The sequence below is a fragment of the Herpailurus yagouaroundi genome, unplaced genomic scaffold, assembly GCF_014898765.1.
Source record: "Herpailurus yagouaroundi ecotype Mexico unplaced genomic scaffold, PumYag 199, whole genome shotgun sequence".
NCBI lineage: Eukaryota > Metazoa > Chordata > Mammalia > Carnivora > Felidae > Herpailurus > Herpailurus yagouaroundi.
The window spans coordinates 7,784,516-7,856,604 of NW_024412430.1; the positions used below are offsets into that span (position 1 = coordinate 7,784,516).

Consider the following 72,089-nt stretch of genomic DNA (forward strand, 5'->3'; position numbering starts at 1 on the left):
TTTCTTTTGACTTGTGTTTGGCTTCCCAGTCACAAGGGAGCATTAAGTGCGAGGTTTCCCACACATTGTAGTATTTAGACCACTTATTGTGGCAGTGAGCTGTATGCTCATCTCAAAGAAGGTCAGGAGAGACCATGCCATATAATGGAGGGAGTCCTAAACTGTGAGTCAGTTCACAGGAGATTCTCCCCGAGTCACTAAATGGCAAAATACAATGGAAACATTCCTGTACCTCTCTGGATTTAGTTCTCTTGTCAATAAAACAAGTAAGTACTTAGACTAAATGTTATCAGAGCTTCTTTTCAGCATAAAATTCTTATAATTTCTCCCCAAAGCCATGGAACAAATACAAAACTGCTCACCAAACAATCCATTTCTCCAAATTTTCCAGCCTCCTTTGGGTTTGGTTTGGGATCACATATCAGTTGTGAACTGATGACATATCAGTTCTAGCCAATGTGTTGTGAGCAGAAAATAGGTATGTCACCTTTAGGCTTAGATACTTAAAAAACAGGTTTGATTTAATATTGCCAGATTTAAGGAGGCTCCTGGGTGGTTCAATCAGTCAAGCATCCAATTCTTGATCTCGGCTCAGGTCATGATCTCACGGTTCATGGGTTCGAGACCCCCATCCAGCTCTGCCTGACAGTGTAGAGCCTACTTAAGATTCTTTCTCCCTCTCTCTCTGACCCTCCCCTGCTTGCACTCTCTTTCTCTCTCTCGAAAAAAAAAAAAACTTAAAAAAAAAAGATTGCCAGATTTAGCAAATAAAAATACAAGACACCCAGTTAAATCTGAATTTTTGGTAAACAAAAACATTTTTTGATAAGTATGTGCCATACATTATTTGGGACAAACTGATACTGAAAAAGTTATTCATTGGTCATCTGAAATTGAGATTTAACTGGGTGCCCTATTTTGTCTGATAATTCTAGTTTAACTTTTAAGAATCTCTCATTGCCTACTGAAACTGTACTACCCTTGTTGGCCTAGAAGCATCACTAATTGTAGGAATATGGGATTCCTGAAAAGCTAGGTGGAAGTTAATTGCCTTGGAGAGTCCTACAGAAGCATCAGAGTTTGCAGGAAAGAAAAAGACTTTTTTGGCTTCACTAAGTCCTTGCAATTTCAAGATGTATTTTTTTACAGCTTTATTGACATTTAATTGACATATAGCATTGTATCAGTTTTATGTATATAACATGTTGATCTGAGAAACTTACGTATTAGACAATGATTACCACCATAGCATTAGCTAACAGTTCCACCACATCACATAATATCAATTTTTTTTTTTTTTGGTGAAAATATTTAAGATCTACTCTCAGAAACTTTCAAGTTTGTAATATAGTATGATTATTATTATTGAGAGAGTGCAAGTAGGGGAGGAACAGAGAGAGAGAGACTATTTTTTAATTTATTTGAGAAAGAGAGAGCATGAACTGGAGAGAAGGGGGGAGAGAAAGACAGAGACAGAGAGAGAGAGAGAAGCTCGAGCAGGCTCCACACTTGGCACAGAGTCTGATGGAGGACTTCTTCATCTCATGACTGGGAGATCAGGACCTGAGCCGAAATCAAGGGTCAGATGCTTAACTGACTGAGCCACCCAGGCGCCCCTGTAATATAGTATTATTAAGTATAATCACCAAGCTGTACATTAGATCCCAAGAACTTGTCTTATAACTGGAGGTTTATACTCTTCCACCAACATCTCCCCATTTCCTTCACCCTCCAATCCCTGGTAACACTATTCTACTCTTTTTTTCTATGAGTTCAGTCTTTTTAGATTCCACATGTACGTGATATCATATAGTATTTCTCTTTCTCTGTCTGGCTTATCTCATTTAGTATAATACCCTTGAGGTCTATGTTCTTACAAATGGCAGGATTTCCTTCTTTCTCATGACTGACGAATATTCCTTTGTATACGTAGGCTTTATCCATTCATGGACATTTAGGTTGTTTCCCTATCGTGGCTATTGTGAATAATGCTAAAATAAACATGGAAATGCAGATATCTTTTCAAGATCCTGGTATCGTTTTCTTTGAGTATACAGCCAGAAGTGGATCATACAGTACTTCTATTTTTAATTTCTTGAGGAACCTCCATACTATTTTCTACAGTTGCTACACCAATTTGCATTCCCACCAACAGAGGCTCCTTTTTCTGAACAACCTCACCAATAGCTGTTATGCTGTGTTTTTTTGATAGTAGCCATTCTAACAGGTGTGAGGTGGTATCTCATTGTAGTGTTGACACTACAGGAGGTTATTTTCCCCCTAGATAATTTTCTGTTCCAATGAAGGGTCTGACATTCCAAACAATCCAAATCGACTTGCCATAGGATGTTCCTATGAATGTTCAAACCATAGAATGTTCCGGTTTATTATGTGAGAGATTCATATTTTAATTTTCTCTGTCTATCTAGAATAGAGTTGGAAAACTCAAATGTCTTTAGGAGAGAATATGTGAATGAGTAAAGCATTCCAGGAGTTAGAGGCAGTAGGAAGAGCTGGACTGGACGGGACATGCTCAGAACAAAGGACAGGCATGTGCCTCTTTTACAATTAAGTAGCCAGTGGGAACATAAGCCCAGTGTTGCAAAAGATTCCTGTTATTCAATGGAAGCCAGAAATTCAAGGGTAATAGTGTGTAAAATCAGCTATATCATATATTGAGAATATATTTGTTTAAGCACTGAGCCATGATACTAAATAAAATATGCCTATAATCTAATAGTTGCAACCCCTTGTTAGTTGTTAAAAAAATAGAATAATTCTAGGAAAACCATATGATTCAAGAGAGGGGGGGAAATTAAAACAAAACAAAACTATTTAAGATACTGTCAAGGAAGGGATCTCCCAAGACATGCTTTTAAGAAGAAGTAATGATAGTGACAAACTATGTTTGATTTCTCCTTTGGCTGGAGATAATCAACAATGCATTACTTAAACAGACTGCCCACCCTAATTCTACTTGAAAAAATGACTGAGGAAGCCTGTTGGGGGTCAGTGGGGACGGGGAGGACAACACCTGATCCTAATGGAAGAAAAAGTTAATCAAGCTCGATTTATAACATGTCCACATAAGACCAGCAGTGTTCATCTTCTTTACTTTCACCTTCTCCCGTCCCTCACCTCTGTTCCAGATAAACTGACCTGCTTGCTATCTCTTAGACATAGGAAGCCAGGCTCCCATTCAGGGCCTTTCCTCTTGCCTGGAATTGCCTTCCCCAGATATATACATGGTCTGCCTCTATTCCCTCCATATTTTTACCTGAAAGCCACCCTGTCAACAGGGTCTCCCCTGGCTACACTATCCACATTTTCAGCTGGCCCCTCTACCTTCAAAGGTCCCCAGCCCTGTCACATGTTCCTTTAACACTCAATTGTAGAGTAATTTAGTAGTCATTAGAGTCACACTAATACAAGTTTCTTATCTCTTCTCCCCTTTCCATCTCTTTTCCCTCTTAGCTAGAGATACAAGTTTCTAACTAGTATCCTCAACTTATTTTCTACCCCTTCTGTTAATTTTTCTTCTCTGCTATTACACCTTTTTAGAATTCCAAGTGTATACTTATTGACTTTAAATATTGCTTTTCTTTTTTTAAATTTGTTGTTGTTTGTTTATTTATTTATTTATTTATTTAGAGAGAGCGAGCAGGGTAGGGGCAGAGAGAGAGAGGGGAGAGAGAAAATCCCAAGCAGGCTCCACACTGTTAGCACAGAGCCCGATGCAGGGCTCAGTCTCATGAACCACAAGATTATGATCTGAGCCAAAACCAAGAGTCTGAGCCACCCAGGCACCCCTTTCTACTCACATTTAAATGAGGCTCAGGGAAGCATGATTGGATTCTCTGGTTTTTCAGATTTGACTTGTCACCTGTGGGCATCATTGCATGGGGGTTTCATTCTAGGCAGCTCATTTGTTGGGATACTCCATTTCCCACAAAGAAATCTTCCAGTCCCCTGCCTGGGAGGTATAAGCCAAGTCGCCAGGTTCTGAGTCATCCGTGGAAAGGCAGGTGTCTGATGTCTCACCATTTAGTAGGTAGCTCTTCCTTTCATCCTCTGGTTTCAGTTTTGCTTCCTTGGGATTCTTCTGGAATTGGGGTTAGATGTTGCCCAACTCTAGAAAAAGGAGGCAGAGATGTAGGAGTCTCATCCTACATGCATCATCCTAAGTTCTGCCTACTTAGACTCTCATCCAATCCAGTGTTCTAGATCCACCTTTACCAGAACTCTCAATTCCTGAGCCATGCAAATCTGCTTGATTCTCAGCTTCCTCTCTGGCTACCTTATATCTCCATTTATTTGGTGCGTTCTACCAGACCATTTTCCACTCACCCCTCTGCCTCACAGCCTTTCTTCCACATCAGTCTTTTGTTTTTATGGGCTTATTTGGTTATTTTAATGACTTTCCTCTTCCTCACTGAAATTTTGAGAAACTGAGATTTGACCCTGAACCTGTAAAACTTATTCACCTATCTACTCTACCATGAGAAACTGTTGCCCGGCACAGATTTTAGTGGCAAAAATGAGACCTGTGAAAAAGTGTTGACCAAAAGAACAGCTTTGACCCAGAGAACAACAACATCTTGCTTGGATACAGTATGGTTTTCAAGTAGGCAAAAAAGGCTTCAATAGGTCAGTCGCAGACCTGCAGTGATATGGAATACTGTGAAGTCATTTGGGAGAAACTGTTTCTGGGGAACAGAAAGGGAACATCACTTTTCCTACAAGTCATACCTTTTAGGAAGGACTAGTGGAGAAAGTAACCATGGTGGTGATAGGGTTTTCAGAGACAGTCCCACGGAAAGTTGTTGTAGAGATGAAGGAAAGTGAGAACTCAGGGTTAATTTCTTTAGGATGTTGTAAAAAACTCCTGAGACTGCATAAACCTCACACGGTATAGAAATAACTGTACAGGCAGTTGGGAGATCTGAGATCTGGGATATCTCTTATTTTAACTTGTTTTCCAACTGAGGTGATTTTGGGCAATGGATTGGTTTGGATGGAGAGGCTCACTATTATTTTGTTGGTAGCCCTATGCCCACGCATTTCCCAGTAAGTTAAAATTATGTGGCAAATGACATTAAGTGGTACTGAGTCAAATACTGTTTTGTTGTAATAGCAATATATTTAATGTCATAACTTACATATAAAAACTTATAGATTTTTTTAAAAAATGTTTACTCATTTATTTGGAAAGAGAAAGAGTGCACGTGTGAGCAGGGGGAGGGGCAGAGAGAGAGAGAGAGAGAATCCCAAGCAGGCTCTGCACTGCCAGAACAGAGGGACTCAATCCCACGAACTGTGAGATCATGATCACAGATCTTGAGCTGAAATCAAGAGTCAGATACTTAACCAACAAAGCCACCCAGGGACCCCTACAAACTTATGGATTTTAAAGATAATTTTCCTTAGAAGGTTGAAGGAAAATAAACAATTATTTTTTTAAGTTTATTTCTTTATTTTGAAAGAGACAGAGACAGCATGAGCCGGGGAGTGGCAGAGAGAAAGGGAGGGAGAGAATCCCAAGCAGGCTCCGCACTGCCAGCTGTAGAGCCTGAGGCGGGGCTTGAACTCATGAACCATGAGATCATGACCTAAGCTGAAACCAAGAGTTGGACACTTAACCAATTGAGCCACCCGAAAATAACCAATTAATTTTTTAAAATACAGTAAACTCTGGGCACCTGGCTGGCTCTGCCCGTGGAACATGCAACTCTTGATCCTGGGATTGTGAGTTTGAGCCCCACGTACGGCACAGAGATTACTTAGAAATAAAATCTTCAAAAAATAATAATAAATAAATAAGTAGAGTAAATAACAATCTTTGTGGCATACAGATCTGGTAAATATCTTAAAGGTAACTAACCCATGAACGGGCAGTGTGGGAAACACTTGACTTGCTAACTTCCTGTCTCTGCCTGTATGTTTGGATTTCATGCACGCCTTTATTTCTACTTTTCTTTGGAGGGCCTTGTGAGAAGACACATTTTTAAAGTTAAAGAATCAATTCAAAATGCTAACCTCAACTTCTCGTTTGTTTTAAGGGAGATTTTTTTCCCCCTCCTTGGACAAGGAAAAGCAAGGCTATGTGCAGTTCATTAAGACCAGAGATCTTAGCATAAGTGGTTTCCTGGAGGCACTGTTGAAACAGATTGGTTATAGCACCCATGTCTAATAATACCAAGGAAAGCAAAAATATGACAGGCGTCCAACTTGGCAATACTTTCCCCAATAAGACCATTTAGTTTTTGGCAACCAAAAAATAAAAGCTTCATCAGATATACTTAAGAAATGATTCATAGCATTCAGACTCCAGATCTTAGTCTCTTTCCGAGGGACGGAAGAAAGCCAGTGCTCTTACCTATAGAGACGGCATCACAGAAAGATGTTTTCAAGGCACTCTTCCTGGTGAAAGACTCCTATGGATTGAAGTTTTCCTGTTTCTTCCATGATAACAAACAACAGCATTAAGACAGATGTTCTCCGAACTGAATTAGGTGTAGATCAATCAATCATTCGACCCTTAAGTGATTTTAGGTGAAAAATGTAAACGCTTAGGCACACCACTATTATAGTGATTCATCAGTGTGGTCCTGCTGTGGAAATGACTGCAGATACTATGTTCTTTTTTTTTTTTTTTTCATTGAAAAATGGCCAATCTTGAAAGGGACACTAACTTGCCTCAGAACACTGATTTGGGGGTTGTTTTAACCTCCAGCCAGTTAGCTGTTTGGCCCTAGGACTGGTACTAAACTTCGCTAGGCTTAAGTTTACCTATCTGCAAAATGAAATAATAAGAAAATCCAACTAAAACAGTATGTGTAACTATTACATAATATATTAAGTGCCTTGAAAAAGCAATTGGCATATATAAGATTAAAGACATTATTTTTACATTGATCTAAACAAACGTGCTCCAAGGTCAATTTGGTACTGTAGTTAAGATCTGGAAATGTCAGATTTTTCCACATAACAATACTTTTATTAATGTCGTTCATTAAATTTCCACCTTTTTTTCCTGTTTTGCTCTATTTCATTCCCTATTATCGTCTCTCAAAACCCTGTAGTTGCCTGCATTGTCTCCCTGCATAGTGGAAGGTGTTGGTGGCCTGGGTTTTTTGTTGTATTTTATTTTCAGTATATGTGCTGCCGAAGCGAGCACTGTATTTTATTTTCAAAGATGTGTTCTCAGACCTTTAAAGGTGGCTCTGCATCTCTTTTTTGTATTGTCAACTTTTTAAAAAGCTTGATTCATTTAGCGGTGCGCGGGCATGTTGTTAGAATGAGGCTCTCACAATCCACTTGGGAGAGCCTCTGCTGATGCATAATCAATAAGGACCTGGCTGCTAGAGATTTTACTTATCTTATAGCTACCTCTGCAGCATAAATGGAGATTAGAACACTCAAGGATTCTGGGGATATTCATAAACTTTGCTAAAGGATTTTGGTTTCAGACTTAATGAACCCACCTTGAATGCTTTTATCATTTTTCATCCGCGGGAGATAAATTATCATGCTAAATTCCCTCAAGACATCCGATTTTAGCACCCCGATTTATTCTTAAATTAGTGGCTTCAAATCCTTATCTCATGCCTGTTTCCTAGCATTGCTTCTGAGAGGATGTAAAAGCATGGACGTATCCTGATCTGACAGTAGTGAAGGGAACCACAAGCTTCTCACTATATTATTTTGTCTCTTTCATTTAAGAGAAGAGATGGCTCAAATAGTAACTGGATTACTTTCTTAGAGCTGCCATAATGAAGTGCCACAAACTAAGTGACTTAAACAGCAAAAAATTATTGTCCTGTAGCTCTGAAGGCAGAAGTCCAAGATCAATGTGTTCACAGGGCCATGCTCTCCAAAGCCTCCAGGGAAGGATCTGTTCTGGGCCTCTCTTCCAGCTTCTGAGAGTTCCTCGTCTTGTGGTGACTGACTCTGACCTTCACTTGGCTTGCTTCCTCTTTGAATCTCTGTCTCTGTGTCCGAACTTCCTCTTTATGCGGATGCCAATCATTTTGGATTAGGGGCCCACCCTACTCTGATATGAGCTCATCTGAACTAATTACATCCGCAAAGACCCTATTTCCAAATAAGTCACACTCTGAGATACTGGAGATTATGATTTCAGCATGTCAAATTAAGGGGCGGGGGGTGGGGGGCACAATTCAACCCATAACACAATTGAATGCATAGCTTCATCTATGAATCCATTACTTTATTCAAAACCCTAGTCCGTATAAGAATAAGAGCTTATTCTTTAGATCAGTCCCTAGTAGATGAATTTTTAGCATAGGACTCCCAGAGATTTCACTCAGGGTGCTGAGTCACAGAAACAGCTAGAAGGACACAGAGATGATATCTGTTCACTGTGAGCCGACTATACGTGGAAATATCTTGTCTATCTTTTCAGTGTTGTGGCTGAGGTTTACAGTACGTAATGTTTCAGCAAATCTAAAACATGCACGAGCAAAGCATCTAAGATTCTGGCATACAGCACTGATTCCCAAAACAATAACACCTCTGAGTCTGTTTAAAAAGTCAGGCTAGGCCATTTCATGAACGAAGGCTTACATTGAGGTATACAACTGTGAATATATTAACGACGCTAATTCAGAGAAATTAATCATCAATTGTTAAATCTTCTGATTCATATTTCACGAATGATGGAACTTGATATACATTTCCATCTCTCATCCGGCCACTCTAAATTCTATAAACTCCCATGGGTGGGTGGGTCCTCACTACTCACACTGGCATGCAGAGTTTAGTGAAAAGTCTGGGGTATGCCTTTTTGGTATGCATTTTACCTATAGTAACAGAATTTTATTTGGGAGACAGTTGCTTAAAAAATTCATTTTAAGGACTATGGTTTGCAGAAAATCACAGTTCCTCCAAACAGAGTGCTTAGCACACCGTCGTTGCTGGGAAAAAAAAATCTGTTGAATGAATAAAAGCGATTTACCAAGACATTGGCGTTTCTCTTACTTAAATTTTTTTCCATAAGCATTCATTCACTATGGACAAAATTTGAACTGGAGACCAAGGAAAAAGAGAATAAGGGACAGAAGGGTGGGGAAAATGACAAAGAAAAGGAGAGAGGAAGAGAGAGAAGGGCATGGAGGGATTAAGAAGAGATTACAGTTGCTCAATTGTGTGTGTTACGCCATACTGCTCTTTGAGAATTCATTCTTATTAGAGTACACTCTTACCCTCAAACAGAACTTGGAATTTGAAATGCATTTAAAAATTCAACGTATCCATTTAATGTAAAATAAATGATTTGTCAAAAGGAAAAAAAAAAAAAAAGTCCAGGAGGCTGAGTCACGGCAAGAAGTCTTAAGTCTGATTGGCTTATTTTGATTGCATTTGCAAGTACCTGATGAAAGTGTGCAAATCAGCCCGTCTCAGCATTTCAGGCTTCCTGTTGATTGTGTGACAGAGTTGCCAGGCACATAACACATTTGTTTTACAGCACTGCATGATGAACTCACAGTGTTTTACCTCTAGGACTGAAAGTCCTTAATTTGTTCTTTGAGGAACAGTCTGTTTTCATCAGGAGACACGCTTTCGTTGATCAAGCAATTCTACAGAGAGTGACATTAAAGAAAAGAATCTGGGGATAAGGGTGAGCAAGGAAGTATCTGCCCAGTGCCCATGAAAACAGAGCAGCTCTTATTTTCCAATTAAACACATTTATTAATTTTTAAATGAAGTTTTCAGAATGTGCCTACATCCAGCACAACAGCAATCTCCAGGGCAAAGAAAATATGAAACAAAAGCAAAAAAAAAAAAAAAAATCAGTGAATCTGTAGTGAGTGCTGTGTTTAAGGGACGTAATATAAATGTCAAGGAGTATAAAACGTGTTTAAAATATTGTTTTGGTAAAACATTACTGTCTGCTTCAGAATCTATTATCATTTTGCCAAATCTAGTTTGAATAAGTCGTGGGGTGAAAAAAATAGATGTGTAATAGGTATTGCTTTTCTGCTTGGTATTAGAATTCCTCTTGGAATAAATACATTGATGTATTTATTCAAAGTATGTATTTATTGGGGCGCCTGGGTGGCGCAGTCGGTTAAGCGTCCGACTTCAGCCAGGTCACGATCCTGCGGTCCGTGAGTTCGAGCCCCGCATCAGGCTCTGGGCTGATGGCTCAGAGCCTGGAGCCTGTTTCCGATTCTGTGTCTCCCTCTCTCTCTCTGCTCCTCCCCCGTTCATGCTCTGTCTCTCTCTGTCCCAAAAAAAAATAAATAAACGTTGAAAAAAAAAATTAAAAAAAAAACAAAGTATGTATTTATTATTTATGTCCTACATGTTAGCTCCCCCCCCACCCCAACTCTACCTTCTTCAGACAGGAGTTGCAGGGGTCAAAGGTCAGACACTCTCCCTCCCCACGTGGAGCCAAGCGTACATTCTAGTCTGAGCTCATCTTAACAGTCCACTGGGGGCTTGGGTGAGGAAAAAACGAAGGAGATTCATATTGTGCTCACGGTAGGAAAAGAGCAGTAATTTAGGGATAAGGGCAAACACAAAATCAAGTAGAAGGTAAGCGTTTCAAGAGACCAGAGAAGTCGAAGAATAAGGAAAAAAGCTTACACCTGAGGTAGGAAAATGATTGGAAAACACTGAAAAAGCAGATTGTCTAATATCCAATTTAAAAATATCTGCTGAGCAGTACTGTGTGTCAGGATTGTCGTCGTTATCTGTGAATACTCAGAATAATCCACTATGCTCCCGGAGCTATCCACAGACAAGGAGTGCTGGCACTCAGAAGAAGCTGGGAACTGGAGACTAGATGTCTAGTATAAACAGTAGGTCAGGATTGAAGAGGAAAACCTGGGCAGATTCTTTTTTTTTTTAATTTTTAATGTTTTTTTTAATTTCTTCTCTGAGAGAGAGAGAGATAGAGCAGGGAAGGGGCAGAGAGAGAGAGAGAGAGAGAGAGAGAGAGAGAGAGACACAGAATCCGAAACAGCTTCCACGGCATGGAGCCTGATGTGGGGCTCGAACTCAGGAACCATGAGATCATGACCTGAGCTATAGTCAGACATTTAACTGAGCCACCCAGGCACCCCAAACCTGGGCAGATTCTTAAAGGACCCAGTGAGGCTCCAAATGAAATCCACTCTAGAAATCTCTCTCTGTCTCTGTCTCTCTTCATGTGTGCCTGCACAAACTCATGCGTGTATGTATTTATCACATATGAATATTTAAATTTAACTAAGAATTTAAGTTTGAATCTCGAGTTCAGTAGCCAGCCATCTCTGTTTGGTTTCTTAAGATGTAAAATTGATCCTGCTGGCTGTAAAATTGGTCCTCATTTCACAAAGCCTCAGTGTTCTCATCTGTGGAATAGGAGGTTTCTCTTTATATTCTGCAGGACATCTCCAAAAACCAAACTCAAGAATACACATTAAAGCAATTTGTAGATCCTCGCCTGCCAAACAAGTAATGATAGCAACGATTTTGTATTTGCACAGCTCTGAACTCTTTCTAAAGCTTTTTACCATGGATTGTCTGCTTTTCTATTCACAATCACCCTGCAAGCTACGTCTTCTTAATCCTACTGAAAGACAATAAACGTGGTTCTGAGAGGCTAACTGAGAATCTCAAAGTCACATGGCAAGTAAATGGCAGAGAGGACCCTTTCTACTTCAAGAGCAGTCCTTTTCCATAACCTCCATTTCTTTTAGCTGTTTAATGAGACATCAGATCATCGGCAGTAGCCTCAGTTTCACCTACCGCATCTTGCCTTCTGGTCACAGTGAGCCAGCCCTGTACAAATGACCCACTGGCAGAAATCCTGGACTATCCAATTTTTCTCTTTAGTTAAAAACAAACATCCAGGGGTAGGGAGAAGGTAGACTAAAAAGAAGGAAAGTGGAGAAGACATTGAGTTTTAAAACAGAGCTCTCATCGTGCTGGGTAATTGCTTTTCATAGTTTTTTTTTTTTTTTAAGCAGAAATTATAGATCCATAATATGCTAATGAACATTCACACTCACAGCATGCGCTGTAATGACTCTGGTGGAGAAGCGGGAAGCTTCCATTCGGCTCTGAACAGGCTGCCAAATGAGATCATACCTAGTTTCCAGCAATCATAGATTAAACAATATCTGTAGCTTACTCTAAAATACACACACGCACGCACACACACACGTGTGCACACACCACGACCACCACTACAAAATAATATAAAATAGAAATATAATCAGAGAGGGAAAGGAATCTTCAGAGAAAATAGTGAAGGCAAGCCAAAAAATTAAACATTTTTAAAGGTTAAACAAAACACAATAAATTAAGGATCTGATGGAAACTTCGTTCTCATATGAACTTACCGCCAATCACAATTCTTAGAAATGCCAGAATGTAAGAGACGTAACATCAATGAAGAAAAGCTGTAGTGTCATTAAACCCAGGGCGATCACCTTAACGGTTTGGCTAGATGTATACAGCTTCTGTCTTCAATATGGACGGGCTGGAATGTGGGAATGTTTTACATACGTGTGAGTAGACCACTCAGTACAGCCCCTGCCACCCATGCCTCCATCATAACATAGTTGCCAACATTTGAGATCTGAGCACATCAGACTTCAATGATTTACTAATTGTCTCCCCACATCATTTTGCCAACTGATGGGAGAAAACCCAGTGCCAGGAAGTAGCCAGTTATTTTTACCATGCCTCTGTCTCTGGTGAGTGACTGCATATGACACAGCCATGATCTTTGAAAAGCTGTCACCTTCCTTCCTCCGTTTTCTCTAAGAACTAAAGTAGATTTAGCTCCTTGTCATAATTTGAGTCTATATTGTTAGTGCTTCCTCAAGAAGAAGTCTGTTCTAGTCTCCTCTTCCTTCTGAGGACCTCCATGCAATGTTGAGACAATACTGTCTCAGTCCCAAATATATACATCTTGTTTGTTTCCCCGATTTAAGGCAATTTTATGTCTAAGTATGTATGGCTGGCTATACAAGTGAATGTGCAGATGTGTCTTCATTTGGGTTCTTCCAGAAGCCAGCCTGAAATAAGTATTTGAGAGTAATTAGGCTATTTGGAACATCATCCTAAGAAACAGTAGTGGGGGGGGGGCAGTGATAAGTTGTGTTAATTCTCCTGTACTTTCATACTGCTCTACAAGAAGGTAGACCTAGCTCCAGGTATCATTAAAGCCATTGGGCAAAGACAAGCAGAATGTGGCATTTAGAAGTCAGAGCTCCATGCATCACATGGTAAAACCCTAGGGAATATAATGGGACACCAGCATCATTTGCAAGAGGATTGATACAACCCAAATGCGTTAATAGTAGAATCCACATTATCAGGATGCTGGTAGAATGAAATGTATATGTATACGTAAACCACGTAGGGTCTATGCATGATAAGTATTCAATAGGCATTATTGTGTTTTACCCATAATTAATAAGATGATTGTGATATGTATTTTTTTGTCGTATATACATTTTTGTTCCCTTAGTAATCACTCACCTATGAGATTTTTTTTTATGTATTCCTTGTCTGTTCCAGAAGTTATTTTAAATTCTTACAATAATACATAAAATGGAAAAAGTTAAAATTTAGAAAACGGACATTCGGAATTATAGAAGGGATCAATGAAGACTTAAAACAACTATCACAATTACCTGCACATTTTTGTGACTGACTAGACATTTGTTTATATGCTGTTTAAAAGACAACATAAAAACAGCAACACTGAAAGCCAAAACCGGCTTCTTATTCAATCTGAGTGAAAATGCCAAGGGAATAGCTGGGAACTTTTTCTTGTCAAGGGGCCTGGGTATTTGAAGGTCCAAGGACAACATAAGGAAAATCTGGGCTGCATTTTCCATAAAACTTATTTTCTGTTACCAGGAATATAGAACCCTTAAACATATTATATGTTTGCCATTTATACAGACATGTAGTATATACATATGGGAGATTACTCCTGCTTCCAAAATCCTAAATAACTTCAGTCTGCAGAAGGTAGACCTGTTCTTGCAGACTCCTACAGCCCATATTCTCAGACTTTCTGGGTTCATGACACCCTCACTATTTAGTAATACTTCTGTGGGCACCAAGGCCAGAATTAATACTTCACAATTCCATTTATTACGTGGTTAGATCCAAGAATTTGGAAAAGTAGTTATGCTCTAGCAATATAGTAACCACTGAAAATACAGTTGACCCTTCAACAACACAGGAGTTGGGGGCACTGACCCCCTCACAATCGAAACTCTGTGTATAACTTTTGACTCCCCCAAAACTTAACTACTAGTAGCCTGCTATTGACCATAAGCCTTACCAATAACATAAACAGTCTATTAACATGTATTTTGCATTGTATATGTATAATATACTGTATTTTTACAATACAGTAAGCTAGATTAAAGAAAATGTTACCAAGAAAATCATAAGGAAGGAAAAATACATTTTTAGTACTGGGCTGTCTTTATGGGAAAAAAATCTAGGCATAAGTGGGCTTGCACAGTTAAAACTATGTTGTTTGAGTTAAGGGTCAACTGTAATAATAATAATAATAATAATAATAATAATACAAATTTAAAGAAAAATCATAGTTCATTTATTTCTTAAGCAATACTGATAATGGGGTATGTTTTCTGTTGGGCTCTGCCTGCTAACCCTTCTTCCGACTTCCAACACTTGCGTTCCTTCAACTGAAAATAATCTCTGGCCTCAGAGTACATGTTTCTCACGTGCAATGGCAGGTGAGACATGTGAGGGAATGAACAGCTCCCAAGAGCACTCCCAACCAAGCAGCAAGAGTCACTACAAAAATATTCCCGATTGCCTTGGCCATTAGGGGCACAACTCTGAGGCGTCTTTGTTAGCTTATCTCCCAGAGCTCCTCACTGGGATTAAGCTCCAGTTACCCACAGTGGGAGTTTGCTTGATGATGTTCCCTTTGATTGGCTGCCTTCTCTTCTCTAACTTTCCTACTTCCTCCTTCTAATGTTGCCTGGAATAGCCTCCTGAGCAATACACTAGTGTACTTGAACCCTTATCTCTAGGTCTTCTCCTTGAGAAAAATCAAGCTGAGACAGGTGAATTGATGATCCTTCAGCCTTACACCATGTACTAGCTATTCTTTCTTTGTAAAGTTTCTTGCTTCTGTCCTTTGTTCTTTATCCCAGATGCTAACTTGGAGTGATATTTATGATAGGCACAGAGCCAATTGGTATATTCTTATGGTGCCTAATCACACTACAATTCATTCAGTGGAAATGCATCAAGCCTCTAGGTTTTACACACCGTGTTTAGTGCTGGAAATACCAATATAAATCAATATAAATAAGACATACAATTTTTGCTTTCAAAAGTTCAGAGTCTCAAGAGTAGAAAGACTTATGAACTGGGACTATTAACATATGGTAAATGCTTGAAAGCCCTCAATAAATAGTTCCCATATACCTGAACGTAAAGGCACCTTTCTTGCCTCCATAACCTTCTTTATTTTTGTCATTGTGTTCTTTATCTCTTTATACAATATTGTCAGAAAAGAGCAAGAACAGTGGGTGTAGGTCATAAGTCACATGTTAGGACAACTCCCCTTTGTCGTCTCTGCAGTAAAAGTAGGAACTATTTGGTCCATTTGTTTAGAATAATGCATTGTAAGACCAAGATTATGAGTCTGACCTTGAGCAGACATATGGGAAAGCGTGAAAGAATTAACACAAATCCATCACCACTGCTAAGGAAACAGCTTAAAATTATTACTTATGGCAGGATAACAGCATCATGTTTATTAGTAAAAGAGACTGATGAAAAGAATCACGTGGAAATCTTCCCCTTTACCCAACTCATCAATAACAAAGGTCCCTTGGGAAAGTCCTCTTCAGCAATCAAGGATCAGGAAAATGCTACCTAGGTCCATATGTATTAAACTGAGTAGTCCCTTCCCAGACTAGCCATGACTTTTCATATGGAACTAAGTGAAATAACTAGATAGATAGATAGATGGGTAGACACACATAGAGGTATATATTGAAGGATATAATGAGTTCATAATTCCTTGCCTACCATCAACAACAGTAACAAAACATGAATAAAATTACTGTAAAATAATTAGGCATTGTTTCCAATTTAACTGTATTTTCAGCAAAGGTGTAGAGTCAGTATCATTAGGAGAGTAGAAAGAAAATAATTCTACTGTCACACATGATGTCATAAAGTGATGTATAATGCGACCATTGATCACTGCTAGCGTTCACAATTTGAACACCTCAACTCTCAGGAGCTAGGTGAAAGCCAGCAGTCACAGTGGCTGCGCCAGTATGATGGCTTGAAGAGGATGCTGTATTTCCCTTGAACAATTTAATACTCTGTTGGTCAGATATAGCCCGCAATTTGTGCCCCTGGAATTAAGCGTTGAAGGAAAGGAGATTTAAAATTCAACTGACAGCTTCCTCAAATGAACCACTGATAAGGAGATATTGTGTTTATATGGTTATGATTGCCATGTTGCTATGAGAGACCTCTCTCAATGAGTGACATGAAAAACAGAAACTTCTTCATTGCCCTCCCATTTCATTCACCTTTGCACAGCAAGAAAGTTGAGTTACATACACACACGTGTATGTATATCATGCACATGCGCGCACGCGCACGCACATACACACACACACACACACACACACACACACACACAAACAGGCAAGAATATTATAAACCCCTGTACAAATTCAGCCACAGTAACTACCTCCCTGAAAATTTTCAAAGTCAGCCACTGGTTAAACACAAGGAATTAATAAGTTACAATGAAATTTGTAGTACAATATATTCAACTCCTATGCGTCATTGCCACGGACAAAAGAGCAGGAATCATTTCAGAAAAGTACACTTTACTTTTGTTCATTATTATTTCTAATGACCTTTTGGGAAACAGTGACAAAGTAACTGTCCCTGTCACCCCTTTGTTAGACTCAATGTACAGAACTCAAACACTACATGTTTTCCGTTTTGTGGTATTTTCTGGTTGTATTTCTAAACGGAAAGAAACTTAGTGTTTTGTATGTTTGTATAATTTAAGGGATTTTAAATGTGCTTGGGAAGCAGAGGGAAATAAATAATCGGTTTAGCAAAACTCCCCTATTTTGAACTAACTAAAAGGGAAGCCGCCTGAATTAATGACTATGTTGAAGTCAATGCCATCTTTTTCCCTCCTGAGTATGTTCAGTACCTCACACTAGGCTAATAAAATGTTGCCTAGAAGCAGTCATTAGAGAAACCACTTTACTAAATAAGAATGTAAATAAGAATGAGTCACAATTTGTAGTGTATCAATTGTTTTAAGGGAATATTCCAAAGAACGATTTACATAAACCAATTAAAGCCAGCCCCAACAAACTTGTTTACATGATAAAATCAAGCCAAGGGCCCCTAGAACCAGAGAGCTAATAGTCCGAAAGGTTGCAGTCATTTACATAGCAAGCCTGATACAAATGTTTCATGACACTGCACATCCACAATTCTGATACATGCCCATTTTAGTTATTTGGACAAAGAAGAGAAATGCTGGTAATTCTCCATTCACAGATACACACACCCATCGTTTGTTGATGGGTAGCACAGAAGAAATAAGAACCTCATGCACATTTTGCTCATGCTATCTGGGGCCTGCAAAAATACCATAAAGGGTGAAAAGTAGAGCGTCTTAAAAAAAAAGAAAAGAAAGAAAAGAAAAGAAAAGAAAAAAACCAAATCAACATACTGATGACAAATAAATGGCCCCTCTAGAACAAAACAAAGCAAAATGTAAACAACAAAAATAGTCTTTTTATCTCTCAGGGAATCCTTTTTAAATACACATTTGTTTTTAAGATGCAAAACTCATGCTATCAGAGACCAAACAAACAAAAAACTGTTGCAGTGATGGTTATGGTCAAACGCTGATAAATCGATTCAAGGTAGAGTAGAAATGAGAAGAGAATTAAGACAGCACCTTTAAAAACATGATTCTCTTAATCAAACTAGGAGACCAGACAGCAGGCAAATGCCAAGGAATAAGGGTCTGATGTCTGCCCTTTCCAGGACATTTGCGTTAAAGAGCAATGTAATTTTTAACATGTGGGAGATAACAGTGCCTCGCCAAAGAAAACGGTGCATTTAAAGTAGGTAATGAAGAATTTTCCTTGACAGGCAGAGAGGGCAAACACTGTTCCTGGACTGACTCAGGATAATTTGCCACCAGTTCTCTAAAAGATAATTTTTAAAAAATCATACAAAAAAATAATCGTTTTTCGTTTCAGTTTCAGTCAGCCTCTATTCACAGTTATCAATAAGGAAAAGACATGACTTATTTTTGTTATCGAAAGAAACACTTAAATTTCCTCCGCTGGCCTCTTCATCATTTTAATTTGAACTTCAGAGGATCTTATACAGCATCCAAGCCAACATTAAAGATGCAAGAGGTGAAATGATTTGCTCAGCCTTCTAAATATTTGGAGACCAGACTTCAACTAGAACGGGCCCTCCTGATTGTATCTCTAAGAGATCTGAGCGGAGTGAATGTTTCTTGGTGCAGAGACAGAGTAACAGCCAACAAAGACATAGCAGCTCACGTTTCCATTTTTTTTTCTCTCATCAGTGTCACAGAATCATCAACGATTAAGTGTCCTGGTACAAACTGCATTATGATAATCAGCCACCCAACACAATGGGTCTTTTACTAAGATGGGGAGAGTCTCAAGAAAGTGGATTCAAAAACTTTCAGTATAGTTAGTCCTCGGCTTCTCTGCTAGGATAGTAAAAGGGAAGTCAGGCTTTATTAATGTCAACTCTGATCAAATTGCTGGGGACATGGGGACTTCAGTTGTGGAGAGGTGGACTGAGTCTACCAACTCTTTTTAAACCAACGTTTAACAAAGCTTTCTGAAAATATTACATATGGCGTGTATCAACTTATGACATGTGGCCTATAACAACAGATGTAAATTTAGCTTGGGAAATTCGATATGAAAGGCATACTAACTCATTAATAATTTGTATTACTGAACTCTAGAGACAGTACACAGTAATTAGGCATGACATAGTCAGTGGACAGTTTTGGCCACCAGTGCTGTCACGATCAGGGGTACATTGTAGGAATTTACAGGAGCAGGGGAGATGAAACTTGGTATTGAAAAGAGCCTTCTTGTATACACGTCACCGTTACATAGGAATAAAGACAATGGCAGCCAGGAAGAGCTGCAATACGGGCGGGAGATATATTTTCACTGGAAAGGCATGTCAACAGTGGATAAATAACATTGTTTAAGGAGTGAAAATGCCATCTATTAGAATTGGTTATCGTAAGTGGGCAACAGCCCAGCAGTGGATAACACGAAGGAGGTGATAGAAGTAACAATTATAGTCCTTTCATCAAGAAACTTACATTCGACCTGAGACATCTCCAAACAGGAGTCCATAAGAATATACACAGATATAGTTAACAAAAATAATGTCCTGAAGACCATTGTCATTATCGTTTTAAAAAGAAATTGATCAGTAATAAGAGAGGAGTCAAGAAAGGCTATAAGAGGAATTACAATAAGAGCTTGGCCGATTGAATTTCACAGTGCAAAAGGACAGGAGTGCATCTAAGTCGTGAGGTAAAAGAAGGAGTAGGTAGGAATGATCACTCTTTCAGAGGCATTTTGAATAATTAGATTGGACCGAAGCACTGGGTGCTGGACTGTGAACTTCTTGATGGCCACACTGAAAATGACATTATACATTAGAACAGGGTTGCCCAACAGATCTTTCTGTGATGAGGGAACTGCCTTATATTTGTGCTGTCCAGTATTGTAGGCACGTGTGGCTATGGGGCATTTGAAATGTGGCTAGTGCAACTGAGAAACTGAATTTTAATTTTATTTAATTCTAATTAATTAAAATGTAAATTTAAGTAGCCACATGAGGCTAGTGGTGTCAGTGTTAAACAGCACAGCTCTAGGGAGTAGGGAATCACTGTAGGTTTTAAGCAGGGAATGACAAGATAAAAACCATATTTTAGGCAAGTTAATTTGGCAGCAGTTTTTAGGAGAGTTAGGTGCAAAATGAGTAGTTCTCTTGAGATTGTACTGAATTTGGAAATCGATCTAGAAGAATTGACATCTTTAAAAACATGAGTCTTCTAATCATGAACATGCTGTATTGCTACCTTTACTTAGCTTTTCCCATTTTTAAACACATCTGAACAGGTTTTATAAGCTTATAGCAACATAGTTCATAAAAACAAAATTATGGAAACAACATTAGGGGGCTAATGTTCATCAACAATATAATGTGTAAGTAACATCAATGGCGTATTCTATTACGAGGAAAAGGAAAGAGCTATTGCTATGTGAGACATAATGAATATATTAGGTAAATGAAGACACAAAATGATACACTTAGTATGACTCCATTCAGAAAAGGTACTATAATAGGCAAAACACAACTGTATTATTTCTGTGAAGAGTAAATCATACAGAAAAACAAAGAAAAGATTCATTATGAAAGGCAGGATAATGATTTCTTCTACATGGACGAGATGTAGAAGCCACATGGGCTGTTACTAGGACTATTATCAACCGGGTTACTACTCAGTCTTGGGTGGTTTGTGTTGAAAGGCAGTTTCATTGCATATATTCAGAGATGACTAAAAGCGTAGTAGCCATACAGGTAAAATTATGATTTAAAACAAAAACAAGCATTGCTCAAAAGCCTTGCTGGTACTGTCCACAAAACCTCTACGCTATAGACGCCCATCAGTTTTCTTTAACGTTCTTTCCTGCAGTGGTGTCAAAGGTCATGCATGTTCTGTTTATACACTGAAAATCATAGGGTTGAAGAAAACTTGCTACTTACTGGTTGTAATTTGTCCTGCTTGACAGTCTTTCATTATCTTATTTCACACTTGCGTAATTTCATATTGATGACAAATCTACTCTTATTGGCTAGCACTAAAATTTCCAATATTGATAAGAGTCTGAAATTAGGTGAGCTTGCTAAGGCAAACATAATGATCATCGCAGAACACCAGGCTACTGATTAATAAAAGGGACTTCTCACCTCTCTGTTCCAAAAATAATAATAATGACAATAAGGCTTCAAAATAAGCATACATATTTAACAACAATAAAAAAAACAAAAAAAGAATGGGAATGCGAGTCAGTGTCCAGTATTTTATAAATTTATAAAGAATATCATCCATGTGAAACTAACATTGGCATATGCCAGCTGGGTGGTTTAGGAAATAGTATAGCAAATAAAAGAAGAAGATTTTTAAAGTTATAAAATTTGATACGGTAATCCCAGGGGCAGATAGAAGATTTAAAAGAGAAATCTTGCCTCCGTTCTCTGAAGTTTTCCTACATTTCTTATTTAGTTACTCCCTGATTCCTTGAAGTGCTTTTCAGTGTAAGAGGGGTGTGAAGAATTTGGAGGGCGGGGGGAAGTGACAGGATAGGGAGGGGACAGGCAGAGCATCTTGGGAGAGAGGAGAGGATCCTGAAGAGATGGAAAGACAGTTATTAGACCCAACTATGGAAAGAAAATTAAAATATTTTGAAATTCAGAGACCTCAGCAAAGGAAACCATGGGGGGCTTCTCAGGACCTGAAAAGGGAATGTCGCTCGTACCAAAACTGCAGTGAGAGCCCACGAAATAATTCCTCCTAAATGCTGACAAATAGGCACGCCGGTAGTACGTGGCTTTGCTTTGTTCTAGATTCTGAATCTGAGTTCATGGTCAACAGAAGTGTCTTTCTCTTCTGTCAGTAACAGCACACATCTACAACATTTAACTCCTTTCTGTTGATATGGCTATGAATGTGTTACACACATCTTTGTACAGTCAAAAATAAACCCCAAAACCAAAAAAACCTTACCTTTATTTCAAATGATGTTTTCACAAGAATCCACATTGTCTCATGATTAACTTCTCTACCACCATTAAGAAAGTGAAGGTATACCTATAAGGACTTCATTGTGTAAAGTTTAGGCACTAGCGTCGTATGGATACAACCCTTTTGAAAGCTTCTCCTTTTTTCCCCCTCCTCTGCTAATGGATTTAACATCCTTAAATTGCAAAAGGCAGGACAGAAAGGTGATGTTTTGACAAAATGAGCTTTGTTGTTTGGAAGCAGCCCCCAAGGCAGAAGCTCTGAATTGGGGGCCTGATGTGGGTTTCTCCATAATGCAGATAAAACTTCATGATATATTTAAATCCTTTTCCGCAAACATTTCCCTGATTTGTTGCCAAGCTGTCACTGAATTTAGTAATCCAGACAGATTACCATAGGGGTTCTATTTTTAGGGTCCTTCTGTTACTGTGGAGTTGCAGCTGATCGGATTACAGCTATATCCTACCCATGTAAAATGCATTGATGCTTCAGGAGGAACCTGCACTTCACTCCCATAATTACAATGTCAGACTCATCACTGGGTATTTCTCTCTGAGTTTATTTCGTAGCTCCGTTGTGGCCAATCCATTATTAACTCATGAGATGGCATGTTGTCTCTTAGTTTTGCTCTGTGTCTTTCAATAGTAGCCCAGGTGCGTGTGTGTGTGTGTGTGTGTGTGTCTGTTTTGGGGGGGAAGGTGGGTGATGGAAAATGCATGCTGTGGGTCACAGAAGACATATATAATTTCTGATTCTGAAGGCAGAAAAATAGCAACCCACACATTACTCTCCTATAAATGACAATATCTCCATCTAGTGGTGAAAATGAGCATAAAAATCATATTATCTTCACTGCCAGATGAGGGAAGAGGCATTTGCAAATTTGTCTCAAAACATAATTTGCATTTTACCTACAGAATATAAACATTTTCCTAAGAAGAATACATGTTCACATAACCAAATTGGACCCTTTTCCTGCAGCCTCTGCAAGGGAAAAATAATCCCTCTACTTCAGAGAAAGTTTGGACTTCCGAAAAGACTGTCCCTCAAAGTTCAGTTGTGCAAGATTTGTCAATAAGCTCTTTCATGTTGTTTTTTTTTTTTTATGAGGCGTTGGAAGGGTGACAGCTATAAAGTGTAGTGAAATAACAAGTTGAATTAATTTCATTTGGATTTTTGTATTTGGTCTAAGAAGTAAATTTCCCAACACATTTCTCATCTCCCACAAAATTACCTTTCATTAATCTCATAGTAGTTACACCCCAGTGAACTAGTATATATTATACCCACATAAGCAGGTAAATTGCATGTTTTACTTGAAGGAATGAAAGCTAAAGAAGAATGTTAAGGTTTTCCTATTTCATAAATTATTGCAATCTTGATCAAAGAGTTCTTGCAATATAAAGCCAATAAATGAAGGCCACCTTTTACAAATGCCACTGATTACATTATTGTTATTTGTTAATGAAAACTCAGGGTTGTTTTTAATTAATCGTCCAACTCATATCAAGTTATTTAACTTGTAGTAAATTTGTGTACATAAATATAAAATATAGACCATCAAGCAGAGAACCAAGATGGCCATGAAGACAGACACCGAACTTGCAGCAGAGCCCCACCAGGTGGCAGCACTCATGTCGGCATGTTCTAAATCCTGGCCCTAGCCTAGGACTTAAGAGCACTCAAATTTCCACTTTTTTGGTGGGCTACAAGAATTTAGTCTCTTCAGAAGGACTGAGTCCGGTAACCCACTGAAAGACAGTCGGACCTTCCAAGTCAGAATCCCAATTGATTAACGTAAAATTGATGAAGTTCCTTTCCTCAGACTGTAATGTCGGAATATACAAAGGGAGATCATAGAGAGATATGGAAATAAATACAGATGTGTGGGCATATACACATATCTATTTCCTAGTTCTGTATACTGAGCAGCCCTAAGTGCAATCACACTACAGTAGCTATGCACACCTAGTGACCAGATCCTGGTTCCTAAAATTATTTTGCCTTAAAGGAGCTAGGGCTCTTTGGAGACATGAATGGTTCCAGGGCTTATATAGGAAAGTAATATGACTAGAAAATATGGAGGTTCTCAGAGAAAAGTGGGGACACGTCACGGTGACATAAAGGCCAGCCCAAAGAGGCTCCCACCATTTAACTTCAAATGATATGCACATGAAAATAAATTATGATATCAATGATTATAAGATGTCAAAGTTGGAAATGCCAAAGATACACTGGGGAACTACTCCAGAATAAGGAAGATTAAAGAGACATGACAACTAAATACATGCGGTCCTGGATTAAGCCTTGGACCACATATTTTTCGGGGGTGGTCGCGGTGGCAGGTAGCCCTAAAAGATATTATTGGGACAATTGCAAAACATAAAGTAGGTCTACAGATTAGATAGGAAAATTGTATTGATGTTCATTTGCTGATTTTGAGAATCACATTCTGATTTTGTAACAAACTATTTTTTTTCCAAGAAACAATTGCTAATATGTTTAGTGGTAAAGGCTGAAAGTTACTTTCAAATCCATTAGAAAAAAAGTGTGTGTGTGTGTGTGTGTGTGTGTGTGTGTGTGTGTGTGTTTAGAAAAAAAGACAGGGGCGCCTGGGTGGTGCAGTCGGTTGAGCGTCTGACTTCAGCCAGGTCACGATCTCGCGGTCTGTGAGTTCGAGCCCCGCGTCAGGCTCTGGGCTGATGGCTCGGAGCCTGGAGCCTGTTTCCGATTCTGTGTCTCCCTCTCTCTCTGCCCCTCCCCCGTTCATGTTCTGTCTCTCTCTGTCCCAAAAATAAATAAAAACGTTGGAAAAAAAATTAAAAAAAAAAAAAAGAAAAAAGACAGGACAGAAAAGAGGTACAGTGTTAAAAGTGAGGAATCTGAGTGAAGGGAATATGAAAATTCTTTTTACTATTTTTACAAATTTTTTATAAGTCTGAACTTTTTCAGAATAAAAAAAATTAGAATTTTAGTGTCTAGAAAATAATATTATCACCATTCCTGGCACATATAATTTTAATAAACGTCAAGCTTAGACTTCATAATTTTCACAGAACATTATGAATTACTCACTGGGTGTGAAGTAATATGTCTACGTCATTCATCATTTAATAACTCACAAGATAAGAAATAAAATATCTGTATGTTATGTTTAGGTTAAAGAACACACTTTGAAATGACACTTGCAAACTTTTAGTTCAAAAATGCTGAAATGAGCACAGCATTTTTCCTTTCTTTCTCTTTTTTAAGTTTATTTACTTATTTTGAGGGGGAGGGGCAGACGGGGGGGGGAGGGAGGGAGGGAGAAAAATCCTAACCTGGCTCCGAGCTGTCAGTGCAGAGCCTGATGGGGCCTTGAATTCAGAAACTGTGAGATCATGACCTGAGGGGGAATCAACAGTCGGAGGCTTAACTGACAGAGCCACCCAGGTGCCCCTTCCTTCATTTTTAGAATCTCCCTGAAATTACAGGAAATATACACGAGAAGAATAAATTACTTACAGTGCTAAAAGCAAGAAAACATGCCATCAACCAGCCACATAAACCTACATTTTTGTAATATAGAAAGCTGGTAAAATCCTACTGATGGATAAATTAGAGAAAATGACTCAAAACGTGTGCAGCAGAAGGCTGAAAAACAGACGGGGGCAATTTCTGTCTGTGGAATCACAGAGTGGCCAAGCTGAACGTTGACAAAGATGGTGACAGTGAGGGGTCCGAGGCTGTTCTCAGAGTAATTAGTAAAAGGCTGAATATAGAATGGCTGAGCTTTTGTGTTTACAGATGGCTGGGCTATCTACCCCCAAGTAATGCCACAAAAAGAGAAGGCAATCATGTGGATACACCCTTCTCCAGCTCCCTCTTGGGGTGCAAATGGGTGAGGGTGTCAGCTAGAGAGAAGACTAAGAGATTGCAGGGCTGTGTGGTCCAGCTGGCTTCTTGGCCAACCCCAGAGCCTTGCACCTCTAGACCTCCTGTTAGGAGCAGGAAATAAATCCTGATTTGTTTAAGCCATAATTCATCAGGTTTTCTTTTATCTGGAGCCAAAATCACTCGAAAACCAATTCTACATTTAAGGGCACAAATGGCAATCATCAGAAAAACTAAAAAATAATGATGGAATTAACGAATATTTGTAGGAGCAGGTGGGACTGGGAGGGTAGGAAAGGTATCTTCATCTTTTGCAGGAGAAATGTTAATACTTTCCAAAGTTCACAAGTTAAGAAATAGATGTATGGGTTTATAATAAGAATATTTGAGTTAAAACATCAGAAGAAGTACAAATACATTTTCAAGTGGATTTATCCATTTTCTCAGACAATACAAGAACATATTAGGAAAAATGACTTAAATGCCATCATTTTAAATAAAAAAAATATATAAAACCTTGTATGTTGGCAATCTGAAATATAATATATGGCATATCATTTTCTTAATAACATGTGAATACTTACTTGTAAAAATAAAAAACACATTGAGAAGTACACACAAAGATTCGAGGTATTTCCAAAGTCTCTGTTTTGCGGTTTGTTTTAAGAAAGGACAAAAGAAAGCCAAAATATTTTTTCTTTTTTTTTCTTCTATTCAACCAAGAAAGAATAAAATGCTCACAGGATCAAGAAACTTTACTTAGTCCTTTGGAACAGAGTTTAAAGATCTGGAAAAAAGTAATTATATAATAATCTGATTTCATATGTTGACACTGGGTGCTTTTTTTCCCTCCCTTGCATTTCCATTTTCACTACTCTCTTTTCATTTCTTCTCAGTGTGTGTTGGGTACATACCCTCAGTTTGATACTCGTGGTCTTAACCATTTGAAAATTCGCCTTTAGAGTGTGACCCAACTTTGAGCAATCTGCAGTAAGTTCAGGGGTCCATTGGCACAGCACCAAGGACAAGAAGCAAAGAGTATTCACAAGCAAGAATCCTTCATCCGAGGACAAGGATGCTTTCTGCCAGACTTCTGTTTTCAAATCACTGAGTTCTAAATGGAGTTGTCCACTCTTGGGAATAGTTCGCAATCTTCATGATTGGCAAAGTGCTACTGTCTAGTTAACCTAACTGGGATTTGTTGTTCGTTTGTTTCTACCCAGTGATAAGCATTGGCAGCGGTCAGTGCCCTCACCACAATTCTGTTTGGTACCAGCACAGTGATGATGATTCTGTAAAAGGTTGCTGTGCCTTATCCTGTCTCTCTTCTTCAATAGGACTAAAATTCACATTCACAGGTTGAAAGTGCAGACACGGTGAGCTTCAGTTCCCGGGCGACATCCAAGTGTTCAGAAAGTCACTAGACGTGCCAGGCTAAAACGCTGGGGAAACAGTGCTTACACATTAGATTTGAAGGTTATCAGCATGCGGATGGAAGAGGGCGACCGGGTGGCTCAGTCAGTTGAGCGTCCGACTTGGGCTCAGGTCGTGATCTTGCGGTTCCTGAGTTTGAACCAGGAAGTGGGTTCTCACCAGACACTGAGTCTAGACTTCCCTGCCTCAGAACTGCAAGAAACAAATTTCTGTTTTATAGGAGCCATCCAGTCTGTGGTATTTGGTTACAGTAGTGAGAACAGACCAAGACAACCAATAACATCCCAAGAGGAGGCCAAGGAAAAGGAACCCATAAAAGAGAAGGCATGGAGAAACCAGAGGACGGGAGTCACGGGAGGAGGGGAGAACAGAAAATAGCACATCAAACGCAGCAAAGGAGCCCAGGAAAATAACTAAAAATGGCTATTGCATTGATAAAGTCACTGCGGGTTGGCCAGGGTCATTTCAGCAGAGTAGCCAGGAATAAAGGGAGCGAGGAAGCAGAACATGTCACTGAGATGAAGTCTCTTAGGAAGTGTGGGCTTAGAGGAGAGCAAGAATGCTTGGTGGTGATTCCTAAAACTCCACATTCCATTAATCAAATGCAATGTACGACTAAACTAGAGAAAATGGATGAGTTGGCTTTCTAATGCCTCATTTCAACTAGAAATAATAAATAGGAAACACAATAATAGTAAATATAAAACATAAAACCATGCCTCTGTGTCCATAGGACACATACAGCTCTTCCCTGTGGGGATCATTTTTCTTCCTTTATAGTCTTTTAAAAATGTTTTTCCGTACCTCTCATGTCAACAGTTATGTCTCCTGGGCTGGACTGTAAATCATAGGAGGAAAGAGAACGTGCTTTCTAGCTCTTTTACATTCTCCGAAACCTGTCTTTGTATACGCTTAGGAAGAAGTTTTTTAAGTTTATCACTAGGTGGCGGTAAAGGTCAAAAGTTGAATGAAACCTGGCCTGAACGCTTCCACGAGCAATAATTTTGAAATACATCATGAATCTGCACATTTTGGAAGCGCCTGGGTATCTCAGTAGGTTGAACGTCCAGTAGGTGGAGTAGGCTCAGGTCATGATCTCACAATTCGTGGGTTCGAGCCCCACATCAGACTGTGCTGACAGCTCAGAGCCTGGAGCCTGCTTCAGGTTCTGTGTCTCCTTCTCTCTCTGCCGCTCCCTGCCCCTCTCAAAAATAAATAAACATTAAAAAATTTGAGTTTGCACGTTTGGAATCGATATAGAAGTTATATTGTCAAGTCCTATAGCTAATACTTACCTGAAAATAGTATTGATGCTCTGTTAGCACTTAAAAAGCAGATTCTCTTAGGAAAACCACGGAAATGTTGAAGCCAAGTTGTTAAAAACACAACCTAGTGATGTGCCTATTTGCATGACAACTACACCCTCCACAACTCCTAGAGACTTACTTACAAGCTTTTTAGACAATATGAGGATCAGGCCTAAAAGATTTAAAGTCCAGTTCTGTGCCTTCTGTCAGAAAACATGCACCTCCCCAACAAGTAGACAATTTCTTCATTTTGTCTTTTAGCATTCTTCATTCTAGCATCCTCTTCATTTTTGAGGATAATTGGCTAATGCAAAAAAAAATACCTAAAGGAACATTAGGACAGTGCATAACAATTCTTACTATATTTAATGGCATTTGTTTTTCATTTAAAATAATTTTGCCGTTTCTACTGTTTTGCCAGCATTTTATTTTAGAAAAGTTGTGGGATTCTTTCCTATCTTTGAGCGTATTTGTCATTGGCCTCCCCGCATAATGTGAGGAGTTATGACAAAACGGGTTAGTTATACAGCCTTTGCACTCCAGATAGCACTGGTTGTGACCTTTGATCGGAGATGAAGGGGACATCTAACTCCTCCGTGGATAGACCTCTGAGAAAGAATCACAAAACCAGGATGGTTTGGGAAAGAGCCTGGTGGATCAGAAGTTCCTCCCCTCAGTCCATCTTGATGTAATTTTTCACTAAACAGACCCTGTGAGGATTAGCCCATGAATTAATTAAAGTGTTTAGCTTCTGTTTACAATGACGCCAGACGCCAGGGGCATATCCTGAACCAGACACTATTTTTTGTGTTTATTTTGTTCTGTATTTGAAAGTGGAAAATTCTTGAATCTTTTACATGAAGCTGAGAAAGAACCAGTAAAGGGAGAGATTTAAAATAACAAGCAATAATGAGTCTCATGAGGTATAAATGTTTCCCTATGAGATGCATTTATTTATCTGTTCCACAGAATTCATAAAAACACAAAGGAACAAGGAGACAAAATGGACCGACAGTGTCCATTGGCAAAAAAAAAACCCACTTCATTCAACAAGTGATTTTACTGCAGGGCCCCTGTGAATAAGAAGTAAGATTTGTGATTTTATATGAAAGTGGAGATTTTTTGATATTTTGCTTTAAGAAAAAGATATAAAACTCACCCCAAACAAAATATCAATATTTACTTGTAAATTTTTTTAATCTTAGAAAAACTATCATCCATGACTAGGTCCTAAATTCACGTGAATCACAGCTAAGATGTAGAGTAAATGTACAAGTACGTATTTTGGCTTTGGTTAACCTGTTCTTTCCCCCAGGTTCCCAAACCCTGGAAGAAACAATTATCTTTGAATTCCATCTTGTTTAAAATCTGATAAGGCCTTTGCCTCTGGGAACAAATGGCCAGTCTCTCATACCCCACGTTCACCTCCAATGTCAAGAGATGTTAGCCAGCAAACAGAAGGGCCAGGGGACGCTGAGCCAAACACCTCAGCCTTTCCCTCTGCAATGACACCCTTCCGCCAAGCACACTCCAAAACATCTTGGAGAGTAGCCAGTGGAATAAATGGAAGCAAAACAGAAAGTAAGCCTTTTTTTTTTTTTTTTTTTTTTCTGGACAAGTAGGGGAGTATCTAAAAGATGATCAAATCAGACTAAAATTCACACCAGATGGTACTAAAAGTTCATGTATCCCCTCCTTCACCTGAGTATGAGGGTTTGTACCCTCACAGATTGTTTTTAGACAGCATAAAAGGGTTACATTCAGGTCAGCTTGATGGGCACACACCAGTGCCGTTGCCTCAGTTTAGAAGTTGCCCATTCGGAAGAGCCCACGTTCGGTTTAAGGGTCTGCTTCTGCCATCTTGAAATTCTTAACTTTTGGACAAGGACCCTCACATTTTTATTTTGCCATGCCACCACGCTTGGCTGTGTTTTCTCTGCATCTTCATATTATGCTGTGCCTTCGTTGTTTTTTTTTTGGTTTTTTTTTTATCGCATTAGACATAAACTATTCAGGTATTTTCCTTCTTTTCTTTTTGAAAAGTATTACAGCAGTTGGTGTTTCTAGGCCTATCTGGAGAAGTTCTGTGTGTGCTTCTCTGATGTTTTACATCTGTGGTAATAGATTCAGAAGGACTAAAGTAGAGGACTGAATGTGGAGGATTTAAAAAGCAAATGCACAGGCTAAGGCTAGGTAAAGTACAAAAGTCGAGACGTTTGAAATGAATAATTGGTTTGCATTCTGACACACAAACTTGCCAGCGTCTGCAATCATGAAAATGGAATGACAATAACTGTTTCCAGTTAGAAGCAAGAGACCATTTCCATTCGACAGGCCAAAACAAAACAGCCTTCTTTCCAGATGGGTTGTGTGGTAGATGATTCAGCCTAAATTTGACTAAAATTGAATTTTTGTGGATTCCTGTGGTAGGACCCAACACACACACACAGAAACACACACACACACACACACACACACACACACACACACACAGTGAAATTCTTGATGTGCAGATATACTCAAGTCACATTCACTTCCTTTTCTTTCAGATCTATTTTTTGCATCCTACTCTGTTCCTTTTCACAGATAACTTCCTACTTTTGCCTTGGATCCATTTGTGCTTCCGTATTCACAGAAAAAGATAGTCAGTAAGTAAACCTTCCATACTTAAAAGGCTGACACCATTGAATGTCATAATCTATGCTGAGACAAGAATATAAAGAATATAATCCACAACTTAGTTTACTACATGCAAGAAATCTCATTCCATTTATCTTTGCAGTAGCTAGGAGTGGCCTGATATTTCTGATAGTATAGGGCATATTATAACACACAACCATAATAATGGAAGGTTTTATTGGCAACAATAAATTGCTAGCCCATCCTAGAAGCAGAAGGGAGTATATATTAATATTTCCTGAGGTTTTTTTTATTGGTGCTAGAAGCTGATGATTTCATTTAATTTCCATCACAACCGTTAATACCCTCATTTTATAGATGAGTCAACTGAGGCACAGAGAAAGGAAGAAACTTGGCCAAGCCCCACAGTCAGTGAGTGGTAGGGCTGGGGTTTCTGTCAAGCAGCCTGACTAATTCTTAATTATGGTTGTAAAGACGCTGAGTTTTGAGTCAAAAAGTAAACAGAGGTGATAATTGCAAGAGAACACATCGTTTACTCAACGCTAAAGAAAGGATTTGGAAGGTAGGTCACTTTGGTTGCTGAGTCAATATCCAAGTTTCTACTGGTAAAGGTAAGGAAAGTGTCATTTCCACATGACTGCACTTTAGGTTTCCAGACACGAGCAAGCTCTTTCTTTTCCTGTATTTCTGGCTCAGCCTGAAGGAGATACACAAACTCCAGTACAAGGATTTCTTTTCAGACCGTTCAATTTTTTTTTTTAAGTCGTTTCAGTTTGGAGCTAAGAATGACTTTCGTCCAATTTAATCACCACAAGGTTCATATCCTAGCAAGAGAAGGATGGAAAATAAAAATCCATTCAATTATATTGACTATTTGGCCTATCGTTACTGATCCTCTTAGCGTTTGGAGGCACCGATTTTTTTTTTCACGTTCTCTCGGGTGGTTTAATGTTATATCTTACTGATGAAAAACTATAACTTAGAAAAGGTAATTATCAGAGTGTCTGGGTGTCTCGGTCAGTGAAGTGCCCAACTCTTGACTTCAGCTCAGGTCACGATTTCACGGCTTTGTGGGTCTGAGCCCCACATCGCGCTCTGTGCTGTCAGAATTCCTGCTTGGGATTCTCTCTCCTCTCTCTGCCCCTGCCCCACTTGTGCTGTCTCTCTCTCTCTCTCTCAAAAATAAATAAATAAACTTAAAAATAAAGTAACTATTTTCCCCAGAGTCAATTAATGAGTGGTAAAGGTTTGGTGAGAACTCCAGTCGTCCTGGCTCCCAAGTCACTGCCCTCTGCACCACTCTGCTCCCAGGTGATGATGAGTCCTTTGCAAATATCCACAGATGTCTTTTTGTCTCCATTTTTCTCTGCTAGCAACATTCTATGATTTTCACAAAGAAAAAAAAAAAACATAATGTATCCCAACCCTCATTTACTACGTGTGGTCTTTTGAACTTTAAAGTAGTTATGCCAGTAAACTGAACATACCTTGTCAGCACCCCCACCAAAATGCTTCCCGAGATGGCAATCTAATTCCTGTATCACAGTAACCGGTATAGGAAACTCATGACTTTTTCAAAGCAATGCCAGCATGTGAACTTGCGTAGCCACTCCGTGGAAGATATCGTAGGCAATGGTACACGGAATGTAATGACAGGCTATTGTCCTACACATGGCATATCATCGCTTTACAAAAATGGCTGTCACAGAATCTGCCCTTCTTCCTCAAATCATTTAGGACCCTGCTACTCTCCCTTTAAAAGATGAAATGTAACTCCCCTCCTCCCCTTGAATGTGAGCAGGCTTGTGACTTGCTCAACAAAAATGTGTGACTTCTGAGGCCAGGGTGTAGGAGGCGGATGTAGGAGCCCTGAATTGCTGTGTCAGAGGGCTGGCTTCCCTGAGGCCACCATGCTGTAAGGAAGCTCAATCTAGTCTACTTGGAGAGATGCTAGGATTATCATCTAAAGAGAGGGATGCCTGGCCAGCCCTTATTTGTCTAGCGCCAGTGAGCTACCATTGTAGGAGGTTCCTCTAACCAGAACTGCCAAGTCGGGAAGAGAGAGGACTAGCAGTGATTCCCTGCAGAGGTCTTGGTGACAGCAAAACCAGGAGGGTAGAGAAGCAATAAGAAGATTGTCTTACTTTCCTTCTCCTGTTTCTCATCCCTTCAAAGCTCCCAAGGTTCTTGCCTGATTCTAAAGCTGGACTCCCAATCTTCTACCCATTCTCAGTCCCTTACTCCAACACACTCTTGTCTGTTTCTAAATCCCTCTTTTATGAGTTAGCCAGTCAGTTTCTCTTGCTTGCAACCAAAGACCTGACATTTAAACTTAGAGATGACATTTAAACTCTCCTGACATTTAAACTTAGAGATGCCTATTGCTTCATATAAGCACAAACATAAATAATCATCCAGCTTCATTTTTTAAGGAAAAGGATTTTTAGGGAATGTGAGTAGTTCCCAACATGATGAACCCAGACATGTTGTCTGGATCTCTGGCAGTCACTTTGAAGCCATGAGATAATCAATATAAGGGAAATGCCAAATGATCACATTTCTGAAATCATTTAGCTTCATTGTAAGCAGTGGTCTTCCCTGGGGTTTCTTGCAGAAAAAAAAAATCTATTTAGCCATTGTTACTCATCTTTTTCTGTGAATTACAGAGGACCACAAAATTAATTGATATATACATAGAAACTATCCCTGTGCATTCCATGTGAGGCCTGTAGGAACACGAACAAAAGAGGAAGAAAGAAAGTCAAAAAGGAGTCATGCTCAAATCACTTGACCTCAGCATTCTGGTGACAGAGGTGTCCGTTGAGGTGCCACACAGGATAGAGAGCAGAGGTGAGTCACTGCAATGGGTATTCTTATTTAATGATAAAGAAAAAATGCAGGTAAATAAAACTAATATAGAAGCAGCTACCTTAGCAGACATTTAGCCACAGATGAAGTATGTAGAGCATATGTGTGTTGAGCCTCGATGGATTTGTTAAATATTCTCCCTTTTGTATTGTTCCTGCGTTTATGCATGTTGTTGAAACTATTATCACTATTTTGTTTGAGAAATTTATCATTGATAATTTATGGTTTCTACTCCTCCATGCCCAAATCAATGAGAATTCTGTGTATGTCTGTGTGTGTTAACAAAATCACCATAGGCATATAAGAATTCATGCATCAGCCAAAAGGAGTAATAGACAGTTTTTTGGCAAATGGAAAATGCTGGCTACGTGTTTTATGTGTTTGTTGACTTATTTGCATATTTAAAAATGTAAGTGTATTTTATCTTCTAGGGACTAGGTAGGGTACTAGAAACACAGAAGGGAATGAAACAAACATAGCCCGTATCCTTACAAAACCTAGAGAAGGGAAAAAAACTGAACAGGCAATTGTGATATGGTATTCAGGGAACACTGAGGTGGGGGCCCTGACCAAGATTTTGAGTGTCCAGGAAGATGTTTTGGAAGAACTGTTGTCTTGACACAGAGCTAAAACCTTAGTGTGAGTTAGAAAGGCAAATGGAGGGAATGGGGATTTTTCCTAGAATTTAACCATTTTATGGATAATATTGTCCAAGGCTTACCCTATACCACAGTTTACCAAGAAGAATATCTCATCCACATGGAAAAAGTAATTTCTTTTTTAAAACATTTTTTAAACATTTATTTATGTTTGATACAAAGAGAGAGCATGGGCAGGGGAGGGGCAGAGAGAGAGAGGGAGACACAGAATCTGAAGCAGGCTGTAGGCTCTGACCTGTCAGCACGGAGCCTGACGTGGGGCTTGAACTCACAGACTGTGAGATCATGACATGAGCCAAAGTCGGATGCTCAACCAACTGAGTCACCCAAGGGGCCCTGGAAAAACTAATGGAGCAGGAGACTATAGTCCTTTTCCACCTCTAATTTCCCACTCAGGTACTTGTCCTTCCCAAGGAAACACACCAGGGTGGTATCTTATGTAATAGCAAAAGAACTAAAAAATCCAGAGACTGTAATAGGCATTTCTGCCAGCCTCCTTTGGCTGATATATCAGGACTCAAGCCATCACGACTGTTCCATAGGATGCATGGGACCAGATATAAGTGGAAGAAAGTGAAGGGTAGAGGTCAAGGCAAATAAAGCTGCAATCAGGTGAATGCAGCTAGAATGGTCAGAAACCAAAATACCCAACTTGATTCTTTTGATGGTGATAAATTAAATTAGATAGATTAGTTTAGATTAGATTAGATTGCCACCTATGTGGTATGAATACTTTCAGAGGAAAATAACTGATTTCTTTTACAAAAGTGCAAAAACAATTCAATAGATGAAAGATAGCCTTTTCAACAAATGGGGTGGGGGAGCCATTGGATATCCACAAGCAAAAAAAAAAAAAAAAGCAAACAAAAAAAGAGAGAAAGAGCTTTGACCTAAGTTTCACACTTTACACAAAAATTTGTTCAAAACAGATCACAAAATTTAAATGTTAAATGGAAAACTATAAAACTTCCTTTAGGAAAAAACAGAAGAGGAATTTTCAGGAACTCGGGTTAGTAAAAAGTCTGTAGAAGTGATACCAAATGCACAATCAATGAAAGAAAAAACTGAAACATGGAACCACATTAAAATTTAAAGTGTTTGTTCTGAGAGAGACCTGGTAAGAGGATAAAAATACAAGCTGCAGACTGAGAGGAAGTATTTGCAAACTGCATATTGGACAAAGGACTACTATCCAGAGCATATAAAGAATTCTCAAACTCAACAATAAAAAACAAACTGTCCAAATACAAAATAGTGACAGTAACAAATGCTGGCAAGGTTATGGAGAAAGCAGACGGTCATACGTTCATTATGGAAAAGTAAAATGGTACGGCCACTCTGGAAACAGTTTCACAGTTACTTTGAAAACTCAACATGCAATGTGCATTTTAATAGAGAGACACATTTTAATTGCTGCTCCTGGTTCATCTTCACACTGGTTCGTGAAACACAGCTGAATGTTCAATTGTTACAATACTGATGCAATAAATCCATTATTATACAGACATGCTCTCCATTTTCTGTACCCAGATGATAAAATGCAAGGAGTCCATTTTCCAACTCTGACTATTTTCTTAAGTTTGATATGCAAAATCTATTTCATTAAATGATTATAATTTAGGATTCAAGCTCCTTTCCCTTGGTACCAAATAAAACCACTGCATTACACACACACACACACACACACACACACACACAGAATCAGAATAGAAGAACCAATGACACACAGCTGTCTTGCAGAATCATTTTATTTTCTGCTGCACAAACATCTTTCTCAGGTAATGTTACTAGAACAACCTGTTTATGAGGTTTTATAGTTTGGGATAAATAGAGTTTAAAAAAGCTACTCTATCATATGGAGTTGTGATATAAAAATGGTTTATAGGCCATATTTTTCAAAAAGCATTTAGCTAGACTATAATCCTGCTGAGAAAACTTTACTATTTAAGTGCATGATATGGAATGAAAAGATATGATGAAAAAGTCTTCTGATCAAGAAGCTTGTGGTCATCAAAGGAATGTTAGTCTCCGCAGAGAGCCACCAGGATTTTTTCATAATCTCCCTTGGTTTCATCCTGTTGATGAAGAAATAGAGTATACTTAATGCTACCTGAAACCACAATCAATGTAAAATATTTTTAATCATAGAAGAATTACATATTTGTAGATTAACAGTTATAGAACGTATATCATAGTATGTGAACTCTAGGATCTTTGATAAAAATATCATTTACTTAAGTCATATAATTAATATAGCAGATAACTGATATTTGTTAATCAATTATTGTATAAAAAGCAATAGCTTTCAAGATTCAGATATATTGACTATGTTATATATTAGAGCCATTATTTCCCAAGAATGAAATACCACACAGAACTGGGTAACTTAACACAATATAATGTCGTATCACAGTAAAGAAGGACTATGTGACTCACTCACCAGAGAGAAAGTGATAAACCTGTGATTTTCTCACTTTTTCTTGGTAGATTTAGTTATCCAGTGTAAGTGACAACTTAACTTTAAACTGTCAACTATCTTTCAATCTTTCAAGAAGTTTAAAACCTTTGACTTGTGTTTCTTTTTTACTTTTAACATTATAATGAAAATTTAAACTTGCATGTTATACATTTTATATTAACAAAATTAAGGAAAAACTTACAATAGTAAGTTTCTAATCTCTAATCAATAGTCATTGCAAAATACTCATTATATCTCTCTACTAAAATGTTTTGTTTGCTAAATTTATACATGCGAAACTAAATGTTTCCATGACTGCTGGAAATTGTGTGTGGTTTTTCAGTATAGAATTCACAAGTCCAGGGAAAGTTCAATAAATTACATATCCTAAAATAACAAATTAATCTTATGCATACAATCTACAAATATGTAAGTCAGCTTTTCTCTTTGAAGAAGTTGCAAAAAAGACTGCCGTTTGCAGGGGTGGGCAGGGAGCATTATGAAAACCACAACATACCAGGATGGCTTGGCAGAGGGAGACACCATACAACTTCTGATAGCATGCTTTGATATCATTCATGTCGATTTCAGAACGGGAGACCATAATTCTGATCAGTGCCTTATGACGAGTCCCAGCACCCTGTTTAAAACAAATGATGGTAAATGTCATAGTCAGAGCATACTCTTAGTAAAGCAGGATATGGGTTTGAATGTGAAGCTCTTTTGTTCACTCATTAAAACACACATCCACACACACACACACACACACACACACACACACACACAGACACCCATGCACTTGACACAGGTAAGAAATAAAATGACAGGGATCCAACTGTTGCATCAGCAGGTGTAAGCTTTTACCACCGCTTGATTGGTCCTCCATCATCAGTCTTTCTTTTGTCCAAACGCTCCAAAAATTACAAATAACATGAACCTTCTAATTTGCTAATCTGATGGTCGAATTCATCTATTTAAAACCCTCAGTGGTCTTGGGGTTGCGTTTAGGATGAAAACCAAACATTTTGTCTGGGTTCACAATGTCTGCCTAGTCCCACAACCTCTTCTTCCACTATGTACTCTCACGCTCCTTGTATTTATCATCTTCAAAGTGTCATCCAGAGTCCTCCTCCTGGACCAACCTTGCTTCATCCCTCCATTCCTTCCACCACCACTGTCCTCTGGCTAATCCCTATTCAAATATCAGGTCTTAGTTTATCAGACGGCAAGTCTACACTGATTTCTCCTGCTCTTATTCAGTGCTAGGCGTTCATCCTCACCCAGCTAGATAACCATCCCCTTAGGTGGCAGCAGGCACGAGGTCTGGGACTGTATTGCGAACCACATAGTGGACAATGTGTATCATTTCAGAGGGACTCTTTCCTATGAATTGAATAGTTAGATCTCTCTCTCTCTCTCTCTCTCTCTCTCTCTCTCTGGGGACTTCTCTATTTTGGAGTGCAAAGGAAAAAAGAAGGACGACTTTTCACAATACATGTATACAGGTGGCATCCTGTACAAGACGATGCATGCTAGAGAATGAAGTTCAAGTGAAGTGGCTGAAGTGGTATTTATTGCAAATGTATCTTAATAACACCTTCCACTTGTGTCACTTTAAAATGACGTTTTAAAATCTTAGAATGAAATATGAATCCAGGGCATGGATGCCAGAATAACAATATAAACAAAAAGGAAAGTGAAACATAGAAAGGAGGAAATCGTAAAACCCACAACCTCAGCGGAAGTAGGTTACTAAAATCACATCTTAAGAGAAAAAGTAACCTTTCTCCGCTGACTCAGGTTTTGTACAAATCACGAGTAAGCCACCAATTACCGACAACCTCACCTTACTACCTCACCCGTAAAAAAATACAACAAATCTGACCGAATTTTATGCTACTAAGGAAGGGTATTGCCTTTTGCACTAGATGGAACAATGATTCTTTTTAGGAGGGAGATATTAAAATAAGCATGGCTTGCAGATGATATGAAGTTTTCTGTTGTTCTCCCCACAAACAATAATTTTACCCCTAAGCAAAGCACATACACACAACGTTACCTTCATGGCATGATGAAGCTTCTCAGCAAAGAACATCGGTTTGCTTGTGGCACACTTCACTGCAAGACAGGCACACTTAAGTTGACATATTTACCACATGACAAGAAAGACACGTATGAAGGAAACATAAGGAATACAGTTTCACCAGCAAGATTCTATTCTACACTTCTGTTCCTCATCCCCCCACCTCATAACGGATATTTGGCCTGTAAGAAACTGTTCCCTTGATGGCGTTCTGAGTAATCTTTCCCCCCAACAATGTCGCCTATCTCCTCCTGTATCTTAAATCCATCCAGTACCAACTCCGGTTCATGCTATCCGGAGTATACTCTTCTTGGAAATGCGGAAACCAGTAGGTGTTAAAGGCCATGTGGGCACACGGTCAATACTTTTCTCATGTCATAAAAAGAATTTTTTTCAAGTGAAATGGGGCTTGCTTTCAACATAAGGCAACTGCCTGATAAAACACTAACACATGCGTCCATGAGTGATATTCTCTACCTTGCTACTCAACGTGGAATCTGTAGACCAAAGGTATTGGCATCACCTGGGAGCTTGTTAGAAATGCAGAATCCCAGGGCCCCACTACAGACCTACTGAATCAGAATCTGCACTCAACAAGATTTTCGGGGGGATTCATGAGTGCGTCAAGGTTTGAGAAGCACTGCTTTAGAACATACGTTCCCAGGTAATCAGGATAGCACAGGAGACCTTTAAAGCCTTTTTCTTCTGAAGGCCTTTTCAGAAGTCTCTGCAGACCTACAGAATTAATCCCTCTGGCTATGACTAAGATGAGTCAATCAGCAAGTGGCAGACCAGGATTTGAATCTGCATTTATCTAAACCCAATCTCATGCTCTTAATGACTGACCACTCTGACTTTCCTCAGAGGTATGCCCTGCCTGGTGCATCACTAAATGCTCAGAAAGTTATTTCCCACCTGCCCATCTTTTTGATAAAAGGAATAATATCTTTTATTATTAAGGCCATTATATGCCTTTAGCTAAACATTCATTGCCATTATCTTACATGTTGCCTCTATATGAAATATAAGTTTATTATATCAGCTATTTTTTTTTTAAATTATGGGACAGCATTGACCATTTCAGGTTAGAAAACCCTCCCTGCTGCAGGACCACATACCAATAGCTGTGAGGCATTTCTCGATGTCCCCTTTCATTTCCAGGTCCAGAACTTTGTTCATGTCGTGCTTACTGTACTTGGCGTACTTCTGAAACACTGAATATGAAGTTTAAACTAAGAGATGTACAAGGCATCCTATTTTGGGGAAACTAGCAAAAGCAGGGCGACTCAAAGCATTCCTTGACTGAATTTCAAAACACATATTTTAAAGCGAATTATTCAACTGAGCATATTTTGGATACTTCATCTTCTCCTAGGAACGTAACTCTCATGGCTATTTTGGTGCTCCTGTATATTTTTGGGAAAGCTTTGCAAGTGTTGACATTTATTAGAGCTGGCGTGTGATTGACAACCGTGATACTTACTACATCAGAGCCAAGTGCCATACCAAATGGATCTCCCCTTCTATAGAGATCTGTGTACTAAATGTCTCTTATTTTTATCATTAGAAATCAGTGTGCTATTATAAGATAATGAACTTTCGATCATCATTAGGACTTCCCCTTTGCGTTGGCTGCGAAAAGGTGCAGAGTCAAATCTTGTGCTCAAAGGCCAACTCTTGTTGCTTTGTGGTGGGGGGGGGGGGGCCCCGGGGGCCACCGCTGTGCCCTTTTCTTCACTTAGTCCTGAGTTTTTAATGTTTTTCGTCATTGTAATTTCACTTATCGTATGTGTGTATTTTGTCACACCCATTCCAAATACTTTGAGAGAGTAGAAATAGTTAAGATAATGAAATAATGTTCTACCTGCCAAAATCACAAAGTGTGTTTCAAGTACTATAAAATGGTGGCCGTTCAACTTTGGGCAAATGTACAAATGGCAATAAGGGGTCAGGAGCACCACATCCACTTGGGATGGGAAGGACACTAATTAAGGCTTCTATCTTTCCATTCTTTTATTTGTCCTCAAAAAACCCTGAATCTTCCATAAGTAATTTTCAGGAACCTTTTTTTTCCCCATTTACCTTGGCGAAGATGGGGATATGCTCTGGTGGTGAGAATGGTAATGAACACATTCACATCTGTCCCTTTTCTCCTTTCTCCTGCTTCATATAAAGCCTATCAAGAAACACAAACATAAACATTTGACTATCTGCCGACTTGATACCCGCACAAGAATGTTAGATCTCTTCAAAGATTTTCTAGGCAGCTGCTTTGTGTCCAATTCAATCACAGTAAGCAACGCTAAGAGTGCAAGTTCCATAAAGATAGGGACCGTATTTGGTCAAGTATCTTCCACGGTATGTTTGTGCCTTGCAAACAGTAGAGACTGAAGATGTGTTTGCAGAATAAGTATTTGCTGAATTAAATTGCTTTCAGGTTATGCTCTATATCAAGACAACTCCAAGGGACTGTCTAAACACAGGGTGGTTTTTTTTTTACTCTTGATCGTTCAGAGTAACTACCAGCAAATGGTACTAATAAATCAATAATTCAAACATAACCTAGACTTGAATTTTGATATTAAGATTTCTGGATTCAAATTCTGACTCTGGAACTTAGTTGCCCTGTAATCTTAGATAAACCATTTAACCTTAGTGAAGTACAGATTTTCCTCTTTTGTAACTGGAAAAGACAATCTTTGTCGTACGGTCACAAGCACGCTCTGTTAACTTTCAAATGTTAATTGCCATCATCCTCCTGGGCCGCTATTAATCCAGGTAGCTGCCATAAATATACATCCAAGAGCCCTGATAGTCTTAAAATGGAAAGCAAATTCAGAAATGTCACAAGCAAATAAGAATCATTTTTTATTATAGGCAGTTATTCAAATGCTAACTTTTGTTCTTTGATACGCTTGCGTGATTTCTATTAAAATGGTCGAACTTCTGGTAGATGTAAGTTATTTTGGACTTTTCAAACAAACATCTGGTATGTATGCATTTATTCAACCAAAAAGTTAATGAGTGCCTTTTATGTGCAAGATTATGTACGAGTATTGTGAAGGGAGTGAGTATGGACAGATAAGTTTCTATCCTATTAACTCACTGTAATGAATTTACAGACATAATATTATCCCATAGGGAAAGCATATGCAAATAATAGTTGTCTTTTTTTTTTTTTTGTATTTAACAGAAATTCCAGGCCCTAAAATGGCACAGTTTCTCTAATGTTGCCAATGGATTGGTGTATAAATAACCAGCAATCTCACTGAAATTATATATGTCAATATACTTGAACGTATATAAATGTTATAATTTTTATAACTATAATCATTACTATAATGGTTTTACAACATAAACATACATCTATATGTATGAACTCATTGCACTCTTCACTGTTAAAAGACGGTTCAATGTGCTTACCCTTTCCACTTAAAAATTATTTTTCCCTTTCTTAGACATGATAAGAAAAAATTCAGGGTTTTCTCAACAAAAAAATTCTTAAGAATGACAAATCAATTTCTTTCAATCCCCTCCCACTTTGTGAGAAATGAAATCTATTAAGAACATAAAAATCACGTGTTTCACTCTGTTCAAGTGCAAATGGGTGTGCATCACTCAGGGAATGAACATTAGGGGTGACTGGCCTCTAGAAGGATCTCAAGTTTGCTTTCACGTAGAGGCCTCACGTGGTAACCCCACCTAACGCAAGACCTATCTGACATAGGAAGGTCGACTCCAGAAGTATTTGTGAGCACTTGCTTACCCTGGCGTCCGTATCAGCCAAGTCGTCATTCAAGCCAAAATCCTCAGATCGGTCACCCTGAAAAAAATCCCCATTCTCTGGTAAGTTGTTTTATTTTATTTCTTTTTTAACTTTTTTAAGTGTTTATTATTTTTGAGAGAGAGAGAGAGAGAGAGCAAGCAGGGGAGGGGCAGAGAGTGAGGGAGACACAGAATGGGAAGCAAGCTCTAGGCTCCAAGCTGTCAGCACAGAGCCCGATGTGGGGCTCGAACTCACACCGACCGCGAGACCATGATCTGAGCTGAAGCCAGCCACCCAACCAACTGAGCCCCCCGGGTGCCCTCTGGTAAGTTGTTTTCTAGCATGTAATCTCATGATTTACTTAATTCTCTTAACATCAGGTACATAACACTTTTTGAGAAATAGAGAGTCAATTGCTTATTTCGAGAGAGAGAGAGAGAGAGAGGAAATCTAAGACTTGACTCCTCATAAAGGAGGAGGTATTTTCTGAACTAGTTGAAGTATACCTTAGCGAGAGAAAGCAAAGCATTCCGATAATCTCCAGATGTGTCTGAGGTGATATCTTTAGCCAGATCTCTCTTCAGTTCTGAGAAATAAGAAAAGTATATTTTGCAGTAAACTAGTGACAAATAATGGTGGTAGTAATATCTGACGTCTCTGTGCTGGCTTACAATTTGCAGTGTCAAATGTTCAATGACTTATGGAACGTATCTCAAATATTATCATTTTTTAAGTAAAAACAGAGTAATCAGAGCGAGTAAAATCTTAGATCATCAAAGCTATTTCCATAGGGCAATGAAAGCAATTCAGATAATACAGTGGATGAAACCCTACGGTCATAAAACTTTTGCTAGCAAGAATAAATTGCATAGGTATACATGATTAAAAATCAATTTTGAAACAAAATATGCCAAAATTTAAGCAATGGGATGAATTAGAATATGTATTTAAAACCATAAGCTAGAGGTACTTCCTTGAACACAGATTATGTATTTACTTTAAAATGTTATAAATATCTTATATGTGATATAGTTTTGCATACATGTGTAAATATATATACAGATAGATTGATTATATATATAGATATAGATTTAAAATGTTGTAGAAAATCCCTTAATTAACTAGGCAAAAATAATGCTCTAGTACACAAAAATTAACTGAATTTATAATTGAGTAGAGGACAGGGAAGTTAAATAAGCCATCATTACACTATATTTGGTATATAATAGAGAAATATGGACATATACCTTTGTAAACTATGTTTTATCAAGCAAAAGTGAACTGATAATAATGCCTTTCTTGATTATCATTACTGATAAATGGATCTAAGAGAAATACTGATAATGAGATAAGAATCACAGAAAATGAGGTTAAAACCTTCCTTATTGTGATACCTTTATTAAATTGCCATGTGCAAGGGCTATTGTATTCCCTGTGCTTGGTATGGAAACCAAGCAGAAAGATCCTCTATGGTGCCGCATATTAGGATGGGAAAACAAACGTTGAAGGCTTGGGAAACTAGAAATAGAAATTAATAAAATTCCCAACACTGACCAGGACCCGGTGATAGCGACCCTGTTTACAGTGTTGAGTGTATCTTTTAAATGAGATGTGTCACTGAATAGATAAAATGATCCATGGCTGGTCATTCATCCCCATGGTTATAAATAGAGATAAAGAGTAAGTTACAAAAATACATAAAGAATAAGTGACTCATTTATGTTCATAATGACTAAAGTTCATAATGGTAAAGGTAAAGTTTCCATCAGAGGATTGTAAGTACTAGACTCTACATTTTCTTTTTTTTTTTTTTAATTTTTTTAATGTTTATTTTATTTTTGAGAGAGACAGAGACAGAATGCGAGTGGGTTGGGGCAGAGAGAGAGGGAGGCACAGAATCTGAAACAGGCTCCAGGCTCCGAGCTGTCAGCACAGAGCCCCACGTGGGGCTCGAACCCACAAGCTGTGAGGTCATAACCTGAGCCGAAGTCGGATGCTCAACCGACTGAGCCACCCAGGGGTCCCTGGACTCTACATTTTCAAGGGCAAATGGAGAATATTTTGTTTGGAAATTTCTGTTCTTGTTATCTTTTCAAAATAAAAAACAATGGGACATTTTTTGGACATAAATCTCAGAAAAATAGAAATGTTTTTAGGAAATTCTTTAAATTCAGCGCTAATGAATTGAGTTTTCCATTACAGTAACATGTGGCCATTTGTGCTAGAAGGACATTTTCTATTAAAGTGCAACGTTGATGAGGGGTGGGATGCTGTCTCCCTCATCAGCACCCTGGCAACTCGAGTGCTGTCTGGTAACAACGTGTGCATGCATTGACACATGCCGAACAATGGAGAAAAATTATAATATGTAGAATTTCCAAAGCCCCATTATTAATATCCACATTCAGCTTTGAGAAACACATACCACATTTAGTTTCCGAGAGGCGATTTGGACTGTTGGGCATTAAAACATACCTTCTCTATAGACTCTGTTAATCTCTCTGATTTCTTTGTTAGTTCTTGATACCAAAATCTCATCCAGAGTATCTTCATCAGTCCCAAGGCCCTGGATTAAAGAAGAAATGGAGGAAAATCTTATTCAAGAGCATCTGCTAGCTTTTGTGTCCCAAAATTCGTTTGAATCTGACAGTTAGTAACTTTCCCACGGTATGTAGTAAATATCCACAATATTTAACGATTACAACAAACGCTATTATACTGCTCTAAAAACAAAATGGATTTAAAGCCAGTGTTTTGCACAAAGATGTGAAAAGTGAGGCGTATGATTCATTGCAGTGACATCATGAAAAGACTGGACATAATACAGCTGCTAAGTCCAACATTCATTCATTTATTTATTTACTCATTCATTCATTTTATTCTCACTGATGGGCATGCCCTGTACTGGATGCTGAGGATATAAAAAGACATGTAAGTGGACTTGGTCTATACAATCTCTTGAAAGGAGTTTTGGTTAAATAAGGCCATTTACCTTCATGGCAGCACGAAGCTCTTCAGCATCAAACTGGGCTGGAGTCTTTAACAGAGCCAAAACAACTTCCTCGAGGTGACCAGAAAGGGCTTTCTTCAGAGCTTCATCCAGGGGCTATAACCAAGAGATTAGAATCAGGGCCTCTAATAAGTAAATGCTGATGCTGGGTAATACCACATTGTGGGTTACCTGACTGTTAGGTAATCTTACTGCTGATTGCTAAATCCAGCCACCTTTTAGAGCTCCTTTCATTCAGGTACAAAATATGACATTTAGAATGTTACCTTCATTTTTTAGATCTAGAGTGATTACAATGAAATTCGCTGAATTCACTGATAACTTTCTTTTTCTTTTAGAGACAGTGTAATCAGGGGAGGGGCAGAGGGAGACAGAGAGAGAGAGAGAGAGAGAGAGAGAGAGAGAGAGAGAATTTCAAGCAGGCTACACACTCAGCATGGAGCCCCATGCAGGACTCAATCTCACGATAGTGAGATCATGACCTGAGCCGAAATCAAGAGTCAGATGCTCAACTGACTGAGCCACCCAGGTGCCCTACACTGAGAACTCATAAAGGACTTCTTTAAGTATTCTCTTGATGTTTTACACAGGAAGAAAATCACAAGGCTCAAATATAGGAGTTTGTATTTTAACAGAAACAGTAGTAAGAATACTTCAAAAATAATGTACTAATAATTTTCCAGCCTTTGAGGTTTTCACTGCTCAAATAAGCATTACAATCAAGCACTGGTATTATATCATTTTCTAACTGGACTCCTTAAAAATATTACCCATTATTGGTATAGAGAATACAAAACTTACTTTTAAAGTAGAATTATATGTATAAACTTTACATTCAGACATTTAATCACTCAATTTAAAATTTAACATAACACACATATCAATCAGAACATATGCTTTACTGCCAAGAGTACTCTCGATATTCGTTATATTCAAATTAAAGACTGGTCTTCAATATAAAAGTCATCTGCAAAGCACCAAGACGACTCATGTCTGAAACCAGAAAATTTGCTAGAATTGATTACACTGCAACCAAGCAAGGAAATACTGTCATCCTCGTCTTAGTTGTAAGGGGAAAATAGTGTTGGAGACTGAAAAAAGAATAGGTGAATTGTGCTTCAAAATCCATGTTTATACATAAACGTAACTGAAATTAAATATCTAAATGTACCACTCGACCTACCTTTCCTTTCTCCTGGAGATACGCTGCTTTGATCTGCTGACGTTGCGCATTGTTTCTCTTAGTCAGAATGTCAATGATGGTTGCTTCATCCACACCTGGAAATAAAAGACCACTAGGCTTTTAAAATCAATTTTCTTCATCATCAATAACTGACAAAGTAATTAATTACCAAGATGGCCCAAATGAAGTTCTAGAAAACTAAGAAATGGAAATTATACCAGCCTAAGATATAAAGGCAGCATTAAAGGGAAGCGTTTCAGATGTCACTTCCTCCATCTGAAGGAGAAAGAAAGAGAAACTGTTCCCGACCCTCATAGCTGCAGTGCTTGGTCCTGATTTAAACCCTAGATGTGAGGAGAGGTGTTGATTCCAGCATTGAGTTTCTGCTGGAAATGAGCTGGTAAAAATATCAGTCGTAGCAACAGAGATTCTACTGATTTGACCCAAATTTCCCAAGTGCTGAAAATTCCTAAGTTCTTTTGATGAAGAAATCTTTTTTTTTTTTTTTTTAATCTTCAAAATGAAACAGACCTTTCCCACTGCGCATGGCTGGTTTTCAATAGCCATTCTAGTGGCCATTCTGAAATGTCCAGGAGGGGCGGTTATGGGGAGACATGATTACCTTTGACTGTTATCGCTTTATGCAAGGCGGCAACATCCGAGGATGGGTTGAAGCTAGGATAGGGGCTCACTGCTGACCCAGGACCGCCTTTGGAGCTTTTCACAGTTTTCTGTGGATGAGACAGACATAGAATAACGTCCACTCCTTCATACTAGCTTCTCTTCTAATCTTAACTAAGTTATTTTATTGTCACTTGACTTACAACGTATTCCTGCTCTTCATTTTCAATAAACCAGGCCTGTTTGAGGAATTCTGATACCATTGCCATTTTCAAAGAAGTATCTGGAAAGAAAACAGATAGATGCTTTTACCAAACAAAAACCTACAGCACATATATGCCATTCTACTCTCTTGCATACATAAGACATAGAGTAGTCTTGACCTTACTTAAGGATTACATTTAGGAGCATAATAAAATGCTAGATGTAAGCTCTTTAAAAGGAGAGTCTGACCCTTGAACAGAAACACCGAGCCTCACCCACCATTCAGAAACTTGGTTCTTTCTTGGCATATTCAGTCCTAACCTTTAGGGGCCAGATGATTCTACAAGTGGGGTTGGTGATTTACTTCATTGCTCTAAATTTATAGACCATCTACCATATGCCAAGCACTGAAGGTCCAGAAAATATTCAAACATCATGCTTTCCTCAGAGAGCTTCAAGCTAGTGCATGCTTCCTGTGGGAAAACACAAAAGCTAAATGCTGGCTGATCTGAGCCTCTCTTGGAATGCGTCAAGGTTAACCTGACAGAAAAGTTGAAGAGAACACAACAGAGAGAAGGCTGGCATATTTGGGACGCTACTAAAGCAAGAAATGTTGGCAGAAGCCCAATCCAAAGAGGTTTAAATTATCTCCAACGCTTTGGGAAAAGATGAATGGATTTCTAGAAAGAGCAGTACGATTCCATTTATATTTCAGAAAGATCACTCATCCTAGATCATAGGGAATGGCTAAGAGACGGGCAAGATGAAAGATTGGAGACCATTTAATAGGCCTTTAGAGAATCTGGGTAGGATTGGTGAGGGCCTAAAGAAAAGTAATGGCTGGAGAAAAAGCATAATGTTCTATTTACATTTATAAGGTAAAACAATCTGTGACAATCTGCCCGAGTGGATTCAGGCTCAAAACGCTAAAGGAGCTTGATAAAGAGATAGTCAGGTGGCATTTCCCCCTCAAATAATTGTTTCCTTTTCCATTCCTTGGTATAAAATTATTTCAGCATTTGAAGCAATTGCTACCCTCACATTTCTTCCTAGCTGAGCTGTCCTAAATATTAGTCCTTCATGGTTTTCCATCCAACACACAAAAAACCCAGATTTTGTAAGAGGTTCTTTGTTCTCATAGGAAGCATCAGGGTGATACTGCAACATAGATGTCCCCTTTCCACAAACTCTGTCTTGAAATTTTGTTAATTGCTACCATGGTTCTGCAGTATTTTTATTTAATCAACCACGTATATCTTTAAAACCTGAAGCATGTTGAAAAACTCGTGTGTTCCCTGTTTTGTCCACAAAAGAAGCTCTCAGTGATCCTTTCGGGCTGGGGATGTGTTTCGAGGGGCTCGTTCGTGAGCAACGTTGACATATCTCTCCATATTGCTTTGTTTATCCCTCTGGAGACTACGCCCATGAATACATCTGAAGGAGTTTGGAAGGGAAATCTCAGTAGTTTGAAATTCTTCATCAGAAGCTAAATGAATCGTGAGAAGTAAAACCCATAACCTGACTCCTTAACAGCATGTTCAGACGAAATCTTTCATCCATACCTGCTGAAAAAAAACCTCAGTTTCAAGTAATGAGATTAAATACGTGAGAGAAACCATATCCAAAGCAGAAACTATCTCCACTTAATTATCATGGGGATTGTTCACATTACTGTTCTGTCATCAGTGAGAAGAACCAATATTTTGTGCATCCGTTTAAAATAACCTCTTCCCCCTCCAGCAACTGATAGATATAAAGTTATTTCCTGAGGTAAAGTCATGATGTACAATTTTGCACAAGGTTTTACTTCCTGTTACAGTCATAATCTGAGGCCATTGCTGTTGGCACAAGCAGATTCATTTTCCAGTTATGTCATTGGCACATCCAGAACTTCTAGTAATTTCTGGCAAGATTTCAGGTATTTGAAATTTCCATTTTTATAATCTCAGCCATGCCCTTCGTAAAGTAGAATCCTCAAAATGAGTGATATGATTGGTCACTTAGCACAGTACTTTTCCATCAGTGAAATATGTATTCCAGTATTTCCACTCTTTTCAATTGGAAAAAAACCCTCAAAATAGACCAGAGACTATGGACATTGTCAAATATAATTTTAAAAATGAACCCCAGAACTTCAACACAAATTTTATGAAAACTTCACTGTGCTTCATTTTTTTTCACTTCTCAAAAAATGCTCACATAATGCATTGATTTCTTCACATAACACCAAACAACACAAATAAGGGGGCTGAATAATTTATTTGACACAACAGAGTTTATAGAGGAGACACCTTTGTAACATATCTTCTGAGTTCCTAGATCTTATAATCTGAAATAATTTGGATGGTCTTGGGACACCTGGGTGGCTCAGTTGTTTAAGCCTCTGACTTCGGCTCAGGTCATGATCTCATGGTTCGCAGGTTTGGGCCCCGTGTCGAGCTCTGCGCTGACAGCTCAAACCCTAGAGCCTGCTTCGGAGTCCGTGTCTCCCTCTCTCTCTTTGCCCCTCCCCCGCTCTCACTCTGTCTCTCTCTCTTAAAAATAAAAAATGTTTTTAAAAAATAATTTTAAAAAATGAAATAATTTGGATGGTCTAAAAGCACGGTCTAGAAAAGAAAAGTAGTCTGAGTAGACTGTCTCAGAAAAGCAATTTGAGGAAAATGGAATCTCAATCCAGCCAAATAATTTCTACTAGCTCTTAGCTTAAGGACACAGGGATACTGGCAGGATGTAAGAAATTGCCCTAAAGGAAAAATATTTTATCATGTACCAGTAGTTAAGTGCTCAATGTCAACTGCAAGTATTAGCAGAAATTTTTAACAGTTGCAACATACTTTACAAATACCACAGCAAAAACATTCTGGCCAAACTGAATTGCTAAACCATTCTGTCTCTTCTGTAACTACCCTCTGCATGAAAACCGGCATTTTGTAACTTGATAAAACATATTCAATACTTTGAAGGTAACACTTGCTTTACTTTAGATAAATAATGCATACAAGGATCTTTACTTGTTATATAGATATCAGATATTATTACTATGCAGAGAAAAAATTTGGTCTAGAAAATAGAATTGTAGAGTTAAAAAAATAAATTACCCTATGAATCTGCAAAAGATTTTCTTTTTTTCTTTTTTTTTTTAGTTGCAACGTTTGTAGGGTATGTATTATTTTATTAACATACCTTGGTGCTCTCTCTCTCTTTCTCTCTCCCCCCCCGCCTCTCTCTCTCTCTCTCTCTCTCTCTCTCTCTATATATATATATATATATATATATATAATCTGGGTACTAATGAACTCTGAAACCAGCATTATCCAAGATTATCCGAGATTCACATTATCCAAGATTGTCTCAGTCTTTAACATCATCTAATTTGAAGATGAAATTGGCCATTTATACATAGGTTGACCTATATGGAAATTAACAGTATTTCAGAGTTCTTCTAGTGAATGATCTGTTTGTGAACATGCACTGCCTACCAATCTCATTTATCTGTGCATAAATGTGTAACTTTCTAGAGATGAGCATTTTTGTGTATATTTATGTGTCATAAGAGAGCTCTCTTCATCTCATTCAGCAAGGAATTACAGAGGGTAAACACACATAAAAAGTATGCCCAAGATGTTAGGCAGAATACAGGATCCATGCTTACAGCACTATAAGATAAAGATATTCCAGAAATGGTACGTTAGTAATTAGGCCAGCTCAAAATCTGAAAACACTAAGGCTTGTATCAAAGTTAATTTCCTGATTTCTCAAAAACGGCACGACAGTTATGTCCTTGTTTTTTTAATATAGAGAGACAGAAGTAATTTAGAGGCATAGGGCCATTGTATCTGTAGTGTTGTCTCAAATGTTACAGAAAAAAACACAGGGTGGAGTGAGGAAGAGGATAAAGCGAATGTGACATACTAACAATTGTGGGATCTGCGTACAATGGTAATTCTGTGCGATATTCTTGAAACTTTTCTGAAGGTTTGAAATTATTACAAAAGTTTGTTTGTTTGTGTTTCTTTCTTGTTTTAAATCGCAAGTTCTATCTCGGTCGGCCTCATGAAAGGCTACTTCCAAGATCTGTAAACAGAAGAAGCCGATTTTTATGGTCTCTCATGCATCCTGGTGACAATCTAGAATGATCAGAGTTATCCAGAGATACCAGCAGCAACTAATTCTTGCATAGGACAGCATCTTCATTCTTATTTTCTACCTGGGAAAAACAGTGTAATTTTCTGGCAGTTTTCTAGACAGAAGCTGTCAAACATCAAGTCATACATAAATCTATGCCTTCTGATTCCAAAGTATTGCAAATTGTTTTACACTTACAACCAAAAAGACAGTGAGTGACAGGAATGTTATTTTTAAGAGCTCACACTCGAGAATCAGCTTCATTACCAGTGAACCCATGGAGACTGTGGCAAGGTTTACCCTAGCACTTGGGGGTTTATTCTTCAATGCTTTGGCTTGTGCTCAGTTTTTCCCTTGAATATATATATTCACGGGACCTTCCCTTACCTGCTGGTGTGAGGGAACCAATTAGACTATACAAAGGCATGACTCATTCAGGAAGAACCATTTTGTGAAAGGTACTCTCATGAATGTTTTGCCTCTCGGCCTTTGGATAGGGTGTTTCCTTTGCTTGCAATGCTGTTTCTTCCTCCGTATTCGCTTCCCTTGCCAGACTGTTGCTTCTAAAAGGACTCAGCATAGACGTCTTCACATCCTCCAGAAAATTTTCAAGCGTTCAACACTCAACTGGGTGAAATTCTGTGCCTCTTCCAAGATGTCCTCCTGTCCCCCTACACTCGCCCCTACCATTCTGTATTATCACTTTCTCTGTACCCGTCTATATGCCCCGTCTATATTCCATGAGGGCAATGCTAGTCTACTATTCATCATGCACCTCCAATCTCTGGTATTTAGTATATTAATAAGTATTATTGAATGAATAAAGTAGTGGATCAGTGCTAATTATTTAGGAAACATATCTATACGTTTCACAAACGTTTCTTCATAGCTATAGGATATAAAATAAGAACTGAAGAGTTCTGAGCCCTATTTGGATCCCCTTTAACTGACTATATGGCCTCAAGAAAACATTTAGCTTCTCCAGGGGTCTTCATTTATAAAAATACGAGTGTTGGAATAAATAGTGTCTACAATGCATAATAGCTCTGAGGTGCCTATCTTAAATTTCATCTCAAGTGGATGGAGGTGGGGAAAATTAGCATAATTAAGGAAGGTATTATATAAATTATATCTGTTCTGATCTTTCTGATAAAAATTTATCCTGTTTTAAAGAAAGATGAACTCATCTACTCCAAAAACTGTTTTGAAAAATACAGCGAAAAATCGCTGAAAAATACAAGGTCCACTGTTTTAGCTGCTTAGCTCTGATTTTAAAAACAGCTCCAGGGTTTAGAGAAGATTAAGAACAACCGATTCAGCAAACTAACATCATAAACAAAACTCAACCTTTGCAGCTCTTTGGGTGGAGGAAGCATTTAATAAGCACGAAACACTCCATAATGTTATTATTAACTATTTTGTCAACATCCATCAAAGGTTGGCTATCTGCCTTGTGTGGTTGAGCCTGGGGGCCAGGGTGTTGACAGAACTTCTGGGGAGGCGGCCATTTCTGAATTAGGGAACCAGTGCTTTACCGCATTTGAATCATTTTGCAATGCGCCTTCCCTTCTAGCTATCAAAATACATTTCTGCGGCCAGAGGGGAATATTATTTTTTCAAAGTCCATGCAGAATTTTAAATATAAACAGGGCAAGAAAGAGCACTTCCTTCTTAATCAAGCTAGCATTAAAAGTTAGATGTCAGTGCATTTAATTTAACATTCAAAATGGACTAAGAAAAATTCTCAAAGGAGCACTTGTAATAAACGATAGCTGGATATATGATGATTCGAATTCTCTCACTTTTGCAAATATATCCAACACCAGTAAAAAGTCTACCTTGGATTTGTTTGGTGCTTTTGCTACTAAGGAAAATAATTTTCAGAGGACCCAGCTGGCATTTGCAGGAATAACTTATCTGACACCACCCAGAAAATACTTTCCTTCCCCTTAAGTTTTCACATCCACACTTGAAAAACCTGTCTATGACACAGAGACTCCAGGAATAAGAATGTGGCCACACCCTCTTTAAATGAAATGATTAATCAGCGGATCCTCTTACTTATTTACACTGCATAAATAAACATAACGTAATTTCAATGTAAATTACAAAGGGCATAATTATCACTATGAGGTCTGAATCTATTTAATTCTTAGAAAGAAAGAAAGAAAGAAAGAAAGAAAGAAAGAAAGAAAAGGAAGAAAAGAAAGAGAAAGAAAGAGAGAGAAAGGAGAAAGAAAGAAAGAAAGAAAGAAAGAAAGAAAGAAAGAAAGAAAGAAAGAAAAAGAAAGAGGAGAGGAGAGGAGAGGAGAGGAGAGGAGAGGAGAGGAGAGGAGAGGAAATAGTCCTGCCATTTTGAAACAGTTTCCTGAAACTCCCCTCCAGCACTTCTGTTCTGTACTGGTTGCCTACAAGTATCCACCCTCCATCATGATTTCCATGTAACACACACACACACACACACACACACAGCTCTTGGAAATGTGTAACTCATAGGAGGAAAACACATTCTTCCCTTTTTCTTCTATGGTAATTCACCAACAGTGCAATAAGCCAGTATTAAGCAAACTGCCCATATTTGTAAAACTCTTAACTATGTAAAAGAAAACATTACAATTTGTGATTTCCGACATATAAATACCCAATGTGATTTTACAGAAAGATTTATCAAAACATACTAAATGCAGCTAGCCATAAATCCTGGAGAAGCAGTAACAATTAACATCACGATGGGACAAGTTTTCAGAACAGTCAAAGCTAACTAAAAAGAAAACTAAGACTTACCCTTTTTCTTCACCTTCTTCCAAAGCACTGGAGAGAGATTCTCCTCTGAAGGTTTCACACTAGAAGTGAAGCCTAGTGCTTCTGATTTTATAGAATTTGAAAGGAGACCACACCTAGCAACCAGAAGTTAGTAATTGGTTGCCCTTTGTTTGAAGTACGTGGCTCAGCCTCGGCCAGAAACAAAGTGAAACAAGTCTTGCAAAACTACCAGCTGAACCAACTCCTAGCTGACTGCACAGAGGAAAAAAAAAAAAAAAAAAACACGGAAAGACAGACTTTTTTTTTCCTCTTTAGCTTGCACTGCTTTTTCCAGAGAAAGTAGACTGCAGTCGATTTCCAAGGATGCAGTACTGTCTACCCCAATCCTGATACTAATAATTGGCATCCTTTTTTTAAACAGGCTGTGAAAGGAAAATGTATACACTTCAAAACAAAATAAACCTAAGAAAACCCTTTTCGTTTGAATCCTAGCTCCACCACTAGTTACTATGTGACCTTGGGGATATATTCAATTTCCCTGAACTTGTCTACTTTATTTTTTTAAGTTTATTTATTTACTTACTGTGTGTGCAAGCACACACACACATGCAAGTGGGGGGGGGGGCAGAGAGGGAGGGAGGGAGACAGAGAATCCCAAGCAGCCTCTGCACTGTCAGTATAGAGCCCGGCACGGGGCTCTATCCTGCAAACTGTGAGATCATGACCTGAACCGAAATCAAGAGTCAGATGCTCAACTGACTGGGCCACCCAAGTGCCCTTGAACTTGTCTACTTTTGTAAATTAGGGATAATATTATCTAAGCTGCCTACCCACTAGAATTCTTGTGACAATTGAGAAATTATATATATATATATATATATATGTGTGTGTGTATATATATATGTATATATGTGTATATGTATATATATACACACATACATATATTGTAAATTTTAACACCATGCAGTGCTGAATAATTTTTATTTTTATATTTTACCAGCAATTTTCTTTCCTTAAAATAAAAGACTTCTTGTGTTTATATATGGCTGGTGGATATAAGTAAGAAATAGAAAAGAAATAAAGCTCCAGATTGTCCCCAAATTACAAACGAAGTTAATGCTAGAAATATGATCATTATGACATTCAAAAAAAGGTATTGGCATTCAAGGAAGGCCTATTTACGGCGTTTCTTTTATAGAGAATCAGTTGTACAGATAGATATGCATAGATCCCTGACATTCTAGAGTAGTTGAACACTGAAGGAAGGCACTCAAACTATACAGTGAAAGGGTTACTAGAGAGGCATCTAGTACAAAACAGGTGCCCCAAGACATTTCCTACTTGCCACAAGGAACAGAAACTGGTTCTGGTAGCCTCAATGGTGGTTCAGTTTTATTCTTCACAAAACTTTACAAAATTCTATGTGATATTTCCATTAAACTATGCAGAGCTGTAAACTCTGTCATGGTGTATGGTACAGTTTATGGGGCATTTTAGTGGTTTGTTTTTTTGCCTGTGTTCCTCAGAAATATTTCAGGTAATTATACATATCATTATATACATATATATATATTCATATATATATATACACACATATATATGTATATTATATGTATATGTGTGTATGTATATATGTGTATCATTATATACAATATGTGTATAATATATAATATAATATATATTATACATGTCATAATAATATATTATTATTATATATAATAATATATTATATATGATAATATATTATATATAATGACATATAATATATAATGACATATATATGCCAGCTTTACAAAAATCAATGAAAATACTTTCTTAAGATTGTCAGATTTTATAACACATTCTGAATTCTCAATGCTAATTTCAGTGAAGTCAACATATTCTGATGTAGGATGATCAGCTAATCTAAATATTTGAGAAAATGCCAATCTATGTATTTGGCACTTACTGTAAGTACATGTTGAGCAAATTAATTAGCTGCTAATTAATTGTTTACTATTACTGCATTACATTTCGACAGATACAGACCAGCTTTCTAATATTACATTTATTTTGTCAGGTGTGAAGAGAAAAGATAATTAACAAAATTTGGTTTTATATTTGTGTTTGTATTACTAACTTTGGTAATGGAAATGATGGAACATTTCTGCACAGTGACACCTTGTGAAATGAAGAAAAAAGCCCGTGTGCCTTTTATAACATATAACCACGTAAAAGAAACATATAGGTTTATTTTCTTTTGTTTTTTGTGGTTACCAGTAGCATAAATCCAGAGGAATTACTTTATATACTTGGATTTGTAAGGCACTGGCAAATCTATAATAGAAACAATATTCTTTCCAAATTCTTGTGGAAGAATTAAGAAAAAAAAGCTACAAGAACAATTTTTTTTTCAAAATTCACTTTTAGCTGGAACCCTAAAAGCAAGTGAAACTCCCAAATATGAAAAGTAAAGAAAGTCACTAGTCATATAAGAACATTGATGCGAATGATCGGTTGGAAACGTTTCCCCCCCCACGCAAATCAAGCGGATTTGTGGAAATAAAATAAAGCATAACATATGTTACCATTTAACAGCTAAGGGATAATCAGGGGTTAAGTGTTTCCTGTTCTTGAAACCCCAGGACTGCAGCCCCTGAGACATGACTCACCCCTCTTGGTGCTTCAGGAAGATGATGAGTCATCAGCTCCAGTTACTTTACAGAGAGAGAACAGAAAATAAAGGAAGAGGAAAAAAAGAGAGAGAGAGAGAGAAACGATAGTTAAAAGCAACCGCTGTGTGTTGCATTTTCGCAGCATCATTATTTCTGCTCCTTTAGTGTGGACCTGATAGCCAAAAGGAAGCAAAGCAGTGAGACAACGTAACAGAGCAGAAGTATGTGCCTAAGACTCCAGCAAAAGATCTGATTTAGTAAGGGGTTTCCTGCCACCCCTTTCTGTTAGGCTCTGTCTTCAGCATTTTGTTTCGTATAGAGAAAGAGATATATTCAGAATCATCAAGAACAGCATTTCAGGGGCACCTGGGTGGCTCAGCTGGCTAAACGTCCAACTTCAGCTCAGCTCATGAACTCAGCTTGTGGGTTCGAGCCCCATATCAGGCTCTGTGCTGACAGCCCAGAGCATGGAGCCTGCTTCAGATTCTGTGTCTCCCTCTCTCTCTCCCCCTTCCATGCTCACGTTCTCCCTCTCTCTCTGTCTCTCTCTCAAAAATAAAATATTTAAAAAAATTTTTAAAAAGGAACAGCATTTCACTAAGATCCCCCAATTTCCACTCACCTTCCTCCCATCCACTATCCACAACCCATGGGAAACATTGCTTTAGTCAGTATTTAAAATGTGTTCACAGGTTAAAGCATTTTGAGAAATAGTGATCCAAATGGTTTTCCCTTTACCTCCAGATATGTCAATAGTCAAATAATTATCATGTGCGTGCATGCACACACACACACACGCACACTAACTTACTGGGATGATAATTTTGAGAGAGAGAGACAGAGCATGAGCAGGGGGGCAAAGAGAGAGGGAGGCATAGAATCCAAAGCAGGCTGCAGGCTCTGAGCTGTCCGTGCAGGGCTCAATGTGGGACTCGAACTCATGAATTGTCAGATCATGACCTGAGCTGAAGTCGGACACTTAACCCACTGAGCCACCCAGGAGCCCCGACAGTGTCTCCTGTATTTTTAAATCAGAAATAGTCCTCTGTGATAACGCAGGCAAAATAATAACCAAATAATTTCTTATTACACTTTCAGTTCTACTTTTTGTACAGGGCCTATTTTTGTAAAGCTAGAGTATAAAATCAGTCAACTCTTCTATGTAGCCTGTATTTCCATCACCTCTAACATCTTAGAGTGAGGAGACAGAGTCTTGTAAGATGTTGGACTTCTTTCCAAAAATGCATCAGTTGCATTTTTGTGACATGTCTACTAAGAAAATATTGACTTCACCTGATACCTAATGATTTTGTGGTTTGTTTCTTGAACTTTCTTCCTCTACACTACGCAAGTTTAATATTTTCACTATTGATGGGTTAACATTTTGACAAGTTATCTTGCTTTCTTGATATGGATTCAATAAGAAAAAAAAATGCAAAGAATCACCCTGTCCCCCCCTAAAAAGTAAACCAGGTTTGGAATTCCTGAGATTGGAATTTCCTTATCCCCATGGACTTTGGAAAGAAAATAGAAGTTTCTCATGAAGTCAGGTCCCAGCAAGATAACATTGTGGGTTTTGAAAATCCAGACACATATGTAGCACTGTGTTTCAATCTTTAGTAGAGTATGAAGTCAATGTACTATGTACTGACCAACATTTTTAAAAATTAGAAAAGAGAATAGAATGAAAAGGAAGATCATGGAAACTCTCCCAAGTGTTTCACATATTATGAAGTAAATATTTTATGAAATATTGGCTTATGTTGCTATATGTATATATATTTATGAGTACATGGTATAAATATATAAATTTATTCCAACTAAGTGTTGCGTTTTAAAAAGTTTGAAAATAGGAGTGCCTGGGTAGCTCAGTTGGTTGGCATTGGAATTTGGCTCAGTTCATGATCTTGGGGTTCATGAGTTCAAGCCCCATGTTGGGCTCTGTGTTGACAGCTCAGAGCCTGGAGCCTGCTTCAGATTCTGTATCTCCCTCACTCTCTGCCTCTCCCCCCACCCACACACACACTCTGTCTCTCTGTCTCTCTCTCTCAATAATAAATAAACATTAAAAAATTAATTTAAAAAGTTTGAAAATAAAAAAAGGGGGCGCCTGGGTGGCTCAGTCGGTTCATCATCAGACTTCTGCTCAGGTCATGATCTTAGGGTTTGTGAGCTCGAGCCCCTTATGGGGCTCTCTGCTGTCAGTGCAGAGCCCATTTCAGATCCTGTGTCTCCCTCCCTCTCTGCCCTTCCCCTGCTCATGTGTGTGCATGGGCTCTCTCTTCCTCTCTCTCTGTCTCTCAAAAATAAATTTTAAAAGAAGTTTGAAAAATACTGAAGATGAGTGGTAAAGTAAATCCACCCAAGAAAAGTAGGAAATATTGTGGCTTTCCAGTTACATAATCTAGAGAATACAATTATATCTTAAGGAGTCATGTGTATATATGGAGACTGAACTATTGCTTATATTATAAAAAAAAAAAAGAGAGAGATGATCTAATTATCTATCAATGGAAGCATGGATAAAAAAAAAGTGATAGAGCATGAAGGAACTAGACACATAAACTTGAATACATGCTGAGAACATGTTAATCAGAAAGAGCAGTGTGAAAGGATAAGTATGATACCTCTTAAGAAAAAAATGTAAACATCAAAACAGTAGTATATATTTTAGAAATGCTTGTATATGAACTATTACAACATCATGATTGTGAAGAATGCTTATAGACTCTGGATAAGGATTAACCCTGAGGAGAAAGAAAGGTGAATGGCATCGAGTATGGACTTTTCACCATACCTCCATCTTTCAAGCATCCTAACATAAGTAACATTTGTTAAACTTAGATGTTGGATACAAAGATGGTTATTATGACCTTCGTTGTTACTTTATATTCTTTTAAAAAATTTTTACATTGTATATTTAAAGAAATCAGCTACTGTGTCTGAGTTTTTCATCCAATATCAGATTTATGAGATTCATCCATTATATTGTGTATAGGACTATCCTTTCTTTCTTTCCATTGCCCTATGGTATTACATTGTATAACATATCACATTTTTTTTATCCAGTTTTCTCTAGTCAAATATTGGAATGTTTCTGATTTGGGGCTGTTCCAAACCATGTGGCTGTAAGTACTTTATATGTATCTTCTGATACCTCTTCTAGTTTCATGGGCTGTGCATACATTCAAGCTAAGTCAGTCCTGCCACATAATTTTCCAGAGTTGTGCCAAGTTACGCTCCGAGGCAGCAAAGGAGAAATTGGTCATTCTTTAGCCTTGTCAATATTCAGTATTGCTTTTTTTCATTTTAGCGATTCTGATGTTGTGAAGTAGCGTTACCTTAGAGTTTTAATTTACCTTTCTCCAGTGACTGATGAAATTGAGCACCTTTTTTACATATATGTTGCTTATTGGCTATTCTCTTTTTCAGACTGCCAGGTCAGGTTTTTGACTCGTTTTGTCCCATCTCGCCAGGAAAAGGGACAGGTAGGTTGGAGTGGTTTATTTACATTTTCTTCATTCTTTATCTGATGCTCATAAACAGACAAAACTTATCAATTTCAATTTTTTAATATTTTTTAAGTTTATGTATTTATTTTGAGAGAAAGAAAGAGAGAGAGAGAGAGAGCGAGCAGGGTAAGGGCAGAGAGAGAGAGAATCCCAAGCAGGCTCCACATTGTCAGCACAGAGCCCGATGCAGGGCTTGAACTCAGGAACCCTGAGATCATGACCTGAATCAAAACCAAGAGTCAGGTGCTTAACCGACTGAGCCACCCAGGTGCCCCAAACTTTTTAATACTGAATTTTAAATAAATTTACTTACACACACATCATATGCACAAGATAATTGGTCTGATCTAAAGGAGTAATTGCAAAGTTCTTAGTCATGAGAGAAACAAGGGCTTTGACTCTCTAAAGCATATAGTCAACTTGAATCTTCTCAAGTAGCCTTGTGTTTGAATGCCCACAGAAGGGGTTGACTTCATAAGACACGGAAGAAGTCAGCACCAGTTGCCGTGGTCTCGGGGCCTTAAGACAGGTCCCCACTACTGAGTTGGTCATCAGCAGTCGAGATCATTAGGAAAAAGAACAAGGTGGTACCATTTCCCATTTCAGTAGATTTTCTGAAACTGTGTATTCTGGTATGACCTAAGGATTAAAAAAAAAAAAAAAAAAGCACTGTGAACTCATTTATATTGGACTCATCGCTATTCTCCCGGGATGAGTTTAGAGATAAAGATTAATTTTATTTATAACTTAAACGAATGGTGTATTTTTTTCCATTTTAGTGTTATAATTCCAAGGTCCACCAAACAAAACCAGCTAACATTCTTGAGCTAAGGTCCTACCTCTGTGCCTCTGTACATTTTCTTTTGCAGTTGAGAAATCTTAGAAAAGACAGAAACTCACATTTAGTAGTGGCTTAGTATCTATTACTGTGTGACTTGGGAAAAGTCAGTGAATGATTTGGTGAGTCAGTTCTGACAGTTCCACCAGCAGGATCATGCTAAAATCCGTGACTTAATGTTTCACAATTCTGTTTTACCTTTGAATATGGTATCCCCATTCCTCTCTATGCTATCCTAAGGGAGAGACAGAGAGAGAGAATAACGTTGTCACATTGGTTATTGTAACTAATTTTATTCCAGGAAATGTTCAAGAACATTGGGGGAGGAAATTAAGATGTGTGTCAAGATTGAGAGGTCAATCTCTGTTTTCTAGGCTCAAGGAGAGCTATTTAAATCCAAAGTTGTGAAATTTCAAGCTTCCTAATGCCAGCTTAAGTGCCACATTCTGTACACAAATTCTTCTACAACTGTCTGTAATTCGTGCCATCACAGTGGTTTCTCCTTCTATGTCAGCACACGTGGAGTAAAAGCTTTTGGTGGGACAATATACATAAATATATATGAACTCACTGCATAACAATATTTGTATGAGCAATAGATACTATTTATTCAAAAGCCAACCGACAAGAACACTCATTCATTGCTGGTTGGAATACAAAATGGAATAGCCCTTTAAGAGATAGCCTGTCAGTTTCTTACAAAATTGAATAAACTCTTACGATATAACCCAGAAGTTGCACTCCTAGATATTTAGTCACATGAATTGGGAAACTTATGTCCAGAGAGAAACCTGCATAACAAGAACAATGATTATAGCAGTTTTACTCACAACTGCCAAAAATTGGAAGCAACCTTCAAGAGGTGAATGGATAAACAAACTGTTGTAAGTCCACACAATGGAATTCTATTCAATGAGAAAAATAAATGAGTTCTTAAACCTGGAGAAGACATGGAGAAATCTTAAATACCTATTGCTAAATGAAATAAGGGGTAGGAGAAGGCTATCTACTGTATGATTCTGACTATATGACATTCTGGGAAAGCAAACTCTGGAGACTGAAGGGAGATTAATGACTGCCAGGGGTAAGGAGAAGGGGAGAGGGAATGAGTAGGCGGAGCACAGGGTATTTTTAGGGCAGGGGAGTTGTTCTGTGTGATACTATGATGTTATACACATGACATTATGCACTTGGCAAAATCTACAGAACTTTACAGCATGAAGAATGAACCCTGATGGCAAACTCTGGCATTGATACATTAATAATAACACATTCATATTGGCTCACCAGTTATAACAAATGTACCGTACCAATGATGCAAGATATTAATAATAGAGGAAACTGAGGCCAGTGGAAGAGGGAATCCATGGGAGATCTGTGTTCTTTCCTACTCAATTACCCTGTTAATCTTGAATTTCTCTAAGAACTACATTCTGTGGATAAGAGTTTTGGAAGCATAGTGGAGAGAAAGCGGTTTGAGGAGCGCATAGGAGTTGAGAATGGGGTAAAGCGTAGGCAACTGTTAGATAGACACATATACTTACAGAACCTAGGGGGAAAATGGAGAGCATTAAGAGATTAATTGTGATGTAGGATTAGAAAATCTAATATATTTTCAATTGAAAAATATATAAAATCATTAAAGGAAGAGAGTTGAGGAGAATTAATGGAACAAGCTTCCAGGAGATTTGGGAGAACAGAGATCTGGTGTGGAACAAGAGTTACTGCCCTTTGGGTTGTGGGATATCCCTTCCACTGAGGAACTCCACATATCCTCCTTTTTTAGGTGGCAGTTTGATGGGAGAAAAAAGAGGAACACCTCATTCTTGGGTAGAACAAATGTAGTCCTGAGGGGCAGAGACAGAAAAGCAGTAGAAAGAAACCTCACCTATATTCATAGGGAAATCCAAGTGAAGACACATGGAGAAGGCAGCCATCTACAAAAAAGGAATATCTTGGAGCATCCCTCATGGCCCTCAGAGAGAACCAGCCCTACTAATACTTTGATCTCCAACTTCTAGGCTCCCGGAACTGCGATCAATTAAATTTCTGTTGGTTGGGCCTCCAATTTGTGATGGCAGCCCAAGCGAACTATTACAGATTTCTTATTTAACTGAGGAAATGCTTGGTTAAATGCCTCTATATAGACTTGAAGCCCCCACAGACATATGATTAGTAACTTTTTCCTCGTAGAAAATTCAGTGAGGGGTGCCTGGGTGGCTCAGTCAGTTAAGCGTCCCACTTCAGCTCAGGTCATGATCTCACAGTTTGTGAGTTCAAGCCTTGCATCGGCACAGAGCCTGGAGCCTGCTTTGGATTCTGTGTCTCCCTCTCTCTCTGCCCCTCCTCTGCTCACTCTCTCTCTCTCTCAAAAATAAATAAACATTAAAAAAAAAATTGCAGATGTGCAAGTATTAAAAAAAAAGAAAAAAATTCAGTGAATTAGCAAACTGTGAAAACTAATTATTTTTTTGTAATTCCTGCTAAATATATGAGCCCAGTTTCCAGGGATAAAGTATACATTTATTATAATGGAGATAAGGTAATGGAGATAAGGTGTAATGTATGATGTACTTGTGTGAGAAATTTCCCTTTGTTCAAAAGATATTGTTACTTTGCTTTTATTCCTTTCCGATAACCTTCCCTCCGTGATGTAACAGAGTTGGGACTAAAGATTCCCACAGTCTTAGGGGAGGCAATGGATGGGTCAGAATGCCTCCCTCATGAAGTCACTGCCCTGTCATGCCTACAGAATTGTAGCTAAAGATCAACAAATCCCTTAGTGCACATGCCCAGAAATGTGATGTCCAAAACTTCTTGCAGTCGAAAAGAAATTTATCTCGCTGACAAAGAGTAAAGATAAATTTTGTTTGCATTATTTTAGATAAGGAATAGCTGAACAGCAAGATAAGTGTTTGGCTGATCTTTGTCTCTTGATGTCCTAAAGTATTAATATCATGAAAATATTAAAAATATTTTGGCTACAGTATCTGTTATCTGGTTATCTCGGATTTTGACAGGGCTCTAAAGCAACCTATTTCACTTCCCTATTGCAAGACAGATGTAACTATAATGATAACAGTTGATGCTTGATTTTTGCAACAACACATCACATTTTTTCTCCACACACCGTGATGGCTTGGAATTTAAGACCAATTTTAATAACTGAATGATTTGAAATGTCTTGCAATGCCATAAGTGTAAAAAAATATATATTGGAAGTGCCTTCTGTGTAGCTAGCTAGTATGTAAAAACCATTCTTTTAATTTTTTAGTTATTTTATATTTTTATACATCCATACAAATATGGAAGATCATGAAACTGTCCTAAAATAAGCATCAAAATATAAGATTAAAAAAGGTGGGGGTGGGAACCATTGCACACATTTTATAACCAACCAAGATCATCTTTAAGCTCAAAGCCAAACATGCAAATTCTAACATTTTCCCTAAATCTGCTACATAACCAGGAGTCTTTTGGAAAGACTAAAAATAAGCAAAATGTGAAAAAAGAAATAATTCTAAATTCCTCAGGTGATAGCTGGGTTCAGAAGAACCCCAAGAAATTTAAATTCAGCTAATGGGGTTACAGTGAACCATCCAGAGAATTAAAATCCTGACGCTTCATCAATAGCTTTTCTTCCTATTTGAAACTATATCCCTGTTGCCTGGTTAAGGTTCTTGCATTTTTAAGAGGCTCTGGCAGGTGCTTACATTATGCACATTGCAGTTTAATTTCCATCTGGGTGAACAAGAAGTCAGCTGCCTGGAGCTGAGGCATATTTGCTGTGAACACAGGTAAATTTGTTTAAAGTACTCTCAGTGTAAAGAGAATAGGGGCTTAGATGGGTGATGAGGGGGCACAAAAAAACTCACCAGGATTAGAATTGATGGGTTAGGCAAACATTCTTTATAGCATTTGATATTTGCAATATGGAAATGAAATGAAGATCGGAAGAAGAGCCTCATGGACTTCTGAAAACTCAGTATCTCCTAAACTTCCTTTAAACCAAAACATCTAAGTTACATTTCTACGTAGTTAGAGTGCACTAGGTTCCATATCACTATGAGATATTTTTAAACACTCTATAGATAGGGTTTTGTGACAAGTACTGCTTTGACAAGAACTGTTGTATAATGAAGGTCACTCCCATAAGAGACTTGCTGAGGAAATAAGTCAAGAATCCAGGGGCACCTGGGTGGTTCAGTCGGTTGGGAGTCCGACTTCGGCTCGGGTCACCATCTCACAGTTAGTAAGTTCGAGCCCCACTTTGGGCCCTGTGCTGACAGCTCAGAGCCTTGAGCCTGCTTCAGATTTTTTACCTCCCTGTCCCTCTGCTCCTCCTCTGTTCACGCTCTGTCTCTCTTTCTCTCTCAAAAATAAATAAACCTTAAAAAAAAAATCCATTTTGTGAACAAACTTTCTTTGCCGAAGGAGTTACTAAAGTTCAGGATGTGTAACTGTGGTTTGATGAGTCACAACTTTAAAATTTGCCCCCAAGGGGGGGAGGAGGGGAGGGAGATTGGCAGGGCATAGTCCTGTCAGCAGCTAAGTAATGGGAAAATAATATCATTCCTTTGCTCAAAATACCTGTATTTTTCTTTAATCATCAGCTCAGGGTTAACATGGCAGATGCTTAAAATGGAAACATGAAATCTACAAAAAAAAAAAGAAACTTTTTTTCAAGTGACTCATTTCACTTTAAGGAGAAATAGTAGAAGCAGCACATTTTTCCCCTTGGAAGCGCACTCAGAACTGCTTAAAGTGCTTGCGTCTTAGGGGCGCCTGGGTGGCGCAGTCGGTTAAGCGTCCGACTTCAGCCAGGTCACCATCTCGCGGTCCGTGAGTTCGAGCCCCGCGTCAGGCTCTGGGCTGACGGCTCAGAGCCTGGAGCCTGTTTCCGATTCTGTGTCTCCCTCTCTCTCTGCCCCTCCCCCGTTCATGCTCTGTCTCTCTCTGTCCCAAAAATAAATAAAAACGTTGAAAGAAAAAAAAAAATTAAAAAAAAAAAAAAAGTGCTTGCGTCTTAAAGAGACTGTAGTGCTTAATAAATTATAGTAAAGGTAGTTCAAGTATCTGAACATACTATGTTTTATTTCTGCCGGTTTTGTGGAGACTTCAAAAAGACTTTAAGACTGATGTGAAGGGTGAGGCATTCTCTGACTTTGAGCTTCTCTCTGTTGACGTGTTAAGACCTACTGACTTGTTAAGACCCAGCTCAACAGCCAGTCCTCTACAACATAAGTTCAAATCTCTATAGAAAGGAGTGCTGGCTTCTCTGGAAAGCAAACTGCATATTGGTTAGATCTTGAATGCAGAACCAGTTCATTTGAATTGTCAGTATACCTGTTTCTAATATTGTCTCCTTCCTCTATTAGACTAAGTTTCTTCAAGATGAATTCGTATTCACACCCAAATCATCCACAGGGCTTTTGCACACTGTAGGAGCACACACCCAAGAATTAAAACAGTTTTTGTCATCTGGCAAAATGATTCGGCCTCCAACCAGTCATGTGTTAGCTCTCCAAAAAAAATGTTAGCGGTCCCAAATTCTAGATGCTCTTTCGGGCGTGGGAACTTGGTTAATAACAACGTGAAAATATACCACCCTCCCAGAACTTACAAGCTAAACACACAAGTTGTTGCACTATGTTGGACAATCTATTCTGGACAGGAAGCTTACTGTTCTTCTCCCTATGGAATTTACAAATAGTTTACTCTTAAATAGTCCAGATTTTGAAATTGTACTTTTGCCTCATGAGATGATTGCAGTCAGTAGATCATAAATGGAAGATTGCCTGATGGCTTAGGTCATACTCTTGCAAGCATAGACAGTATCTTCCATAAAAAAAGAGAGAGAGAGAGAAGATTGATAATATAAGACAATAATAGTTAAACCTTTGAAGGCATCAAAATTCAATTCTCTGCCCCTTGTGGACATGCTGTGAAGAAATCACATCTACCCTTCCATAATGTCAGTAGCAAAAACGTTGTAAGAAAAAGAGACCTTGCAAAAGCCATTCATTTTTGTAAATGTTTATTTATTTTTGAGAGAGGAAGAGAGAGACAGAGCATGAACAGGGGAGGGGCAGAGAGAGAGGGAGACACAGAATCTGAAGCAGGCTCCAGGCTCTGAGCTGTCAGCACAGAGCCCAATGCAGGGCTCAAACCCATGAACTGGGACATAGTGACCTGGGCCAAAGTCGGAAGTCAGATGATGCTTAACCGACTGAGCCACCCAGGTGCCCCACTGAAAAAGCCCTTAGTAGCTTTATGCCCAAGGGTGAAAGTCACATTCAGGAGGAATAGCTTGTCCTACATGGGCCAATAAAAGCAGGAGCAGTACAAGAGGAAGATTGGAAGACAAACCAACTAAAGCCAACTGAAGTAGCTCTCAATGGTAAAGGGGCAAAAGGCCAGACTGTTCAAATTCTGTGTAAAGGGCCAGATAGATACTAATAAGGAATTCCTAATACTTACTGAGCTCTTCTAGTGAGCCACATAGGCTTTACTAGGGAGGGTTCTCAGAACTCACCAGGGGGAATACATAGCATTAGGAGCAAGGGAAACTTTTCAACTAGCTTGTATCATTTTACTATTTAATTAACCCTCCTCAATATTAAAATAACCTCTCAATATAGACTAACCTCTTATTAATATAAATAATATTGTTGATTTTTGTTTGGGGATTATTTAGGATTGCTAGTGCAGAAGCTGAACTCTCACAAATTTAGTCAGAAAGAGAGAAGCGTACAAGAAAGACACTAGGGTATCTTTGCAACTCAACCATAGATCTGGCCCTCAGACTCCTAGAACTAGGAATTAGAGAGGTATCTGGGTGGCCCAGGTCATGATTTCCCAGTTCATGAGTTCGAGCCCCGCGTCGGGCTCTGTGCTGACAACTCAGAGCCTGGAGCCTGCTTCAGATTCTGTCTCCCTCTCTCTCTGCCCCTCCCCTGCTCTCTCTCTTTCTCTCTCTCTCTCAAAAATAAACAAACATTAAAAAAAAAAGAACTAAGAAGTTGAATGCTTTTAGAGGTTTCTTTCTCTTTCTCTTATCTCTGTACTGATTAGAGTAGTTTCTCTTCTAAGAGAAGGAAACTTGACAGCCAGCATTCCTGTCGTTCACACTACCTGATGCTTCTCTGCCAGAGAAACATTGTTTCTTCTGTTTAGGAAGAAATATCCTGGAAAAGTGTTCTGACTGGCCTAGTTTGGATAAGAGGCCTTTATGTAAAATAGTCCACTGTGGACAGAGAGTTGATGTACTGTGACTGGAAGACCTTACTAGAGCGTGTTGGTTGGATTGATCCAAATGAAGATACAATTGGCCTTAGCATCAGGTGGAACACCTCTTAGACAAAATAACAAATGTCCACGGCCTTCCTCAGTACCTCCTTTTATTGTCTGGAAAGGTTTAAAATCCTTAAGCTTCAGTCTAAAATTGGCTGCAGGAATGTAGCTGAAAAAAGTCTTCTGTAATCTACACAATGACTTGTGGGTAATAGGGAATTTTAAAATATGTAAACGTTTTATACATTGCTCCCATCACATAACAATAGGCTCAGAATAAATTCTTCCTTTGGTGCTGACTTAACCTGAAAAATATCAAATCCCACTTACAGTATAAATACCATCTCATTGGCATTCAAGCATCAAGGTTAATTGGTTTAATGTTTATGCATTCGATGTTTTTGCGAAAGTGGTTCTTGTCAAACAGCTATAACATGACAAAATTTGAAAACTTACATAACTAGGGCCTTTTTTCTTTTTACCATTGTCATAGAATTTCATTTCCTTTATTATATAGCTTAGTGAAATATCGTGAAGATGGGACAAATATGGCCCACGACCACCAAAATGATCTTTTTGTTGTTCTTTCATTTTTGTTACTCTGATCACATTCCTTTTCATTTCATAGTACATCACTGTTTGCAGGGTCTCATTACATAATTCTCTCATTTTACCATGCTTGACTGCCATGGACATTTTTAGCTCAGCTCAATCCAACATAACATAACCTTTGGGTTAGAGATTGATTAAATAAAATATGCTTTATTGTAGAGGAATAGACAGAGATAAAAAGAAGGTTAGAACAGAATTTTCGTGACCTTCCAAAAGATAGACATTCAGATTGCATGTCCTCAAAGGTACCAAATTTGAGACAATTTCACGGCTGGTTTGCAGTGCCCTCAGTCTCTGCCAGTTTACTGCTTAGCTTGGTGGCCCATTTGTAGTCAGAAGGGATGAGAAATTTCAACTAAGGTTTATAATCTACCCCAAATTCTAGAAAAATCCATCCTGATAATACAGACACAGAATGCTTAGGGATATCCATCATTTTATACTTAGTAAAAGCACCATTTTTCATATGGAATCTGGGATTTATGCTCAGATGAGTTCTTAGACGTCACACTTAAGTCAATAGTGCATTTTCCAGGGATGCTTGACTGGCTCAGTCAGTAGAGCATGCGACCCTTGATCTCATGGTTGTAAGGTTGAGCCCCATGTTAGTGTAGAGATAACGTAAAAATAAAATCTTAAAAAAATAGTGTATTTACCAAAGGTACAGATTCAAATCATGTTGTAGTTATAAATCTATGTAATATATATGTCACCAATAGCTCCAGAAGAAGGTTGGATCCAGGTTCTGGAAACTAGAAAACACTTGCCCAAAGCCTTGGAAGCTTCATGGGCAAAATTGCATTTAGGTTGCCTTTAATAGAAAAACAAAATCTAATGAAATAATTGTTTCGTTTTCAGAAAACAGAAAAATATTGTTCCATTAAAAAGAAAGCAATAGGAGCATCTGCATGGCTCAGTTCATTGAGCGTCCGACTTCGGCTCAGGTCATGATCTCCCAGTTAATGAGTTCGAGCCCCACATCGGGCTCTGTGCTGACAGCTCAGAGCCTGGAGCCTGCTTCAGATTCTGTGTCACCCTCTCTCTCTGACCCTCCCCACTCATGCTTTGTCTTTGTCTCTCTCTCTCTCTCTTTCTCCCTCTCTCTCATAAATAAGCATTAAAAAAAAAGAAAGAAGGAAAGAAAGCAATATTGGGACATCTGGATGGTTCAGTTGGCTAAGCATCTGACTCGATTTCGGCTCATGTCATGATCTCACAATTTGTGATTCAAGCCCCATGTTGGGCTCTATGCTGACAGTGTGTAGCCTCCTTGGGATTCTTTCTCTCCCTCTTTCTCTGTTCGTCCCCTGTTCGTGCTCTCTCTTTCTCTCTCTCAAAATGATTAAACTTAAAAAAAAAAAAAAAGACAGTAATCTTTTTGTGAAGATCGGCACCATGAGATTTCTAAGCAACATCCCTTATTTTAAAATTTTCTTTTTCTTCCAAGGTCGATTTTTTTCATGTTGTTTTTTTGATACCCAAAATAGTGATTCTCTTTCACATACATTCATAGATGGTAATTTCACTATTATAAAGGAAAATGATGATTTCAGGTAGAAGTCTGTAGAAGAAAATAGGTGTGGGTATGTGTATATACATTATACATATTCTATCAATGCCAAGAATATATTATATTATAATAATTATTATATAAGGATATATAAGGATATAAGGATATACAAGGATATAAGGATTATATAAGGATATATTATATTATAATAATTATTATATAATTATAAAATTTATTATAATTATTATATAATATATTATAGCATATAAAACATAATACATAATATATATTATATTATATAATGAAATTATTCCTATTTTTTAAGTTTATTTAGTTATTTTGAGAAAGAGAGAGAGAGAGAGAGAGAGCAAGTGGGGGAGGGGCAGAGAGAGAGGGAGACAGAGTATCTCAAGCAGGCCCCACACTGTCAGCACAGAACCCGACGCAGGGCTCAATCTCATCGACTGTGAGATCAGAACCTGAGCTGAAATCAAGAGTTGGAGGCTGAAGCAACTGAGCTACCCAGGCACCCTGAAATCATTCCTACTTCTAATTGACTGCTTAAGCAACCTCCCTATTTCATTAAGAGCCTATTGTCTTAGTTCTGTTCCTATTCTTCCAACGAAAGCTTATTTTACAGTTTCAGGAAGAAATTCTTTTCCTCACTATCATTTTCAAAGAAAAACACATTCTTATTTAGAATTAGAAGAAAAAAATAGAAAACCTTAATTATGACTTAAGAAGATTGTGCTGAACTTTTTCATGAATTTGGTGTGAA

General features: G+C 38.3%; 1 protein-coding gene and 1 long non-coding RNA gene across 2 annotated transcripts; one reads left to right on the forward strand and one right to left on the reverse strand.

Annotated features, from left to right (window-relative positions):
• The first annotated feature begins 29,489 nt into the window (after nt 1–29,489).
• LOC121013629 (uncharacterized) lies at nt 29,490–43,056 on the forward strand. Its single transcript, XR_005782812.1, has 4 exons — nt 29,490–29,598; nt 29,828–30,093; nt 33,819–34,002; nt 42,948–43,056. It is a non-coding gene; the product is annotated as an uncharacterized LOC121013629 (long non-coding RNA).
• Nucleotides 36,410–55,101, reverse strand: ANXA1 (annexin A1). Its single transcript, XM_040449340.1, has 13 exons — nt 54,914–55,101; nt 48,004–48,083; nt 47,802–47,910; nt 47,180–47,274; nt 45,979–46,092; nt 45,462–45,552; nt 43,493–43,572; nt 42,987–43,043; nt 41,303–41,396; nt 40,339–40,434; nt 39,197–39,255; nt 37,655–37,777; nt 36,410–36,754 (listed from the first exon to the last, which is right to left on the reverse strand). Exons 2-13 carry the CDS (start codon nt 48,067–48,069, stop codon nt 36,701–36,703), a joined length of 1,038 nt encoding a protein of 345 aa, XP_040305274.1. The 5' UTR covers nt 48,070–48,083; nt 54,914–55,101; the 3' UTR covers nt 36,410–36,700.
• Between the last annotated feature and the right edge of the window lie 16,988 nt (nt 55,102–72,089).

What these genes read in the sequence shown, in the direction of transcription:
- ANXA1 (XM_040449340.1), bottom strand. Translation starts at nt 48,069, where the DNA reads ATGGCAATGGTATCAGAATTCCTCAAACAGGCCTGGTTTATTGAAAAT. An exon ending in TGGCTGATACGGACGCCAGG is followed by an intron (nt 41,397 to 42,986) that starts GTAAGCAAGTGC and finishes GTTTCTTGATAG; the next exon opens with GCTTTATATGAAGCAGGAGA. An exon ending in GAAATGCCTCACAGCTATTG is followed by an intron (nt 39,256 to 40,338) that starts GTATGTGGTCCT and finishes CCTGTCTTGCAG; the next exon opens with TGAAGTGTGCCACAAGCAAA.